This window comes from Haematobia irritans, chromosome 1, assembly GCF_050003625.1.
Source record: "Haematobia irritans isolate KBUSLIRL chromosome 1, ASM5000362v1, whole genome shotgun sequence".
Taxonomy (NCBI): domain Eukaryota; kingdom Metazoa; phylum Arthropoda; class Insecta; order Diptera; family Muscidae; genus Haematobia; species Haematobia irritans.
This window is the reverse complement of record NC_134397.1, coordinates 238,347,674-238,419,762: the sequence shown is the minus strand read 5'-3', so window position 1 is coordinate 238,419,762 and position 72,089 is coordinate 238,347,674. Positions and strand designations below refer to the sequence as shown.

Here is a 72,089-nt window from a genome sequence, read left to right as displayed (position 1 = left end):
GCGTGTCCGTCCGTCTGTTGAAATCACGCTAACTTCCGAACGAAACAAGCTATCGACTTGAAACTTGGCACAAGTAGTTGTTATTGATGTAGGTCGGATGGTATTGCAAATGGGCCATATCGGTCCACTTTTACGTATAGCACCCATATAAACGGACCCCACAATTTGGCTTGCGAGGACCCTAAGAGAAGCAAATGTCATCCGATCCGGCTGAAATTTGGTACATAGTGTTAATATATGGTCTCCAATAACCATGCAAAAATTTGTCCACATCGGTCCATAATTATATATAGCCCCCATATAAACCGATCCCCCGATTTGCCTTGCGAGGCCTCTAAGAGAAGCAAATTTCATCCGATCCGGCTGAAATTTGGTACATCGTGTTAGTATATGGTCTCTAATGACCATGCAAAAATTGGTCCACATCGGTCCATAATTATATATGGCCCCCATATAAACCGATCACCAGATTTGACCTCCGGAGCCTCTTGGAAGACCAAAATTCATTTGTTTCAGTTGAAATTTGGTACGTGGTGTTAATATATGGCCTCAAACTCCCATGCAAAAATTGGTCGGTATCGGTCCATAATTATATATAGGCCCCATATAAACCGATCCCCAGATTTGTCCTCCAGAGCCCCTTGGAAGAGCAAAAATCTTCCCATTCGGTTGAAATTTGGTACGTGATGTTAGTATATGGTATCCAACAACCATGCAGGAATTGGTTCCTATCAGCCCATAATTATATATAGCTCCCATATAAACCGATCCCCAGATTTGACCTCCGGTGCCTTTTGGAGAAGCAAAATTCATCCGATCTGCTTGAAATTTGGTACGTGGCGATCGCATATGATATTTAACAACCATGCTAAAAGTGGTCCATATCAGTCCATAATCATATATAGCCCCATATAAACCGATCCCGAGATTTGGTTTTGGAGCTTCTTGGAGGAGCAAATTTCATCCGAGTGAGTTGAAAATTGGTACATTGTGCTAGTATATGGTCGTTAATAACCATGCGTAACTAGGTCCATATCGGTCTATAGTTATATATATCCCTCAGATAAATCGATTTCCAATAACACAAAAATTGGTCCATATCAAGTTCGTAATTGTATATAGCCCCTATATAAGCGACCCCCATATTTCAATTCTGGCTCTCTACGTACCGTGCAAAAAGTCCATATCGATTCGTAATTATTTGTTGACTTAACTATACATAACTTTTTTGTCTAATATATACCACGTATGGACTAACTCACAATTTAGAAAACGATGTTAAGAAGTTTTAAGATACCACAACCCAAGTAATTCGATTGTGGATGACAGTCTTTCGTAGAAGTTTCTACGCAATCCATGGTGGAGGGTACATAAGATTCGGCCTGGCCGAACTTACGGCCGTGTATACTTGTTTAATCTGTTGTATGCCCAAATAAAACTGTTATTCATACTATCATTTTCGTGATTGAAAAAAAATTTCAATAAAAAGTTAATTGGATAAATTAATTTCGTGATTGAATCAAACAAACTTTCTTGTTCTGTGTAATAAGCAATTTTGTGGGCAGAGAGTAAGTTTGGGATACAATGACTGTGGCTATAGGTCTATGTGTGTGTGATTGGGTTTGACTTTGTAGCTTCAATGCGTAACACCTTATCAAATGGTTCGCATTCTATGGAAACGGAAATGCTATTTTCTCTTCATCTCAAAAATGGGCCGTGGATAATTCAGCAATTTCCTACGTAGAGATATTCTCCACTGTAAGACAATAAGTGAAAAGCTTTAAATATCGTTAAAAATGGGGTCTTAATATATTTGAGGTGAGTAATAACATGTTATAACGCTAAAGCTTTCAATGATGGAAGTACCTAGCAAAAACTGGGTAAGCACTAGTGATTCTTTCAGTACTACCGGTAACCAAAAAGTTACTACTTGCGAAGAAGTACTTATTTTTCGACTGCTGGTATGCTTGCACGGAAGTACTTTCCTCCAATGTCATGCCCGTGTAAAAGTAGTACTACTGATATATGTACGAGGAAGTTGTTATAAATTTGGCGCAGGCATACTTGTACTCATACCTGGTAATAGGAGTTTTTGCTGGGCATTGTTCAGTATGAAGGATTGAGTATAAAAAGGTTTCTGTTCTTTTCGTCAGATTTGCCAGAAATTTAAAATCTGGAGTTATTTTAGGTTCATTAAAACCAATGTATATATCGATCCACGTTGCATTATAGCGCCCATATATCCCCATCTCCCGATTTGATTTCTTGAGGGCACGGAAGCTGCAGTTGAGTCAAATGGCCAAGTAGTTATTTCCAAAGGATTTTGAATAAATACAAAGCAGATTAAAAGACTTGATTTATTTCGCAAATGTATTATATCAAAATTCCTATTATTGAAGAAAATAAGATATTTAACAACATATTCAAACTAAATTATTTAATTTAATAATTACATACTTTTTGGTTTGAAAACCACTAATAATTTAAAAGAAATTCTGAATTAATTCCACGTCACCACGCTAACTTCTATGAAATGCAACAATAATTAATTATTAAAATGGTGGAAGTCTTCTTGACAATTAAAAGTTTCGTTAATAGATAATTTATCATTCAAAAATCGATATTTGGAACAATATAAATTATATTATAAATTTTATTATTAAATTATTTATTTATAAATGTTGCCAGATAAACAGTAATAAAATCATGGGGCTTTCGGTTGTAGCGCCAACAGAAGTATTTTCAGTTCGTAATGGGTTGTTTTAGATTTGGTATTTATCAGTCCATGCTTTAATATATTATTTTAATATTAAAATGATAAAAAAATTAATTCAAATTTTTTCAATATTTTTCATTCTATTATTCAAAATATATATCTTCGATTTTTCACTCTTTTCTGAAATCATGCATAAGGGTGGCATTCCCTAGGGCCATGTTCGAACCAAATATTCTCTAGGAAATGTTGGGAATTTCATGTGGGTATATTAATTAATTATACCCACCACCGTGGTGCAATGGTTAGCATGCCCGCCTTCCATACACAAGGTCGTGGGTTCGATTCCTGCTTCGACCGAACACAAAAAAGTTTTTCAACGGTGAATTATCCCACCTCAGTAATGCTGGTGACATTTCTGAGGCTTTCAAAGCTTCTCTAAGTGGTTTCACTGCAATGTGGAACGCAGTTCGGACTCGGCTATATAAATGAGGTCCCTTGTAATTGAGCTTAACATGGATTTGGGGTCTAGGGCTTATAGAAACCGTAGTTTTTATCCAATTTACCCGACATTGGAAATCTAGAGGTATACTAGGGTCATAAAGAGGTGTGCCGAAAATGGTGCCTATTGGTCAGTATCGGTCAATGTTTCCGTATAGCCCCCATATGAACCGATTTCTCGATTTTTATTTCGTTTATTGAGTCTATGGAATATTTCCTTACAGACTAGCATAATATTTTAATTACTTAACTAAATTACTAACATGTTTCTTAAAGATTGAACAATTGGAAGTATAATCAATATTATCACTAAGTGAATTATAAAGCCTTAAAGTTTTAGTTAATGGTTCATTAAATGCATAGTTTGTAGAATGACTAGCAATACGGAATGGATAAAACCGTCGTAGAGGGCGGGAAGGAGCGTTAAAAGGAATCAAGGCAAGAAATTCCGGACAATCAATTACAGAGTTGATGATTTTATACAAAAACATTAAAGAATTGGCATCTCTTCTAGATTTCAATGTCTCTAAAGAAATCAACAAACACTTACTTTTGTAAGATGGCACAGGATCAGAAAAGGCAATTGAAACAAGTGCAAATTTTAAAAAAAATTTTTGAACTCTCTCAATACGTTCAGCGTGACAGATGGCATTTGGACTCCAAGTAAATGAAGCATACTCCAGTTTTGAGCGGACAAAGGCACAATATAATTTTTTTTTTTATATAAGGATCAGAGAATTCAGTAGTATTTCTACGAATAAAGTACATAACTGAATAAGCTTTTGGAAGAATATAATTTAAGTGACAAATAAAACTTAACTTATAATCAAACAAAACACCAAGATCAAGTTTCTCATAAACACCGATCTCCCGATTTTTATTCTTGGACTTCTATAAACTGTATTTATTACCCGATTTGCCTGAAATTGGAAACCTAGAGGTATTTTGGGACCACAAATAGGTGTGCCGACATTGAGGTGTATCGGTCCATTTTTTTGGTATAACCCCCATATAGACCGATCTTCCGATGTTACTTCTTGGGCGTCTAGAGACTATATTTTCTAGCCGATTTGCTTAAAATTGAAAATCGAGAGGTATTTTAAGATCACAAATAGGTGTGTCGCAAATGGTGCCTATCGGTCCTTGTTTTGGTATAGCCCCCATATAGACCGATCTCCCGACTTTATTTCTTGGGCTTTTAGAATTCGTAGTGGTCACCCAATTCGTCTGAAAGTGGAATTCTAGAGGTATTTGAGGAACATTAAGAGGTGGTCAGTATTGGTCCATGTTTTGGTATAGCCCCAATTTAGACCTAACTTCCGAATTTATTTCTAGGACTTCCGGAATCCGGATGACCACAAATAGGTCAGCCGAATATGGTGTGTGTGTCGACCCATGTTTTAGTATAGCCTCCACATAGACCGATATCCAGATTTAACTCCTTGTGGTTCTAGAAACCGTAGGTTTTATCCGATTTGCACAAAAATTTAAATATACTGGAATTTTAGACCCTCAAAAATCTGTATAGCATTTATTTTTACCAGTCCATTTGGTAAGGCATCGATATAGACCGATTTTACTTCTTGAGGTTACACCCAAAGAAAAAATATTTACCTCCGGATTGAAATTTTAGACAAACGAAATTCCCCTTTCGTATAATATATTTTCGTTTAGAGCAAACTAATCCGAATTTGTGATAAGCGATTTAACGATTGTCTCTAAAATTTGTGTCAAAAGAAAACTTTGCCTGTCTAAAATTTCCTCCCTCCGAAAAGAAAACACTTCTTTCAGGGTAGGTTAGGTTAGGTTAGGTTAGGTGGCAGCCCGATGCATCAGGCTCACTTAGACTATTCAGTCCATTATGATACCACAGTGGTGAACTTCTCTCTTATCACTGAGTTCTTCCCGATTCCATGTTAAGCTCAATGACAAGGGACCTCCTTTTTATAGCCGAGTCCGAACGGCGTTCCACATTGCAGTGAAACCACTTAGAGAAGCTTTGAGACCCTCAGAAATGTCACCAGCATTACTGAGGTGGGATAATCCACCGCTGAAAAGCTTTTTGATGTTCGGTCGAAGCAGGAATCGAGCCCACGACCTTGTGTATGCAAGGCGGGCATGCTAACCATTGCACCGCGGTGGCTCCCTTCTTTCAGGGTATAGCAGGCGTACTGATCATGAAAATTGCTTGAAACTGAAAGTAAAATTTCCAGATTTTACTCATCGTATGCATTTAAATAATGGCGGAAAAAATCTACAGATTTAAGATTTCAAATCAAGGCGTTATTTCATCATATACACGATATGTTTATAATTTCTCTAAAACCCTAACAAAATTGGTTCTCATAAATCCAGAATCAGATCTAGTCTTCATAGGTAGGATCTGGTTGAACTGATTTGCTTGGGAGAAAACCCCCTAAAATTCTATCTATTACCAAGAAAACCGCTACGATGAAGAGTTTTCAAAGTAGACTGTTATATTTGATTCATGGTGGTGAGTATTTAAGACTTGGCCGCACTTACTGCTGTATATACTTGTTATACCCTTCACCACTACTGTGGTACAGGGTATAATAAGTTTGTGCATTTGTATGTAACGCCAAGAAATAATTGTCATAGACCCATCTTTTAGTATACCGATCGGCTTAGAATTAAATTCTGAGTCGATTTAGCGATGTCCGTCTGTCTGTCTGTCCGTCTGTCTGTATATGTAATTTTGTGCACAAAGTACAGGTCGCAGTTTAAGTCCGATAGTCCTCAAATTTGACGTAACGTCTTTCTTCGGGTAGAAGACAATCGCTATTGATTTTGGAAAAAATCGGTTTAGATTTAGATATAGCTGCCATATATGGTTATCACCGATTTGATCATAATTCACGTATTTATGAACCGACGTTCTTCAAATTTTGTACATCTGAATGTTTTGTCAGTCCCGTAAAAACTGCCAAATATCAGCTAAATCGGTTCAGATTTATATATAGCTCACATATATATCTTTCGCCCGATTTGGACTTATATGGCCACAAAAGCGAGAGTTTTGCCCTGATTTGCTTCAAATTTTGCACAACGTGTAAGTTTAATAGTGTCGTTAATTATGCCAAATTTAGTTGAAATCGGTTCAGATTTAGATATAGCTCCCATATATATCTTTCGTCCGATTTTGACTTATATGGCTTCAAAAGCCAGAGTTTTGCCCTGATTTGCTTCAAATTTTGCACAAGGGGTACGTTTAATAGTATCGTTAAGTGTGTCAAATTTTGTTAAAATCGGTTCAGATTTAGATATAGCTCACATATATATCTTTCGCCCGATTTGGACTTATAGGGTCTCAAAAGTCGGAGTTTTGCCCTGACTTACTTCAAATTTTGCACAAGCGGTACTTTTAACGATACTATTGATTGTGCCAAATATGGTCAAAATCGATTCAGATTTAGATATAGCTCCCATATATATCTTTCGCCCGATTTGGACTTATATGGCCCCAAAAGCGAGAGTTTTGCCCTGATTTGCTTCAAATTTTGCACAACGTGTAAGTTTAATAGTGTCGTTAATTATGCCAAATTTAGTTGAAATCGGTTCAGATTTAGATATAGCTCCCATATATATCTTTCGTCCGATTTTGACTTATATGGCTTCAAAAGCCAGAGTTTCGCCCTGATTTTATTAAAATTTTGTACAAGGAGTACGTTTAATAGTATCGTTAATTGTGCCAAATTTAGTTGAAATCGGTTCAGATTTAGATATAGCTCCCATATATATCTTTCGACCGATTTGGACTTATATGGCCCCAAAAGCCAGAGTTTTGCCCTGATTTGCTTCAAATTTTGCACAACATGTACGTTTAATAGTATCGTTAAGTGTGCTTAATTTGGTTAAAATCGGTTCCGATTTAGATATAGCTCCCATATATATCTTTCGTCCGATTTGGATTTATATGGCCTCAAAAGCCAGAGTTTTGCCATGAGTTGCGTGAAATTTTGCACAATGAGTACGTTTTGTAGTATCGTTAATTGTGCAAAATTTAGTTGAAGTCGGTTCAGATTTAGATATAGCTCCCATATATATCATTCGCCCGATTTGGACTAATATGCACACAGAGGCAAAAGTGCTACTCTGATTTACGTGAAATTTTGCAGAATGAGTAGAATTGAACTTGAAACTTTGCACAGGCAGTAGAATTAATGTTCTGCATATACGTGTTTATTTTGGTTGAAATCGGTTCAGATTTTGATATATCTTTGGCCCGATTTTCCGTCATATGACCACAGAGGTCAAAGTTGTTATCCGATTTACGTGAAATTTTTCACAGGGAGTAGATTCAACATAGTAACTATGTATGTGAAATTTGATTGCAATCGCTTCAGATTTCGATATAGATTCCATATATATGTTTTTCCTATTTAGGCAAAACTGGCCGAAATACCCACATTTTCCTTATCAAATCGCCACTGCTAAGTCGAAAACTTATCAAAATGCTCACATTTTCCTATTACTCTATTACACATCTATCAACCGATAAATCATAAATACACTTTTGCGAAGTTGCCTCAAAATTGGTTCATATTTAAATGTTTCCTATATTTTTTTACTAACATTGTGTTCCACCTCAGCGCATTAGCCGACTTAAATGTAAAATATATAAGTATTGCAGAACTCTGTACAGATCTGCTCAGATATACAGAATATATGTGTATGGATTCATATAGCATCCAACACATTGGACGGATTTGATATGGTATCGAAAATGTGGACTTACAAAGTGGTGAAGGGTATAATATAGTCGGCCTCGCCCGACTTTAGACTTTCCTTACTTGTTTTTTTTTAGTTCTTTATGTTTTGCAATTTTAAAAGCTTTAATAAACAAAGCCCTTGTAATAAAGGTCATCGGATTATGAGTTTCATAATATTTCCTTATATCCCAAAAGACAAAAATTTTCTGGAAATTATCCATTAAGTTTAAATTTCAAAATATTTTCGCTTCTAAGTACTCTATTCATATCAAATAGCTCAAGAAAATCTCATATTCTTCGAAAGGGAGCTTTACATGTACATTCATCTCATTTCCCTAAGCCTCTTCATCCCTCTCTCCACGTGTTTCCAACCATTTCTAAAATTTATCTTAATTACCATTTTCCCCAACGCTTAAGCATTACTGCTACTGACTTATCTTCAAACCATACTACCATAGTAGTAGAGTAGCAAATTAAAATGCATAATAAATTAATTTTGTGAAATAATCATCACTTGTTAGCACATATGCAGAAAATCATCTCAAAATCATTGCAAATAAATCCAATAAAGACGAATGTTCATGATAATGCATAAATATGCATATATGGTCAATATGATTGGCAAAGTTCGTAAAATATCAGAAAATTTGATTATGCAATTAATCCACTTCTTGTATAGTTTAAATGAGGATCATATAAAAGTCATATTTCAAGCAATTAAGCAATGTAATTAATGTCAACAAATATTTTATGCATTTTTTTTTTTGCCAAGAAATTTGATTTTAATGTCTGGCTCTGGATGAGCCATTAGCAGGTACATTGGATATGAGGCTGGTAGCCAGCCAGTTGATGGGAGTTGATTATTGCTTCTTTGACAAACATTGATGAGTAGATAAAGTATTTTTTGGGTAATTTTTAATGACCAAAACAAAAAGAGCAACAATTTATGGGTATTTACGAGCACAAGGCTAAAATACATAAATGAGAAAAGTTTAGCCTAATGGAATGATGTTCAAAACGATTTTTGGAAGAAAAAAAAAAAAAAAAACAAAGCGCAACTAGTATATACGGCCGTAAGTTCGGTCAGGCCGAAGCTTATGTACCCTCCACCATGGATTGCGTAGAAACTTCTACGAAAGACTGTCGTCCACAATCGACTTACTTGGGTTGTGGTACCTTGAAACTTCTTAACATCGCTTTCTAAATTGTGAGTTAAAGGGTGATACGGTCAAACTTTGGTCAATATAAACTTGACGTATTTCTTTCAATTTTGCATTTAAAAAACCTGAACACCCCTAATTTTGAAGGTGTGTGTGTGTGTAGAATGTTGCTTCTATTTTGATTTTGGAATTCACTCTTCAGTTGTCAAAATGCCGTCCAAGCAAGAAGAACAGCGTATCAAAATTTTGTTCGCGCATCGCGAAAATCCGAGCTACTCGCACGCAAAGTTGGCAAAATCGCTAAAAGTTGCCAAATCAACCGTTACAAATGTAATTAAAGTGTTTGGGGAACGTTTGTCGACAGCCAGGAAGTCTGGATCGGGGGGAAATCGAAAACCGGAAGCCGCTGAGACGACAAAGAGAGTTTCCGGTAGTTTCAAGCGAAACCCTAACCTCTCTCTCCGAGATGCCGCAAATAAGCTGGGTGTATCGTCTATAACCGTGCATCGAGCCAAAAAACGAGCCGGACTATCGACTTACAAGAAGGTAGTGACTCCAAATCGCGATGATAAACAAAATACGACGGCCAAAGCGCGATCCCGGAGGCTGTACACGACGATGCTGACGAAGTTTGACTGCGTGGTAATGGACGACGAAACCTACGTCAAAGCCGACTACAAGCAGCTTCCGGGACAAGAGTTTTATACGGCAAAAGGAAGGGCAAAGGTAGCAGATATTTTCAAGCACATAAAACTGTCAAAGTTCGCAAAGAAATATCAGGTTTGGCAAGCCATCTGTACCTGTGGCTTGAAAAGCAGCATTTTCATAGCTTCCGGGACTGTCAACCAAGAAATTTACGTGAAAGAGTGTTTGAATAAACGTCTGCTGCCTTTCCTGAAGAAACACGGTTGTTCCGTACTGTTTTGGCCGGATTTGGCATCTTGCCATTACGGTAAAAAGGCCATGGAGTGGTACGCCGCCAACAACGTGCGGGTGATTCCCAAGGACAAGAACCTTCCCAACACGCCAGAGCTCCGCCCAATTGAGAAATACTGGGCTATTGTCAAGCGGAACCTAAAGAAGACCAAAAAACTGCTAAGGACGAGCAGCAGTTCAAGGCAAACTGGCTTTCTGCGGCGAAGAAGGTGTACAAAATCTGATGGCAGGTGTCAAGCGTGAGGTCCGGCAATTCGGATTTAGAAAAGCGAAAGCCTAACTGAATATTTTCCTGAATTTTATACTAATTGAAATTGAAAAAGAAGTAATTTGATTTTTTAAATAAACGATTGCACCGATTTACACGCGTTTTCCATTGACCAAATTTTGACCGTTTCACCCTTTAGTCCATACGTGGTGGAGAGCAAAAATTGAAATATGGGGGTCGCTTATATGGGGGCTATGTACAATTATGAACTTGATATGGACCAATTTTTTTGTGATTGGGGATCGATTTATCTGAGGGCTATATATAACTATAGACCGATATCGACCTAGTTAGGTTGTTAATGGCTATGTACTAGCACAATGTACCAAATTTCAACTCACTCGGATGAAATTTGCACCTCCAAGAGGCTGCAAAACCAAATCTCTGGATCGGTTTATATGGGGGCTATGAATGATTATGGACTGATATGGACCACTTTTGGCATGGTTGTTAAATATCATATACCACGTACCAAATTTCAACCAGGTCGGATGAATTTTTCTTCTCCAAAAGGCACCGGAGGTCAAATCTGGTGATCGGTTTATATGGGAGCTAAATATAATTATGGACTGATAGGAACCAATTCCTGCATGGTTGTTGGATACCATATACTAACATCACGTACCAAATTTCAACCGAATGGGAAGAATTTTGCTCTTCCAAGGTGCTCCGGAGGTCAAATCTGGGGATCGGTTTTTATGGGGGCTATATATAATTATGGACCGATGTGAACCAATTTTTGCATGGTTGTTAGTGACCATATACTAACACCATGTACCAAATTTAAGCAGGATCGGATGAAATTTGCTTCTCTTAGAGGCCTCGCAAGCCAAATTTGGGGGTCCGTTTATATGGGGGCTATACGTAAAAGTGGACCGATATGGCCCATTTGCAATACCATCCGACCTACATCAATAACAACTACTTGTGCCAAGTTTCAATTCAAGTTTCGTTCGGAAGTTAGCGTGATTTCAACAGACGGACGGACGGTCATGCTCAGATCGACTCAGAATTTCACCAAGACCCAGAATATATATAGTTTATGGGGTCTTAGAGCAATATTTCGATGTGTTTCAAACGGAATGACCCCCCATCCTATGGTGGAGGGTATAAAATACCAAGAACAACAATTTATGTAAAGGTGGCGGAGTAATTGGAAGGTATTGGAAAATATTTTTAAATGTAAATGTCTACATGTTCATATACAGAAAAAATATCACAAAACCGTTGCCAATTAAAAAGTTAATTGAAGTTGACAAAATTTTCAATTTTCATTAACTTTTTAATTAAGATAGAAACATTAATTTAATTAAGTCAATGATTGAAACATCTCAAATGTTTAATTAAAAAATTAATTGATACAATTAAATTTTTAATCAAACTCGGAAGTCTAGTCAATAACAAGTATATACGGCCGTAAGTTCGGCCAGGCAGAATCTTATGTACCCTCCACCACGGATTGCGTAGAAACTTCTACTAAAGACTGTCATCCACAATTAAATTACGTGGGTTGCGGCCAATGGCAAGGAATCCTGAAACTTCTTAACACCATCTTCTAAATTGTAAGTATATAGTAGACAAAAGAAAGGTCGATTAAATATCAAATGTTGACAAAATTTTCTATAAAAATAAAATGTTGACAAAATTTTCTCTTGCAAAATTTTGGTAAATTATTTTTGGCTCGAGTGGCAATCGTGAATTTTCTGTGATTGGGGATCGGTTTATCTGAAGGCTATACATAACTATATTTTTACAAAATTTCCCTATAAAAATAAATAATAAGAAAATTTTCTATAGAAATAAAATTTTGACAAAATTTTCAGTAGAAGTAAAATGTTGATAAAATTTTGTATAGAAATGAAATTTTTACAAATTTTTTTGTAGAAATAAAATTTTGACAAAATTTTTCTATAAAAATAAATAACAAGAACATTTTCTATAGATATTAAAATTTTGACAAAATTTTTCAGTAGAAATAAAATTTTGATTAAATCTTGTATAGAAATAAAATTTTGATAAAATTTTGTATAGAAATTAAATTTTTACAAAAATTTCCATCGATATAAAATTTAGACAAAATTTTCTATAAAAATAAAATTTTTATTGTTGTTTTTGATTTCAGCTTAAAACCATGCATTGCCTAAACTACAAGTGTAGCTTAACCAACAGAGGAAAAGTATAATTGTCAAATTTATTTGGGCAAAGCCCTATAGACTGCAAGATGGTTGGATGGGCAGCTGTTTTGGAATTACCACATTCCTTATCATAATAAATTCGGGTAGTTGAATATACTCAAAATGAACTACACTTGAACCTCCCGAAAATAGATTTTCGATAGTCGGCTTTGCCTAAAACAAATTTGCAGATCTTTATAGTTTCCTTGGCCAAATTCAAATCATCGATTTGAGCGCAGTTGGCAAATTTGGCAAATTTTTTACAAATCTTTTTATAAAAATAAAATTTTGACAAAATTGTCTATAGAAATGAAAAATTAAAACATTTTCTACATAAATAAAATTTTGACAAAATTTTCTATAGGAATAAAAACAAGTATATATAGCAATAAGATCGGCCGGGCCGAATCTTAAATACCCACCACCATGAACCAAATATTAGGGTTTCCTTTGAAATTTCAGGACGGCTTAAGGACACATTTCGAAGATAAATTTAAAGATTTCACCTATGAGGACTATATCAGATTCTGGATTTATAAGAAACATTTTTGTTTGAGTTTTAGAGGAATCATTAACATCTCTTGTAAGTGTGCAAGAAAATTATAAAATAACGTCTTGATTTGAAATCTTAAATCTGTAGAAGTAAAATCAGGAAATTTTACATTGAGTTTCAAGCAATTTTCATGATCAGTGCGCCTTCTACACCCTCAAGAAGTGAAGTCGGTCTATATGGAGGCATTACCAAATGGACCGATAAAAACTTAATCCGATACACGTTTTTGTGAGCCTAAAATACCAGAATATTTACAATTGCAGGCAAATCAGATAAAAACTACGGTTTCTAGAAACCCAAGGAGTTAAATCTGAGTTCTTATGGGGGCTATACTAAAATATGGACCGATACTCACCGTTTTCGGCACACCTCTTTATGACCCGAAAATACCTCTAGATTTCCAATTTCAGGCAAATAGGATAAAAACTTCGGATTCTAGAAGCCCAAGAAGTAAAATCGGGAAATCGGTCTATATGGGGGCTATACCAAAATATGGACCGATACTCACCATTTTCAGTACACCTCTTTATGGCCCGAAAATACCTCTAGATTTCCAATTTCAGACAAATTGGATAAAAACTACGGTTTCTATAAGCCCAAGACCCCAAATCGGGAGGGCGTTTTATATGGGGACCATACCAAAACATGGACCGATACTCACAATTTTTGGCACACGTATTTGTGGTCATGTAATACCTCTAGATTTCCAATTTCAAGTAAATTGAATAAAAACTGCGTTTTCTATAAGCCCAAGAATTTAAATCGGGAGATCGGTCCATATGGGGGCTATACCAAAACATGGACCGATACTCACAATTTTGGCACACGTATTTGTGGTCCTACAATACCTCTAGATTTCCAATTTCAGGTAAATTGAATAAAAACTGCAGTTTCTATAAGCCCAAGAAGAATCGGGAGATCGGTCTGTATGGGGGCTATACCAAAACATGCACCGATACTCACCATTTTTGGCACACCTCTTAATGGTCATAAAATACTTCTAGATTTCAAATTTCAGGCAAATTGGATAAAAACTACGATTTCTATAAGCCCAAGACCCCAAATCGGGAGGTCGGTTTATATGGGGACTATATCAAAACCTGGACCGATATAGCCCATCTTCGAACTTGACCTGCCTGCTGACAAAAGACGAGTTTGTGCAAAATTTCAGCACGATTGCTTCATTATTGAAGACTGTAGCGTGATTACAACAGACAGACAGACGGACAGACGGACATCGTTATATCGTCTTAGAATTTCTATCTTATCAAGAATATATATACTTTATATAGTCGGAAGTCGATATTTCGATGTGTTACAAACGGAATGACAAACTTATTATACCCCCGTCACCATTCTATGGTTGTGGGTATAAAAACGAATTTTGACAAAACCAGTAAGGAAAGTCTAAAGTCGGACGGGGCCGACTATATTATACCCTGTACCACTTTGTAGATCTAAATTTTCGATACCATATCATATCCGTCAAATGTGTTGGGGGCTATATATAAAGGTTTGTCCCAAATACATACATTTAAATATCACTCGATCTGGAAGAATTTGATAAACTTCTACAAAATCTATAGACTCTAAATTTAAGTCGGCTAATGCACTAGGGTGAAACACAATGTTAGTAAAAAAATATGGGAAACGTTTAAATCTGAAGCAATTTTAAGGAAACTTCGAAAAAGTTTATTTATGATTTATCGCTCGATATATATGTATTAGAAGTTTAGGAAAATTAGAGTCATTTTTACAACTTTTCGACTAAGCAGTGGCGATTTTACAAGGAAAATGTTGGTATTTTGACCATTTTTGTCGAAATCAGAAAAACATATATATGGGAGCTATATCTAAATCTGAACCGATTTCAACCAAATTTGGCACGCATAGCTACAATGCTAATTCTACTCCCTGTGCAAAATTTCAACTAAAGCGGAATTAAAAACTGGCCTCTGTGGTCATATGAGTGTAAATCGGGCGAAAGCTTTATATGGGAGATATATCCAAATCTGAACCGATTTCAAGCAAATTTGGCACGCATAGTTACAACGCTAATTCTACTCCCTATGAAAAATTTCAACTAAATCGGAGCAAAAAATTGGCCTCTGTGGGCAAATGAGTGTAAATCGGGCGAAAGCTATATATGGGAGCTATATCTAAATCTGAACCGATTTTGCTGATATTTTGCAAGTTTTTCGAGACTCATAAAATATTCTAATGTACGGAATTTGAGGAAGATCGGTTGATATACACGCCAATTATGACCAGATCGGTGAAAAATATATATGGCAGCTATATCTAAATCTGAACCGATTTTTTCCAAAATCAATAGGGATCGTCTTTGAGCCGAAACAGGACCCTATACCAAATTTTAGGACAATCGGACTAAAACTGCGAGCTGTACTTTGCACACAAAAATACATCAACAGACAGACAGACAGACAGACAGACAGACAGACGGACAGACAGACGGACATCGCTAAATCGACTCAGAATTTAATTCTAAGCCGATCCGTATACTAAAAGGTTGGTCTATGATTACTCCTTCTTGGCGTTACATACAAATGCACAAACTTATTATACCCTGTACCACAGTAGTGGTGAAGGGTATAAAAAATGTGTTTTTCTTTGTTAGACCGGGGACTTATAAGCCAACCTGTTATTGTCAAGTAACCCGCTGCGACGAAGAGTTTTCAAAGTAAATTATTATATTTTATTCATGGTGGTGGGTATTTAAGATTCGGCCCGGGTATTTGGGTATTTGTTTTACTGACATGGTGTTCCACCCTAGTGCATTAGCCGACTTAAATTTTGAGTCTATAGATTTTGTAGATTTGACGGACAAATTCTGTCCAGATCGAGTGATATTTAAATGTATGTATTTGGGACAAACCTTTATATATAGCACCGAACACATTTGACGGATGTGATATGGTATCGAAAAGTTAGATCCGTAGGGTATAATATAGTCGGCCCCACCCGATTTTAGACTTTCCTTACTTGTTTTCTATAACACCTTGTTAATGGATTCCTGAAAAGCCAGTCCAACCAACCTAAGGCATCTTGAGGAATAACTATTGTCAATTACCATCACTAAATATATATGGATTTCACTTTATAGCATTGAGCTTTTTTTATGAATACAAAACCGCAGTAAATTTTATTAATATTGCAGTCAAATCCCAGTTTTCGGAGCAGTATATCTTCGAAGCATAATTATCCAAGGGATGTAGAACAATTCTCTTAAATTTTCTGATCGTCCACTGAGTTTACCAAATTCAATTTTAGGATATGCTTCAAAATTGGAAGACAACCAATCGTCTCTATTTTGACAACTTCATTAATCTCTTTCGAGGATGGGGGTGGAAGAAAAACACCAACATATTCCAGCTTCGACCTAGTCATACAATTAGAGAACAACCTTTTATGATTAATGGCAATGACGTTAATAAATGGGATATGTTTCACACATGACTTTAATTAATTTCACGCAAGACTCATGCAGACCTTTTTTCGCCACACTCGTCGTCTATCATGGCTTCATGTCTATGCCGAGCTAAAGCAGATTGTTATGGATTTGACTTTATTGCAACAGCGACTGGAAACCACTTAATTAAATAATTCACCACTTTATCTTTTACAAAAAAAAAAAAAAAAAAAAAAAAACAAAATGGAGTTTATGGAAAAATGGTTTCTGGCAACACCAGATATAATTTTCCAACAGAATAATGGACTGGCAGTCCAATTAAAGTTTTAATAATTTTTTCCTCATGGAAAATGGCTTCACATAGATCTTATGAGGAAAATTGGACAAGGATACCACAAGCTATTCTACAAAATATTTGAAATGGTAATTTTTTAGTGGGTTTTCCACATTTCAGACAAAGAAAGGATAACGAATTTGTATATGTGTGGTAAATTTTTGGTTCGGGTTATGGAACTATTGTTGGTTTTGCTGATGCAAGAAGCAATATTTCAAAATTGTCGAGGATATAAACTGATAATTGGAAGAGTATAATGAAAGAATTTTAATGAACTAAAAAAGTTCCAAGAGGTCATGTAGTTAGCAGAACAACATTTTTATAAACAACATAATGGATTTGAACAATTTTAAAGAAAAGCCAAAAAAAAAAATTGGAACATCCTCCGAAAAAGAGCCGGAGTTTTATAACCCGCACACTGAAAAAACATTATTGTGGTGGAGCAAAAGACGTAATTTCTCAAAATACGGATGCGAATTTTCCATGCATAGAAGACGCATTTCTCTGATATAAAATTGTTTTACTTGTCCAAAATTCAAGCAACTTTTTAAGGAAGCTTTTTTGCCTTTAAAGTTAAGTGACTTGAATTAAAAATTAGTATCTTTACATAAAATAAACTTTTGTTTAACAAAGGTCAACTTGGCGTAAATAATTCTGAAACAAATTTTAATATTAATTAAATCGTCTTTTAATTGTTTCATTTTTTGCATCTCGATTACATAGCAAAAAGCGTTGAAATTCGGAAACGTTTTTCAATACTTTACTTGAAAGACGTTGTTACTTGAACCTCTTGAGGTCGAGTTTGAATTTGAAACTGAATAAATTAAAATTTGTCTTCTACACAGACACGAAATATATTTATCCAATTGAGTTTTTAATTGAAATGTCTTCACTCACGAAAATAATAGTATAAGTCATAGTTTAAGTTGAGTGTCAAAATAATAGATTTCATTAACAAATTTCAATTAAAAATTTAATCGATGTTGATTGTAATATTCAATCAATTCTACTAATTTAAAACTTAACTATTTATACCCTGCGCCACACTGTGGAACAGGGTATTATAAGTTAGTGCATATGTTTGTAACACCCAGAAGGAGACGAGATAGACACATGGTGTCTTTGGCAATAATGCTCAGGGTGGGTCCCTGAGTCGATATAACCATGTCCGTCTGTCCGTTCGTCCGTCTGTCTGTGAACACATTTTTGTGATCAAAGTCTAGGTCGCAATTTAAGTCCAATCGCCTTCAAATTTGGCACATGTTCCTAATTTGGGTCAGAATAGAACCCTATTGATTTTGGAAGAAATCTGTTCAGATTTAAATATAGCTCCCATATATCTTTCGCCCGATATGCACTAATATGGACCCAGCAACCAGAGTTTTATACCGATTTAATTGAAATTTTGTACAAACATAACACTTAGTCGTATAGTCAAGTGTGCAAAATTTGATTGAAATCGGTTCAGATTTAGATATAGCTCCCATATATATATTTCGCCCGATATGGACTAATATGGCCCAGAAGCCAGATTTATGGCTGAATTTCGTTGAAATTTTGCACTAGGAGAACAATTAGTAGTATAGTCAAGTGTGCAAAATTTGATTGAAATCGGTTCAGATTTAGATATAGCTCCCATATATATATTTCGCCCGATATGGACTAATACGGTCCTAAAAGCCAGAGTTTTGGCCCAATTTGGTTGAAATTTTGCACAGGGAGTAGATTTAGCATTGTAGCTATGCGTGCCAAATTTGGTTGAAATCGATTCAGATTTAGATATAGCTCCCATATATATGTCTCGCCCGATATTGACTAATACGGTCCTAAAAGCCAGAGTTTTGGGCCCAATTTGGTTGAAATTTTGCACAGGGAGTAGATTTAGCATTCTAGCTATGCGTGCCAAATTTGATTCAAATCGGTTCAGATTTATATATAGCTCCCATATATAGCTTTCGCCCGATTTACACTCATATGACCACAGAGGCCAATTTATAATTCCGATTTAGTTGAAATTTTGCACAGGGAGTAGTATTAGCATTGTAGCTGTGCGTGCCAAATTTGGTTGAAATCGGTTCAGATGTAGATATAGCCCCCATATATATGTTTTTCCGATTTCGACAAAAATGGTCAACATACCAATATTTTCCTTGTAAAATCGCCACTGCTTAGTCGAAAAGTTGTAAATTAGACTCTAATTTTCCTAAGCTTCTAATAGCGATAAATCATAAATAAACTTTTGTGAAGTTTCCTTAAAATTGCTTCAGATTTAATATTATTTATTATTATATTACTAACATTGTGTTCCACCCTAGTGCATTAGCCGACTTAAATTTAGAGTCTATACATTTTGTAGAAGTCTATCAAATTCTGTTCAGATCGAGTTGTATTTAAATATATGCATTTGGGACAAACTTTTATATATAGCCCCCAATACATTTGACGGATGTGATATGGTATCGGAAATTTAGATCTTCAAAGTGGTGCAGGGTATAATATAGTCGGCCCCGCCCGACTTTAGATTTTCCCTACTTGTTTCAATCTCTTTCATTGCTGACTTAGTGTTTTTAGTTTTATTAAATAATTGATAGTATCAAAGAAATTTTTGTACCCTCCACCATAGGATGGGGGGTATATTAACTTTGTCATTCCGTTTGTAACACATTGAAATATTGCTGTAAGACCCCATAATATATATATATATATATATATATATATATATATATATATATATATATATATATATATATATATATATATATATATATATATATATATATATATATATATATATATATATATATATATATATATATATATATATATATATATATATATATATATATATATATATATATATATATATATATATATATATATATATATTCTAGGTCTTGGTGAAATTCTGAGGCGATCTAAGCATGCCCGTCCGTCCGTCTGTTGAAATCACGCTAACCTCCGAACGAAACAAGCTATCGACTTGGCACAAGTAGTTGTTATTTATGTAGGTCGGATGGTATTGCAAATCGACCATATCTGTCCACTTTAACGTATAGCCCCCATATAAACGGACCCCCAAATTTGGCTTGCCGATCCTCTAAGAGAAGCAAATTTCATCCGATCTAGCTGAAATTTGGTTCATGGTGTTGGTATATGGTCTCTAACAACTATGCAAAAATTGGTCCACATCGGTCAATAATTATATGTAGCCCCCATATAAACCGATCCCCAGATTTGGCTTGTGGAGCCTCAAAGAGAAGCAAATTTCATCCCATCTTGCTGAAATTTGGTACATGGTGTTGGTATATGGTCTCTAACAACCATGCAAAAATTGGTCCACATCAGTCCACAATTATATATAGCCCCCATATAAACCGATCCCCAGATTTGGCTTGCGAAGCCTTGAAGAGTAGCAAATTTCATCCGATCCGGTTCAAATGTGGAACGTGGTGTAAGTATATGGTCTCTAACTTCCATGCAAAAATTGGTCCACATCGGTTCACAATTATATATAGCCCCCGTTTGCGGAGCCTCTAAGAGAAGCATATTTCCTCCGATCAGGTTGAAATTTGGAACATGGTGTTAGTATATGATATACCGTGCCAGAATTGGTCCATATCAGTCCATAATTATGTATAGAAAATTTTGTTAAAATTTCATTTTTATAGCAAATTTTGTCAAATTTTGTTTCTATAGAAAATTTGGTGAAAATTGTATTTCTATAGAAAATTTTGTTAAAATTTTATTTCATTAGAAAATTTTGTCAAAATTTTATTTCTATAGAAAAAATTCTCAATTTTTTTTTTCTAAGAAAATTTTGTCAAACTGAATTATATACGTATTTAATCGATCTTTTTATACCCTCCACCATAGGATGGGGGGGTATATTAACTTTGTCATTCCGTTTGTAACACATCGAAATATTGCTCTAAGACCCCATAAAGTATATTCTGGGTCGTGGTGAAATTCTGAGTCGATCTGAGCATGTCCGTCCGTCTGTTGAAATCACGCTAACTTCCGAACGAAACAAGCTATCGACTTGAAACTTGGCACAAGTAGTTGTTATTAATGTGGGTCGGATGGTATTGAAAATGGGCCATATCGGTCCACTTTTGCGTATAGCCCCCATATAAACGGCCCCCAAATTTGGCTTGCAGGCCCTCTAAGAGGAGCAAATTTCATCCGATCTGGCTGAAATTTGGTACAAGGTGTTAATATATGATCTCTAGCAACCATGAAAAAATTGGTCTATATCGGTCCATAATTATATATAGCCCCCATATAAACCGATCCCACGATTTGGCTTTCGGAGCCTCTAAGAGAAGCAAATTTCATCCGACCCGGCTGAAATTTGGTACATGGTGTTAGTATATGGTCTCTAATAACTATGCAAAAATTGGTCCACATCGGTCAATAATTATATATAGCCCCCATATAAACTGATCCCCCTATTTGGCTTACCGAGCCTATAAGAGAAGCAAATTTCATCCGATCCGGCTGACATTTGGTACATGGTGTTGGTATATGGTCTCTAACAACCATGCAAAAATTGGTCCACATCGGTCCATAATTATATATAGCCCCCATATAAACCGATCCCTCGATTTGGCTTGCGGAGCCTCTAAGAGATGCAAATTTCATCCGATCCGGCTAAAATTTGGTACATGGTGTTAGTATATGGTCTTTATCAACCATGCAAAAATTGGTCCACATCGGTCAATAATTATATATAGTCCCTATATAAACCGATCCCCCGATTTGGCTTGCGAAGCCTCTAAGAGAAGAAAATTTCATCCGATTCGGTTGAAATTTGGTACGTGATGTTAATACATGATATTTAACAACCATGCCAAAAGTGATCCATATCAGTCCATAATCATATATAGCCCCCATATAAACCGATCCCGTGCAAAAGTCCATATTGATTCGTAATTATTTGTAGACTTACATACCTTTTTTGTCTAATATATAACACGTATGGACTAACTCACCATTTAGAAAACGATGTTAAGAAGTTTTAAGATACCACAACCCAATTAATTCGATTGTGGATGACAGTCTTTCGTAGAAGTTTCTACGCAATCCATGGTGGAGGGTACATAAGCTTCGGCCTGGCCGAACTTACGGCCGTATATACTTGTTTGATTTAATATATACCACGTATGGACTTACATACAATTTAGAAGACTGTGTTAGGAGGTTGTAAGATACCTTGCCATCGGCAAGCCTTACTGCTACTTAAGTGATTCGATTGTGGATGGCAGTGTTTAGAAGAAGTTTCTACGCAATCCATGGTGGAGGGTACATAATCTTCGGCCTGGCCGAACTAACGGTCGTATATACTTGGTTTTAATGAAAAATTATCAAAAAGCCACATTTTTCCCCTGCTCCGCACTGTGGAACAAAATATTATAAGTTAGTGCATATGTGTGCAACACCCAGAATTAGACGAGATAGACATATTCTGTCTCTGGCAATATTGCTCAGGATCGATCCCTGAGTCGATCTCCTATGTCCTCATTTGTGTAATATAAGTCTAGGTCGCAATTTTAGTCCAATCGGCTTCAAATTTGACACAAGTATATGTTTTGGCTCAGAAGATAACTCTAGGGCTGTTTTCTTTTAGCACTGGATACCTTAACCCTCTAATGCCCCAATTTTTTTGTCAGCTGATTAAATATTCAATATTAACGACACAATAGCAAGAACACTAATCAAGAAAAATGTATACGGTAAAATTCAGTATATGCTGCAAAGGCTCTTGAACAAGTTCAACTAAGTTTTCTTTTTATTTTATTCATTTTTGTAGTCTTTAGGTGTGTTTTAATAAAAGCTTCCTTATTTAATGAGGACCGCCTAAAGGCGGGATTGGGCATTAGAGGGTTAAGCCGTGAAGGACTAAAAGAAAACAGAGTACTCGTTTATCCAGGACATCTCCAAAAATATGCAACACTGTCATCAGCTGTTTAAAAACAATCACAGAATAGAAGTGAAATCTTGCATTTTTAATGTATGAAATGCTCCAATTAGTAATAAATATTTACTGCTGCGATTATTTATGGCACTGTACCACTTTGAACTTCATGTTTTTCGATAAATTAGTCACAATAAATTGCTATTTTGAATCGACTTTACTTATCAAAATGACGTCACTTTCACAAAATGCAATCTGGCAACATCGGCGCGACTTGCACTGATAAGATGTTCTGGATAAAACACCAGTGCAACGATGTTCTGGATAGCCCATACAAATGTTGCATCCAGTGCAAAAAGAAAACAGCCCTTCTATTGGTTTTGGCAGAAATCGATTCAGTTTTAGAAATAGCTCCCAATATAATCTTTATATCTTTTATATAATCTTTTATATCTTTCGTCCGATATCAACTTATATGGCAGCAGAAGCCAGAATTTAAGTCTGATTTGCTTTAAATTGTGAACAAGGAGTACAAATGATGGTGTCGTAAAGTGTGTCGAATTTGGTTGAAATCGGTCCAGATTTAGATATAGCTCCCACATATTTATATGGCCCTAGAAGCCACGGGAGCCACCGTGGTGCAATGGTTAGCATGCCCGCCTTGCATACACAAGGTCGTGGGTTCGATTCCTGCTACGACCGAACACCAAAAAGTTTTTCAGCGGTGGATTATCCCACCTCAGTAATGCTGGTGACATTTCTGAGGGTTTCAAAGCTTCTCTAAGTGGTTTCACTGCAATGTGGAACGCCGTTCGGACTCGGCTATAAAAAGGAGGTCCCTTGTCATTGAGCTTAACATGGAATCGGGCAGCACTCAGTGATAAGAGAGAAGTTCACCACTGTGGTATCACAATGGACTGAATAGTCTAAGTGAGTCTGATACATCGGGCTGCCACATAACCTAACCTAACCTAACCTTTACCCTGATATGCTTTAAATTTTGTACAGAGAGAATAATTAATGTTTAAAATGACAATTTTAATGTAATAAATGACAATTTTGGTTGTAATCGGTTCAGATTTAGATATAGCTGATTTAAGTGAAAATTTGCACAGATATTAGAATTATTATTGTTGCTATGCACGCCAGATTTCGTTGAAATTCAGATTTAGATATAGCTGTCATGTATATCGTTCGCCCGAAATACAATTATATGGCCCAAGAAGCCAGAATTTTACACTGATATGCTTAAAATTTTGTGCAGGGAGGTAGAATTAACGATATACGATATACATGCCAATTCTGGTTAAAATCTGTTCAGATTTAGATATAGCTCCCATGTATATCCTTCGCCCGCATATGAGAACAGAGGTCAAATTTGTAAACCGATTTACGTGAACCCTACGGGAAATGGATCAAACACAGGACTGGTACAGGACTAGTCCCTGGTGTGTATGGACCAGTCCCAGTTCTGGTCAAAACGTATGGAAGGGACCGGTCACTTTAACATGGGTTTGTCATTGACGGGGTAAATTTACACTTTAGGACACGCCCCGGACTCATTCCTAAGGACAAATCCTGGGGCATTTTAGTAGTAGCACTCCATAGACTGGTCCTCATGAACCAGTTTCGGACAAACTCTTAATTAAATTATCACTATTTAACAAGTATATACGGCCGTATGTTCGGCCAGGCAGAATCTTATGTACCCTCCACCATGGATTGTGTAGAAATTTCAACGAAACACTGTCATCCACAATCGAATTAATTGGGTTGTGGTATCTTAAAACTTCTTAGCATCGTTTTCTAAATTGTGAATTAGTCCATACATGTTATAAACTAGAAAAAAAAGTATATATAGGTAAGTCTACAAATAATTACGATTCAATATGGACTTTTGCACGGTACGTAGAGATCCAGAATTGAAGTATGGGGGTCGCTTATATGTGGGCTATATACAATTATGAACTTGATATAGACCAATCTTTGTGTGATTGGGGATCTATTTATCTGAGGGCTGAGGCTCCGGAGGTCAAATCTGGGGATCGGTTTATATGGGGGCTATATATAATTATGGACCGATATCGACCAATTTTTGCATAGTTGTTAGAGACCATATATTAACACCATGTACCAAATTTCAGCCGGATCGGATAAAATTTGCTTCTCTTAGAGGCTCCGATCAGTTAGCGTGATTTCAACAAACGGACGGACGGACATGCTCAGATCGACTCAGAATTTCACCACGACCCAGAATATAAAGGGTGATACGGTCAAAATTTGGTCAATATAAACTTGACGTTTTTCTTTCAATTTTGCATTTAAAAAACCTGAACACCCCTCATTTTGAAGGTGTATGTGTGTAGAATGTTGCTCCTATTTTGATTTTGGAATTCACTCTTCAGTTGTCAAAATGCCGTCCAAGCGAGAAGAGCAGCGTATCAAAATTTTGCTCGCGCATCGCGAAAATCCGAGCTACTCGCACGCAAAGCTGGCAAAATCGCTAAAAGTTGCCAAATCAACCGTTACAAATGTAATTAAAGTGTTTAGGGAACGTTTGTCGACAGCCAGGAAGTCTGGATCGGGGGGAAATCGAAAACCGGAAGCCGCTGAGACGACAAAGAGAGTTGCCGGTAGTTTCAAGCGAAACCCTAACCTCTCTCTCCGAGATGCCGCAAATAAGCTGGGTGTATCGTCTACAACCGTGCATCGAGCCAAAAAACGAGCCGGACTATCGACTTACAAAAGGGTAGTGACTTCAAATCGCGATGATAAACAAAATTCGACGGCCAAAGCGCCGCCAACAACGTGCACACGCAAAGAAAAAAAACGTTTGGAAAACGTGTACCGAAAACGTTTTTCTTTTGTTAGAGTTTTTTGAATTGCATCGAAAATTTTAAACTTTTATCACGAAAAAAATTCTTTTGTTACAAAATTTTTATTTTTTCAATAAAAAAAAGTTATTTTTGAAACAACAACACAGTCCATTTCGTTTATATCAAACACTGTTCTTTTCTGACTTTAGGTCTTTAATAAGACACATTTTACAGTTCAAAATTTAATATACTACTATGTAATGTTGAACATTTTTTCGGAATCTTCCGAACATATCTGGAATATATGTAAAAAAAAAAACAAAAAAAAAACTTTGGTCGAAGCAGGGATCGAACCCACGACCCTTGGCGTGCAAGCCGGGCGTAGCAACCACTGCTCCACAGTGCCAAACTAAATGTTTGTTTCTGTTAAATAAACTTTGTTTATTCGGTAACTTATATGGATATTTATCTATTGATGACCAACCATAACAGGTACATAGCTCAGTGGTTAGTGTGTTGGCTTACAAAGTGCATGGTCCGCGGTTCGATTCTCCGTCCAGCCGAAAGGTAAAAAAATTTAAAAATTTATAAAATTGTATAATTTCTTCTACATTGTTGGTATTACAGGAAAAGGTGTTAAGAACTAAAAAATCTCGTGGATGTGAGAAAGATGTGAGGGAAAATGCAATTAGCAAGAAAACAATGTTTTTTTTTTTGTTTTGAGTTTGTCTTTATGAAATTGTTTTTACATCCTGGAAAAGAATAAACGTTTATCACAAAAAGTATATACTTTTCTTCCAAATACACTTCCTTACAGCGAAAAGCAAATGAGAAACGAACTTTGTTTGTCTAAAATTTCGTTTGGGAGGAAAGAATTATTTTTTTGCGTGCAGGTGGTTCCCAAGGACAAGAACCCTTCCAACACGCCAGAGCTCCGCCCAATTGAAAAATACTGGGCTATTGTCAAGCGGAACCTAAAGAAGACCAAAAAAACGGCTAAGGACGAGCAGCAGTTCAAGGCAAACTGGCTTTCTGCGGCGAAGAAGGTGGACAAGGTGGCTGTACAAAATCTGATTGCAGGTGTCAAGCGTGAGGCCCGGCAATTCGGATTTGGAAAAGCGACAGCCTAACTGAATATTTTCCTGAATTTTATACTAATTGAACTTGAAAAAAAGTTTAATTTGATTTTTTAAATAAACGATTTCACCGATTTACACGCGTTTTCCCTTGACCAAATTTTGACCGTATCACACTTTACTTTATGGGGTCTTAGAGCAGTATTTCGATGTGTTACAAACAAAGTTAATATACCCCCATCTTATGGTGGAGGGTATAAAAACTGCCACAAACTGGATCATCGGTACTAGTCCTGTGATAGGTCCGTCAGTGGCAATTTGCAGCAATTTCCCGTAGGGAACTTTTGAACAGGGAGAAGAATTAACATTGTATCTGTACATGCCGAATTTGGTTAAAATCGATTCAGATTAATATTTATCTGATTTCGGCAAAATTGGCCTAAATATACACATTCCTTGTAAAAACACCACTTGTAAAAATGACTCGAATGTTCCAATACTTCTAATACATATCTATCGACCGATAAATCATAAATACACTTTTGAAAAGTTGCCTAAACTCCACCCCAGGGCATTAGTCCACTTAAATTTTAAGTCTATAGAAGTCTAATAAATTTTGTGCTAATCGAGTGATCAGTATGCACCCAACACATTTGACGGATTTGATATAATAAAGAGGTGCCGGGTATAATATAGTCTTTAGACTTTCCTTATGTGTTAGTATTCAAAATTCTTTCTTTTGATATTATAATAACAAAAACAAAATTTATATTTTTTTACGTTTTATTTGTACTGGTAGTTTTTACTAAAGCAAATTTAACACTAGGACAATTCGATATGAAATAAGTTACTCAAAAAACTTCAGCTTCGGTTAACCTGCCTCTTTATGCTGAAGGCCGATAATCGATTTTCGGCCGAATGCCGAAACCGAAGCCGATTCTTCGGTCGAACTCTAGCATTTAGGCCCATAAGAATATATGTCTTGACTTATACACATCTATATTCCAAATTTCTCTTGTCTGGTCTTTCGAGTAATGGGGATAAAAATCAATAGAATTTAATTTCGAATTTGCGTACACCTTGATACGAGAAGTTTAGGAATCCTTTTCATTCAAACCACATTGGTTCTCTTTTACACAATAAAACAACCGAATTAAAATAATGGAAAAAATAAAAATTCTCTTAGATTTTCAAACAATTTAAATTGCTATGAGGAAATTTTAGTCCTTCTGTCCTTCGATTATTGTAACATTTTTGTCATACATAAATTTCATTCGAATAACATGAAGAAATGTCATAAATCGTGCAATTCAAAACTCATTATCTCTTGCACATATAGCATAAATGCAAAGCTTTTGTTAATTTGTATATTTAATAAATTTATGAAGAGTTCTTGAGGTTGATAAAACTTTGCTTTTATCAAACAAAGAAGAAAAAAAACTATATCTACAACTTACTGCCATACATTTGCGAACATGAGAACATGTTTGAAGGGGTTATCATTGCTGAGAAAAGTTTTTGTTTCATTTTTATTCTTTTCACTTTTCAAACGGGTGAACAGCAGCAACACTCAGACAAACACTCAACTATCCATCATAAGATCGTAGTTCTTGAATACAAACATATTCACCACTTTGATTTGAATAAAAACAATAGGGTTGCCAAACACCAACTAAAAATCTTGGTAACATTTTCAAAAAAGAGAAATATGTACACTAGAGGAGAGGTGTGCACATGACACGAAATTGTCGTGACTCACGAGTGAATCATGAGTCACGCTGACGGCAACGGCGTGAGTGTACGTGAGCGTAATTAACCAACCAAATGTCGTGCGTGAGTGTGAGTCAAGAAAATAATATCTTCGTGAGTGTGCGTGAGTAACGAATTTCGGTAAAACACGTTCATGAAAATAATCCCGCTGACGAACATAACATGCTTACGAGTTGAATTCATTTATAATTTTAGTGACATCCTAGGTGGTAAGAGTTTTATAACGCACTGGATTTTAACCATTCTCATGTTTTCAGCCAGGTTCTAAAAGTAAATCACTCATAAAATTATTCGTGAGTCACTACATTATTCGTGAGTCACGATATTTTTCGTGAGTCACGACATTTAAAAGATTTTCGTGCGTGAGAGTGCGCGAGTACAAATTTTCTTTACGTGAGTCCTACCAAAAAACATCGTGCGTGAGTGTGCGTGAATAAGATTTCTCCTTCGTGAGTGTGCGTGAGCACAATATTACTCACGTGCACACCTCTACACTAGAGCTTTTATTCTTCTACCTTCACGAACGAACCAATTTTATTCAATATCAAGTATTAGTCAAATATCATATCCGACTTTAGCAGAAATTGGCCGTATTATACTCAAAATAGCCACCACCGTGGATCAATAATATAATAGTTTTTTTTTCTTTCTATAGAAAATTTAGTCAAAATTTATTTCTAAAGAAAATTTAGTCAAAATTTTATTTCTATTGAAAATGTTGTGAAAATTTTATTTCTATAAAAAATTTTGCAAATGTTAGTTCCATAATAATTTTTTTAATATCTATGCCAAATTTTGTTAAAATTTTATTTCTAAAGAAAATTTTGTCGAAATTTTATTTGTATTGAAATTTGGTCAAAGCTTTATTATTGTATAATATGTTGTCAAAATTTTATTTCTATAGAAAATTTTATCAAAATTTTATTTCTGTAGAAAATTTGGTCAAAATTTTATTTCCATAGAAAATGTGGTCAAAATTTTATTTCTATAGAAAATGTGGTCAAAATTTTATTTCTATAGAAAATGTGGTCTAAATTTTATTTCTACAGAAAATTTTCTCAAAATTTTATTTATAAAGAAAATGTTCTCATGATTTTATTTCTATAGATTAGGTTAGGTTAGGTGGCAGCCCGATGTATCAGGCTCACTGAGACTATTCAGTCCATTGTGATACCACATTGGTGAACTTCTCTCTTATCACTGAGTGCTGCCCGATTCCATTTAAAGCTCACTGACAAGGGACCTCCTTTTTATAGCAGAGTCCGAACGGCGTTCCACATTGCAGTGAAACCACAGAGAAGCTTTGTAACCAGCATTACTGAGGTGGGATAATCCACTGCTGAAAACTTGTTGGTGTTCGATCGAAGCAGGAATCGAACTCAACTTGCAAGGCGAGCATGCTAACCATTGCACCACGGTGGTTTTTTTATTATTTCTATAGAAAATTTAATCAAATTTTTATTTCTATAGAAAATGTCAACATTTTATTTCTATAGAAAATGTTATCAAAATTTTGTTTATATAGAAAATTTTGTCAAAATATTACATATATAGAAAAATTTGTCAAAATTTTATTTCTATGGAAACTTTTGTCAAAATTTTTTTCTAGAGAAAATTTTTTCAAAATTTTATTTCTATAGAATATGTTGTGAAAATTTTATTTCTATAGATAATTTTGTCAAAAATTTATTTCTATAGAGAATTTTGTCAACATTTTATTTCTATAGAAAATTTTGTCAAAATTTTATTTCTATAGATAATTTTGTCAAAAATTTTTGTCTAATTTCTTTTCTATAGCAAATGTTGTCTAAATTTTATTTTTATATAAAATTTTGTCAACATTTTATTTCTATAGCAAATGTTGTCAAAATTTTATTTCTATAGAAAATTTGGGCAAAATTTTATTTCTATACAAAATTTTGTCAAAATTTTACTTCTATCGAAAATTTTGTAAAAATTTTACTTCTATAGAAAATTTTGTCAAAATTTTATTTCTATAGAATATATTGTCAAAATTTTACTTCTATAGAAATATATTTAAAATATTATATCTATAGAATTTTTGTTTTAAGAATTTATATAGAAAAAATTATATGGAAACTTTTGTCAAATTTTTTTTCTAGAGAAAATTTTGTCAAAATTTTATTTCTATAGAAAATGTTGTCAAAATTTTATTTCTATAGATAATTTTGTCAAAAATTTATTTTATAGAAATGTTTGTCAACATTTTATTTCTATAGAAAATTTTGTGAAAATTTTATTTCTATAGATAATTTTGTCAAAATTTTTTTCTATAGAAAATTTTGTCAAATTCCTATTTATATTTTGTCAAAATTTTATACCCTACAGAAAATTTTGTCACAATTTTATTTCTATAGAAAATTTTGCCAAAATCTTTTTTCTATAGAAAATTTTGTCAAAATTTTATTTCTAAAGCAAATATTATCAAAATTATCTTATTATAGAACATTTTTTTCAAAATTTTATACCTATAGAAATTTTTTTTAAAAATTTATTTCTATTGAGAATTTTGTCAGAATTTTATTCCTTTAGACAATTTTGTCAAAATTTTATATCTATTGAAAATATTGTCAAAATGTAATTTCTTTAGAAAATTTTGTCAAAATTTTATTTTTATAGAAAATTTAGTCAGAATTTTATTTCTATAGAAAATTGTGTCAAAATTTTATTTCTATAAAGAAATTGTAAACATTTTTATTTCTATAGGAAATTTTGTGAAAATTTTATTTCTATAGAAAACTTTGTCTAAATTTCATTTCTATAGAAAATGTTGTCTATATTTTATTTCTATATAAAATTTTGTCAACATTTTATTTCTATCGAAAATGTTGTCAAAATTTTATTTCTATAGAAATTTTGGTCAAAATTTTATTTCTATAGAAAATTTGGGCAAAATTTTATTTTTATACAAAATTTTTTCAAAATGTTACTTCTATAGAAAATTTTGTTAAAATTTTACTTCTATAGAAAATTTTACTTCTGTAGAAAATTTTGTCAAAATTTTATTTCTATAGAATAGTATTTAAAATATTATATCTATAGAATTTTTGGTTTAAAAATTTTATTTCTATTGAAAATGTTGTCAAAACTTTATATCTATAGAAAATGTTGTCAAAATTTTATTTCTATAGAAAATTTTGTCAACATTTTATTTCTATAGATAATTTTGTCAAACATTTATTTCTATAGAAAATTATTTAAAATTTTTATTTATAAAGAATATTTTGTCAAAATTTGATTTCTATGGAAAAAGTTTGTCAAAATTTTATTTCTATAGAAAATTTTATCAAAATTCTCTTGCTATAGAATTGTTTTTTCAAATTTTATATCTATAGAATTTTTTTTTTCAAAATTTTGTTTCTATTGAAAATTTTATCAAATTTTTATTTATAAAGAATTATTTGTCAAAATTTTATTTATAAAGAATTATTTGTCAAAATTTTATTTATATTGAAAATTTTGTCAAAATTTTATTTGTAAAGAATATTTCCTCAACGTTTTAGTTTTGTAGAAAATTTTGTCCACATTTTATTTTTGTAGAAAATTTTGTCGAAACTTTCTTCCTATAGAAAATTTTGTCAAAATTTTATTTTGTCAAAAATTTATATCTATAGAAATTTTTGTCTAAATTTTATTTCAATAGAAAGTTTTGTCAAGATTTTATTCCTTCAGAAAATTGTGTCGAGACTTGATTCTTTCAGAAAATGTTGTCAAAATTTTATTTTGAGAGAAAATTTTGTCAAAATTTTATATTTGTACAAAATTTCATTTTTGTAGAAAATTTTGTCAAAATTTGATTCCCCTTCGTTTTGTTTTGTTATTGTTGGTTTTGTTCTTTAAGCATTGTTGTTTTTTTTTTATTGCAGCTTAAAAAATTTGATTTCTATGAAAACTTTTATCAAAATTCTCTTGCTATAGATTTTTTTTTCCAAATTTTATTTCTATAGGAAATTTTGTCAAAATTTTATTTATATAGAATTTTTTCCAACATTTTAGTTTTGTAAAAAATTTTGTCAAAATTTTATTTTTGAAAAAAATTTTTTTAAAATTTAATTTTTGTAGAAAATTTTGTCAACATTTTATTTTGGTATAAAAATTTGTCAAAAGTTGATTTCTATAAAAATTTTTATCAAAATTCTCTTGCTATAGAAATGTTTTTTTTTTTTTTTTTTTAAATTTTATTTCTTTAGAAAATTTTATTTCTATAGAAAATTTTGTCAACATTTTATTTCTATAGAAAATTTTGCCATTTTATTTCTATAGAAACTTTTGTCAAAATTTTATTTTTACAAAGTATTTTCTCAACATTTTAGTTTTGTGGGAAATTTTGTCAAAATTTTATTTCTATAGAAAATTTTGTCACGATTCTCTTGCTATGGATTTTTATTTTTTAAAATTTTATATCTATAGAATTTTTATTAAAAATTGTATTTCTATAGAAAATTTTGTATCGATAATGTATCGACGTTCTCATATGTATTGATACATCATAAAACAAGTAAGTAAAGTCTAATGTCGGGCGGAGCCGACTATATTATACCCTTCACCCCTATGTAAGTCAAAATTTGTGTTACCATCTCAACTACTTCACATTTGCTGGAAGCTATATAAAGGAGAAAATTTTTTTACTTCTACAAAATCTCTACACAAAAAAAAAAATTCTGATTCAATCACGAAATTAATTGATCCAATTAATTTTTAATTGAAATGTCTTCAATCACAGAAATGATAGTATCAATTAAAAAAGTAATTGAAGGTCAATTAAAATGTTAATTGATCCAATAAAAAAATTAATTGATACTATTATTTTTGTGATTGATTTTTGTTTCAATTAAAAAATTTGTTGAATCAATTAAATTTTAAATTGAATATTTTTTAAAACTCAATTAAAATTTTAATTGGAAAAATTTTCGTGAAATTTTTTTGTGTGTAGAATTAAACGCTATCCAGTTTATTTATGGGAGCTATATATGATCTGAACCGATTTTGACTAAATTTGACATGTATAGTTAGAAGAATAATTCTGCTATCTATGCGAAATTTTACGTAAATGGGAGTATAACCTTGGCCCCCCTGGTCTTATGAGTGCAAATCGGACGGAAGATATATGGGAGCCATATCTAAATCTGAACCGATTTCAACCAAATTTGGCACAATTACCGATACTACTAAACGTACTCCTTGTGCGAAATTTGAAGAAAATAACGGCAAAACCCTGGATTTTGAGTAAGTTCAAATCGGACGAAAGATATATATGGGAGCTATATCTAAATCTGAATCGATTTTGACCATATTTGGCACATTCAATAGTATCGTTAAAAGTACCGCTTGTGCAAATTTTGAAGTAAGTCAGGGCAAAACTCTGGCTTTTGAGACCATATAAGTCCAAATCGGGCGAAAGATATATATGTGAGCTATATCTAAATCTGAACCGATTTTAACAAAATTTGACACATTTAACGATACTATTAAACGTACCTTGTGCAAAATTTGAAGCAAATCACGGCAAAACTCTGGCTTTTGTGGCCATATAAGTTAAATCGGACGAAAGATATATATGGGAGCTATATCTAAATTTGAACCGATTTCAATCAATTTTACCAAGCATTGGTAGAATGTCAATTCTACCCTCTGTGCAAAATTTCACGAAGATCGGTAGTAAACTTTGGCATCTGTGGTCATATGAGTCTAAATCGGACGAAAGATATATATGGGAGCTATATCTAAATCTGAACCGATTTGGTTGATATTTTGCAAGATTTTCGACATTCATAAAATATTTGGATGTACGGTACTTCAAGAAAATCGGTTGATAAACACGCGGACTATGACCAAATCGGGGATAAATATATATGGCAGCTATATCTAAATCTGAACCGATTTTTTCCAAAACCAATAGCGATTGTCTCTGTCCCAAGAAACGGCCCTATGCCAAATTTTGGGGACGATTGGACTTAAATTGCGAGCTGTACTTTGTGCACAAAATTACATATACAGACAGACGGACATCGCTAAATCGACTCAGAATTTAATTCTAAGCCGATCGGTATACTAAAAGATGGGTCTATGACGACTATTTCTTGGCGTTACATACAAATGCACAAACTTATTATACCCTGTACCACAGTAGTGGTGAAGGGTATAAAAGCACGGACGCAGGCATATTTAGTTGGCAAATAACTTTCATAAAAAACAGAAGTAAACTCTCTCTAAAATTTTTGATTATTTTTTTTACAAAAGCTTTTATGTAAATATAAATTGGTTGTGTTTCTCGTTCATTGTGTACTAATATTTTTTATTTATGTAGATCCCCGTCGAAGACTAACTATGTTAGTCGAAATATTGGATAATAAATTTAATAAGTAATCAAAAATCGTAAAAAGAATTTTTTATTAAAAGCCGAAATAATAAAATAAATTAGAACAACAAGTCAAGAAAACTAAGGACATTTTGTCAGAATTTTATATCTATAGAAAATTTGAAGAATTCTACCAATCTACCAAAGAGTAAAAAATCTACCATTTTTGGTAGAATTCTACCAATTGTGGCGACCTTGATTGCACCGGTCAAATGGGTAGACAGACAGACAGACGGACATTGTTATATGGTTTTGGAATTTCTCATTGATCAGGAATTTTTAAACTACATCCAGTCGGAAATTGATATTTCGATGTGTAATAAACGGATTCGTAAACTCAATATATTTCCATCCGTCACCATCCTATGATGGTGGATATCAAAAAAAGTAGCAAAATGACGAAGAACTCTAGACATCGTTGTAGCCATCAAATAAAGAAGAATAGAGGGCAAATGAAGAAAGAACACGAAACAAACTTAAAACATGCATACATATGTTTGAAAGATGTTTAACAATGGTAAAAGTTTTACGATTTTTTTTCTTGGTCTTCACAAACTTATTATGCCCTATGACTGCAGGCAAGTAGATGCGTATATTCAAAGTTAGGTTCTCACACGATGGATGGGGTTGGAGAGAAACCATTTTCGTTTTTGTATTCTTTACTGCGACAGACATGGCCGTTGTTTTCATCATACAAAGATTGCTCTTTTGTGGTTTTCTTTATGTGAAACTGAACTAAGACAACCTTAACGAGAGAATCCAATATAGGCAACTTAAGATATATGAACGAACGATTTCTTTGTATATATATGTGGGGTACATGAAAACTAAAAAAAAATCCATGAGTTCATAGGCTAAAAAGTACAAGATAGACATGTGGGCACGTGTGTGTGTGTGTGTGTGTGTGGAAAACCTATGATAATGGTGCATTCGAAAAGTTTATTGAGAAAACTTCATTTAAATGTCATTAGGACATTTTAGTGGCCAAGATTTATGATTGGTTACAATCCTCGGTTGCCAGTCTGGTGGAATATAACAAAAGTTTTGCCAGTCTAGTGGAATATAACAAAAGGTTTGAAAGGTCTTTTCTTTTTGACAAAAGCTGGGGAAAATTTGTTGTACTGATTTAGCTTTTATTTGCGCAAAAATATATTGTAAATAGGTTAGGTTGTAGAGGATGACATCAATTTTTGTGTTGAAATTGATGTCCACTTAGAACAGTATAGGTCCATTGTGATTACTCGATGTGATCTTTCCATCTTTTTCCTTCCGATGCGGTCCGCTTTGTCCCAGAGCTTCCTCCTGCTCGTTCTCTTTGAAAGAAATCTCAGAACAACCAACCAGAGGGGAGCCACCGTGGTGCAATGGTTAGCATGCCCGCCTTGCATACACAAGGTCGTGGGTTCGATTCCTGCTTCGACCGAACACCAAAAAGTTTTTCAGCGTTGGATTATCCCCCCTCAGTAATGCTGGTGACATTTCTGAGGGTTTCAAAAGCTTCTCTAAGTGGACTGGAACGCCGTTCGGACTCGGCTATAAAAAGGAGGTCCCTTGTCATTGAGCTTAACATGGAATCGGGCAGCACTCAGTGATAAGAGAGAAGTTCACCACTGTGGTATCACAATGGACTGAATAGTCTAAGTGAGCCTGATACATCGGGCTGCCACCTAACCTAACCTAACCAATCAACCAGAGGCCCTGATGAATGCAAGTATGTCCCTTAAGCTGCACTCCCGCAGATCAGTGAGATCCTGAAAGAAAAAGGAGCCCAGTATCTTGTTTCTTCTAAAGGATAAAGCTGGACACTGGCACAGGAAGTGGTACGAGTCCTCCGTAATTTCCGGATCCAGGTACCATCTACAGATATCATCGTCTTTAAGTCCTATTCTTACCATGTGTTTTCCAAGTGTGTTATGCCCTGTTATGATACCAATAAGTGGCCGCAATTTTTCTCTGCTCATCGACATCAAAATTTCGCAGTTCCTAGGTTTCTTTTCGTCCCATATCAACTTGGTTTGCTCGCAACCAACCGAAGAAACCCAGCGTCTTCGCCATAGATCCTCATATTTTACCTCTATCCTGTAATGATAAGAAGACAGTGGAGGAAAAACGTCTGCTAGGACATTATTCGTTCCACGTGCGCCCTCCTTAGCCAGCACATCCGCTTCCCCATTTCCTATTATCCCATAGTGCCCAGGTACCCAGGACAGAGTTATATTATGCTGTTCAGTGAGAACCTTGAGTTCTCTACGATAGCGCCTGACTACCTTAGACCTTATGTCAGCACTGCACAATGCCTTGACTGTCGATGAGGAAGCTGATATCGTTTCTGAATAACGGCCTCAACAACAGCAACTCAGCAGCCTTTGTGATCGCAGAAATCTCAGCCTGAAAAATACTGCAATCACTATCCAGCGTGTAAGACACCCTTATTTCTAGTTCACTGCATATCACAATGGACTGAATAGCCTAAGTGAGCCTGAATCTTAATCGGGCTGCCACTTTAACCTTTTTAACCTAGTTCACTGCAATAGATTCCGCTGCCGGTTCTTTCCTCCATCTTTGACCCGTTCGTATACATTTTCAGGGTTCCGAAGGGTATCCTCCTGTCTTCCAACTCCTCTATACTTGGTATAATGTATGTCGGTTTGTTATGATAAACAGGCTCCGTGGCCATATGGTCCGTCTCTCTATACTGCCCGGCCAGAATCTCAGTCCTCTCCAGCGTGTTCAATCTCTTAAGTATCAGAAGTGTCAGTTCCGCCGTCTTCCTTACGTGTAAATCGAGTGGGATAACTCCCATCAGTACCTCCAAAGCGGCAGTGGTTGTGGTCCTCATAGCGCCTGTGATGTAAATAAGTGCAGTCCTATTTATCCTATTTTTTGTCAACATATGATTTTGGTGGTTCACGATTGTCCACCAAACATGACAACCATATGTAGCCACAGGTCTTACTACCGCGGTATAAAGCCAGCCAAAAAGAGAAGGCCTCATTCCCCATCTCTGCCCGACCAATTTCTGGCACGAGTATAATGCCGCATAGGCCCTCTTTATGCGATCCGCAGTATTCTCCATCCAGTTTAGTTTGGAATCCAAAAGAACTCCCAGGTACCTTGCTGATGTCGAGAGGGACAGTTTCGTGTCCTGGAATTCAGGCGACTTGTAACCGACAACCTTTCTCCTCCTGGTGAACAGTTGTAGCACTGCTACTTTAGTTGTTTCCAAATTAATAATTCGAAATTTCAGTTGGTGGTTGTTAAGTTGCCTCATTATGAGATTTACGTTCGATATATGCTTTTGGACAATTTAAGAAGGCCATGATTTTTTTTGAAACATTTTTGGAAATTTCAACTTGCTTTTAATTCATACCAAATAATTTTAGAAAACTAGGCAGGCCATGATTTTCTTAAAAATCAGTTTTTCTTTCATTATGCCAACTACTAATTTAAAATACTTTCTTGAATATATTTGGTTCTCCTGTACTTGCCTTGAGAATTTTGTTTCTAACCATAGCAAGCTTTGGATTTTGGTTGTGACAAAATAAAAGGAGAAAAGAAGAAAAAAAGATATTTGAAACTGGAATAGTTCGGTCGCTTTTGTGTGATAATAGACTCTGTAACAAAAGTAAAAATTTTATAAATTATAGAGAGCTTGGTGACCGCGAGTAATTGATTATATAAACAATTATTGAGGAACTTATTCTGTGAAATCATCGATAATATTATTTCCTGCCGTTTTGAATTAGTTCTAATATTCTGGACTAGAAAACTCCATTTGGGTTTGCCAATTTTGTCTTGCTGACCATTAAGGCAGAGAAAGCTGATGATTTTCGTTCGATATATTGCCAGTTTTCAAGAATACAACGAATAAGAAGGACAATCACAAATTTTGGATTTTCAATATCCTTGTGGGGAGATAGTTTCTCAAGAACGCTGCAAAGGATTTATGTGAAACATATTTTTGATTCCCGGCTATTGGGCTGATATTGGTGAAGATTCCTAATCAGTTGGTTTCTGGAAACCCCAGATTTTTGAATATCAAGATTGAATATTTCTGGGGGTTTGCTGTAGGCAAGGGGGCTCCTGCAGGTAAAAGGGGCACTCTAACGCACTGGTGTTGGAGTTGAGCGAGTGGAGCGATATGACCGATTGCCTATTGTTGTTGTGGACTGTATATTCGGTTACAGAGGTCGGCTAATCTCACCAGAGCAAGGAGTTCCTGGGCAAGAGGAGATGAGAAGAGTTACTTGTGGGATAGAATCTCTCAGGGAGTTCAATCCACACAAGTATGTTTACCCGAGTGGAGGAGATAGAGAAGAGATAAAATAAAACCAAGTGAAATCAGTTCAAGGTACCAGATTTATTAGGGTTGATGTTCCTCACCAGTATAAATGCAGTTTTGTGTAAGGTTGATTCAAGAGTGATAAAATGTAGGTCACTACCTACCAAGAAAACTAATGATTTATATTTTATCTTTTAGTACATAAAAATTCATTTTGATGACATTCGTTGTCACACTTAACGATAATAATAATAATTTTCAAACTGTAGAATTCAAGTTAACTTAATTCAAAAAAACCGTTACAAATTGAGTTCAAATATATTAAGTATAAACCCATAGGTTTATACATGGCGCCCGGCCTAGGATGTAGCTGGTCTGTGGCTTGCGCAAAGTACAGACGCAAGTGAACGGATTGCATCCGATAGGACGTGAGTATCGATTGTTGGCTGTTGGCCGCGGTTGTTGCTGTTGGTTGTACTAGGACGTGCGATATTGTTCTTTTTTTGTTGTTTGCGTTTATAACTTCGTTTTGCATGTGAGTCACCACCTCGTTGCTGCTGTGTACCTCTTCGTTCAGTTTGATGGTTCGATGATGGGTTTTTTCGATGTGGATGCAACATCGTGTGGTGGTAGTTTTGGCATTTCCGACATTTGTTCTTAGATGTGCATTTTGCTACAGTATGACTTTTCGCTAAACAATTGATGCAGTATTTGTGTAGCCTTACAGTGCGACTTCTTTCCAGCGGCGTAATTTTTGCGAATCTGGGGCACACACGAATGCTGTGGAAGCCTTTGCATACCATGCACCGATACAAATTAGACCTACGGATGGCGCTGTAAGAGTATAAATTCAGAGATTTGTTAGTGTAAATACATTCTTCACGATCGTGAAGAGCGTGGTGATTATGTAAATGTTAGTAGCTTGGTTGTTAAGAATTTTCGGCGTCTAGAAAGGGTAAATGACACAACTTTACAATGGGACGACTAACGAGCCCGGTCGCAGTTCGAACATCAACTATTCGTATATTACCATCTGGCCCACAATGAGTTTGCTCGATGCGTCCTAATCGCCATTCATTTGGAGGCATCAAATCGTCGATTAAGACTACCAAATCTCCAATTTGGACATTTCGATTTGGTTGCTTCCATTTATATCGCTTTTGTAGGGACTTGAGATAATCATCTTTCCATTGTATTGCAAACTGATGATGCAAAGCTTTTAGCTTAGTCCATCGATTAACTACAGATATATTTTGGGTGAGTGGTTCCGGCAAAGACAACATGGGAGCTCCTTTTAAAAAATGACCTGGTGTGAGGGCTGTTAGATCCGATGGATCCTCGGATATTGCGCTAATCGGACGAGAGTTAAGAACTCCCTCTATTCGAGCCAAAACTGTCGCCAGTTGTTCGTAAGTAAATTTATGGGACCCAGCCACTCTTTTGAAATGGTGCTTAAAACTTTTAACGGCTGCTTCCCAGAGCCCGCCCATATGTGGGGCATGAGGTGGAATGAAATTCCACTCAAATCCATGAGCACCATACTTGTCCGATATATCCTTCGTGGCAGATTTTATAAATTTGGAAAATTCTCTCAAAAGTACCCTGCTGGCACCAACAAAATTACGCCCATTATCCGATACTACCCTTCTGGGTAGTCCTCGCCTCCCAACGAAGCGAGCGAATGTGGCCTCAAAGGCCGGCGACGATAAGTCGGAGCAAGGTTCTAAATGGATGGCCTTTGTCGAGAAACATACAAATACTGATACGTAACCTTTTACAACGGGGGCCTTTCGTAAGTGGGATGTTCTGAGCTCAAACGGACCCGCGAAATCGAGTCCGGTTACATGAAAGGGGGGCGTAATGGTACACCTATCTAGAGGTAAAGGTGCCATGATTTGTGAACATGATTTTTGTTTAAAAATAGTGCAAACTTTGCACCTACGGATAATGGATTTCACTCTTGGTTTCAATCTTGAAATATAGAATTCTGTTTGCACCATCCGACACATAAGGATGCAATCGGCATGTACTAAAAAATTATGTAGGTGCGAAAGAAACAGAGTACAGAGCCTAGAATTTCCGGGAAGAATTATGGGGTGGCTTTCATTATATGGTAATGCCGAATGCGCTAGACGGCCGTTTACACGAAGGATGTCATCTTGATCTATAAAAGGATTGATTGGGTTCAATGGGCTGTCTTTCGGTAATGGACTCTTTCGTAAAATAGCATCATATTCCCTTTTGAAGTATTGCTTTTGGATTATACTAATCAATCTCTTCTTTGAGAATACTATTTCGCTATGAGTCAGATCAATAGAGGAGTGGGTGACAACATCGACATTATGACGCAGACGGTTGTAAAATCGGAAAATATAAGATACAACTCTTAAAGCTTTTGTATATGACGAGAATCTGTCTAGAATGTCCGAAGTTTCTGAACTAACGTTAAAGGCCTGCACCCTTCTTCCAGTTTCGGGAGTGGGAATGGGATTGCTCTTTGGCCAGGTTGCTGGTGGATTTGTTAACCATGATGGACCATTCCACCATAGTAAATTATTTTGAAGTTCCTGCGGCCTGCAACCCCTTGTACCCAAATCGGAAGGATTGTCGTGTGTGGACACGTGTCGCCACTGTGCTCGTGGAACAAGGGTGTGAATCTTGGACGTGCGATTTGCAACATATGTTTCCCAAGACCACGGAGGTTTTGAAAGCCATCCGAGAACAATGGACGAGTCTGTCCATAGAATCATATCAGAGTTCTTCAAATCAAATAGATTGACTATATAGTTTACCAGCTTCGCAAGCAATTCTGCTCCATTAAGCTCCAACCGTGGCAAACATACTGTTTGCAGTGGCGCAACCTTGCTTTTTGCGACTAGAAGATTCGAATACGCAACATAACCAGAAGCTTGCACTCTTATATAGACGCAGGCACAATAAGCTGCCTTAGACGCGTCTGAGAATCCATGAATTTGGATTTTATCGGAAGGCATGTATTGGATCCAACGAGGAATCCGAATAGAACTTATATGCGAGAAGTCGAAATACAATTGTTCCCATGACCGACGAGAATCCTCACTGATTATATCATCCCAACCACAACCTTCTAGCCACAGTTGCTGCATTAATATTTTGGCCCTTATTACAATAGGTGTTATCCACCCAGCTGGGTCAAAGAGCTGTGCCACCATTGATAAAATGTGTCTCTTGGTCAGGCTTGATGGACTTTGAACTGGATTCATAACGTATGTAAAGGAATCTGTCAACGCATTCCACTTGATACCAAGTGTTTTGGTTGAACTTGCCTCATCGAGGCGCAAAAAATCTGTATCATATAAGTCCTCTGGTGATAAGTGTTCTAGAAGTTGAGAATCGTTAGCTGTTATCTTCTTTAAGGGGAATCCTGCAGAAGATAGAGTGATCATGAGCTGAGATTGGATTTGCTTCGTTTCAGCGATCGAATAACCACCTGCAAGAATATCATCGACATAGGTCTCCTTTCGTAATACTGATGCTACCTTTGGGAACTGCCGCTCACAGTCAGAAGCAAGTTGTAATAATGACCGGATGGCCAGATATGGAGCGCAGTTTAAACCGAAAGTCACGGTTTTAAGCTGGTAGTCTTTAACCGGGCTATTGGCGTCTCGTTGATATACAATTCTTTGAAAGCAGCGGTCATCGGGATGTACAAGTATTTGCCTGTACATTTTTTGTATATCGCCACAAAAAACATATTTGTATTTTCTCCAATTCAGAACCGTTGAAATTAATTCGGTCTGAAGAGTGGGTCCGGTTAATAAAACATCATTTAAAGAAAATCCGGATTTGGATTTTCGGGAGGCATTAAACACAATCCTCACTTTCGTGGACTTGTGTTCGGGTCGCACAACAGCGTGGTGTGGAAGATAGAATGAATTACATTTCCCATTTGAAGAAATTTCTACATTCGATGTTTCTTCCATATGCCCTAAGGAGAGATACTCTTCTAGAACAGCATTGTATTGAGTTTGGAGGTCCGGATTCTTCATTAAAGTTTGCTCTATTCTTTTAAGCTGACCTAGAGCAAAAAATCGGGAAGATCCCAGATATACCGATTCTGGAAAATCTTTATTGAAAGGTAGTCTTACGATGTACCTTCCATCTTCGTGACGTGTAGTCGTACTCGCATAAAGCTCCTCACAATATCTCTCATCTTCCGAAAGAGGGCGTGAGCAAGGTATTTCTTCGATTTCCCAAAACTTTCGTAAAACTTTTTCAAGAGAGGGAGCGTCGTTCGGAGCAACATTAGTCGTGAACGAATGAATTTGCTCCGATTTCATAGGCCCACTAAGAACCCAACCGAAAACCGTATTGTAGGCGGAGGTATTCCCACAAACGTTTTTCCTGACACCTTCCATATTTATAAACCGTTCTGAGTCGTTCCCCAAAACGAGATCAATTTGAGCCGATTTATTAAAATTCGGATCAGCTAAGTCGATGTCTTCCAGTCGGTGGGAGTTGGGAATCGTGAAAGACATAGCTGGTAAATGTTGAGTTACCTTGGGTAAAACAATAGCGTTCACAGAGAATCTTAAATCATATCGATAAGAGTATAAACAAATTTCACATTCTTTGTTGGCTGTCTGATTTTTACCCCCAATACCATAGATCTCAAACTGTGCAATTTTCGAGGGAATTCGTAAAAGTTTCATAAGCTTCTCCGTAACAAAGGTTCGCTGTGAGCCAGGGTCGATGAGTGCACGTGCAGTAAATAATTCTCCCCTAATGTCAATTTGAACCAACGCAGTTCTAAGTAAAATTACTTCGTCGTTAGAGGCAAAATTGGAATGTACCTGGGAATTTTGGTTCGAAGAGGATGGAATATTGTCCAAAGCTTGCCTTTCGGGTTTATTCCCCGGATGAGACGACCTATTCTCCACCGGGTCACTACTTTGGTTCTTGCCGTCAGACCTATTCAAATGTAGCAAAGAGTGATGCATTTTGTGACAGATAATACATGTATTTTTACTTGTGCATTTCTGTTTAGAATGATTGGGAGAGAGACAATTGTTACATAACTTGTTTTTAAAGGCGAAATCAATTCTCTCTTGTTCCGAGAATCTTCTGAATTTCGGACAAATGCGTATGGAATGATCGGAGTTGCCTAGTGGACAAGAAGAGTTCAATCTCTCCTGCGAAGAGTAAGTCTGAGCTTTCTGCATGCCACCACTGTATTTGTCTTTAGTGGATCTTATGCTAGATAACCTTTCAACAATCTCAAATCGATTAATCAAGAATGCATCTAACTGAGACCACATCGGTAGCTCATTGTGGGTCTTTAGGGACTCTTCCCATAGGGAGAGAGTTTTATCGGGAAGCTTAGTGGAAATCAAGTATATCAGAATTGGATCCCAATGATCCACATTAACTGATAGTGTCTTCAGAGTCGCTAAACAATCGTTCACTGTAGATTGGATTCTTTGTATAGTTTCACTAGTTTCCACTGTGGCGTTTGGAATATTGAAAAGTATCTTTAACTGATTGTCCACGAGTACACGTTTATTCTCGTATCTGGACCTCAAAGCATTCCATGCCAAATCAAAATTCTCATCACAAAGTGGATAGCGTTTCACTATTGCCCCAGCTGGGCCCTTAGTCTTATTTCTGAGATGGTATAACTTCTGGGCTTTCGTCAACTTTGGGTGGTTTCCGTAGACCGCCGTGAACATGTCACGGAATGAGGGCCACTCTTCGTACCCGCCCTCAAAAACCTCGGTGTCGCAGGGGGGGACCTTGATACATATACCGGAATAATCAGTGTACTGATCGGATAAGCTTTGACGAGGACTTGGTAAGTCATTCGGGGATATAGCCAATCTGGATGCTTCATTCCTAGGATTAGGGGAAGCTCCGACCTTCATCAAGTCGACCAGCCGAGATTTCGCAACATAGTATGTTTCCAAGCAAACATTGTAATTTACACTTGCCTTGTCTTTAAGTGTTTTGGGAACATCTGATGCTGGCGATAACATCACAGTTTCATATGATGTTTGAACCTTTCGCCATCTTTGCTCCAGATCCTCCACTCTGACCTGAAGCAATGATTCTGTCTGTTCCAGAACATTGAGCTTCTCGATTGCACTACATAATATTATTAATTGATCACAATCGAACAAAAATCTGTCCTGTATTATAGGGGTTTCATCCGAAACAGACCCATTCTCACCCATTGGCTCAGTCATTTTCCGAAAAATACCCTTGAATACCCAGACAGGCTAAACGAAACGTAAAACAAACGATTTACAACTCAATCAGATTGTTTGTGAACTAATGTTGAGAAGAAAATAGTGAATGGCAGTAATCAACAGAATTACCGTGAAATCTCGATGACTATCAACCCGACGATATCAAATTCATTAGATTTGATAAAATCAGAGTGCAGTGAATACAAAGAGTGAGATATTGAACAGAGATATTAGTGTAAGTCCAAGGAACATAAATATTCAAAATATAATTGCAACTGTCCCAAGATATAAAGGGTTGCGTTCCCTCACATGAAGAGATTTTCATAAAAATGATAAGATTGTAAAGCAGATATTCTGCTTCTAAGACGAATTGAATTCCAAATGGGTATGTTTGCGCGAAAGACTCATCCAACATAAAAATCAAGCAATGCAAATGCGTCAGTTTCCACGGGATTACTATATATGTATAGTTTTTTACAGGGTTACTATAAACCTTTAGTACAAACATTAAAACAATGAAATCGTATAGTTTTCACAGGGTTACTATACAACCTTTTGTACAATTTGTAGAAAATTAAGAGTGTATAGTTTTTACTGGGTTACTATACAACCATTGGTACAAACATTAGAACAATTAAATCGAATAGTTTTCACAGGGTTACTATAAAACCTTTCGTAAAAACCCCGAAAATTAAGAGTGTATAGTTTTTACAGGGTTACTATACAACCATTGATACAATTTTTTTTTGAAAAATGAAAGCGTATAGTTTTCACAGGGTTACTATAAACCTTTGTAAAAAAATTCAGCGATATACGAGAGTATAGTTTTTACAGGATTACTATAAAACCATTGACATAATAAATTTTTGCAACATAGCAGAAATAAAATAACGGTTCAAATAATATAACCCATTTTAAATCAAATTTTTATGATTCGCCTATAGCCCCATAAGTTAACTATAAAATCGTATGATATTTACTAAATGATTTGAAATCAAGATGTTCAAGCATAATAGCCAGGGTAACTATAACCGTTTGATCAAAACTAAAAATCGGTTGAACCATATGGAGAACTAAAAAATTTGATTTTAGTTTCTCTATTTCGAGAGGGAAATAGCTCCTTATTCAATACGAACAGAAATGGAACGTTTTTGATATTCGTCAAGAACATGTAAAACTTCTGCCTGAAAAATTGAATGAAATCTCAGGCCAAAAATGTAAGAATTATCAAACGAAACATCAAAGTATTCCCACATAAATGAGATAAGCTTCCCAAATGGAAAAACTCAAAATGGCTTGAATTCACTTGACTTGATGCAAAATGAAAACAATCGAAGTATATTCAAATTAAGGGGGTTTCAAAACTTTTCCGACCGTTAAATAAACTGTCGTCAGATTTGCCTAAATATATCATTAAATAATCGTTTGAACATTTCCTGCTGAAACAGAATGTTGTAATATGTTCCTTTACCACGTATGTATTTAAAAATTTCAACGTCAACGTTTTTTCCCCCGTTTTTCAAGAATATGATTTTCAAAATATGTTTAAGGATTTGAAAATAGGGTTAGTTCTGTTATTGTCTAACTATATATAAAATATGTAGAAATATCTATTTTCAATTAAATGTTCCAATCTTTGAATATCGTTAGATCAATTTATTGGTAATTTTTCCAAGTGTGTGATTCTTCTTTCTGTAATTCCGAGTGGTGCATGTGTATGTAATGTTAATTTGGAAGAGATTTATTATGGAATGTATGGTGATACTTTTAAGAGTGGAGTGTGGATGTAAAGTGAGTATAACAGTATGTTGTACAGTATGAACGCTGAAAGAGTACTAATTTGGTTGTTCCAAGAGAATGTTGTGTGGTATCTGTGAAGTGAGTGTAACAGAATGTTGCACTGTATGCGTGATGAAAGAGCAATAATTTGATCACTCTTTATTAACCGTCTTTATTGTTCGTTTACTCTGGTTTATGTTATGGGATGGAACTTGTGGGAGATTATATGCGTATTCGATTTTCTGCTTATTTTCAAAATTTATTTATATGTATTAGGGTGGAGATTAGTATAATTAAAAAATGAAAAAAAAGCGTAATTACCTTTTTTCATAAATATTTGATAATGATGCAATTTTATTTTATTTAGCTTCAGGTTTTTTTTCCGAACGATCGATATACGTTAGTTAAGATGCTTTTTTTTTTTTTTTTTTTTTTTTTTTTTTTTTATTATATGTTATTAATTCCACAATAATGTGTTCCAAAGCTTGATATAGGAAAACTCTCTCTCTCTTAACCAGATATATGAATTCACATTCAAAATAAAAATTGTAATGATGAAGATGTTGACATTTTCTTGAACACTGAAAACACTATTGGTTGTCTTGTATGATTCGTGTAGGCTTATTTCATTACTCCTCTCCTATGCAAATAACTCCCTTTGAGCTACAAGTATACATACATAGGAACGGTGGAATGAAACTTGAAATACAACATGACCATATATGGGCATAAAGATCATAAAACCAAGATGAAAAAGGCGCGACAAGAAAGATAATGAAAATTTAAAGATGGAGGAATGACAAAGGCTAGATAATCAGAAACCGTTGTTCATGTATCGATAGATATATATGTACGTGTATTCTTTTCTTCTCCTTTTTGTTTCTTTATTTTTTCATATATATATATATATATATATATATATATATATATATATATATATATATATATATATATATATATATATATATATATATATATATATATATATATATATATAAATATATATAAATCACATGTGCATGTTACGTAACTTTATTGCCAAAAATTATTTATGTTTTTTCCCTTTTTTTTACATATGCTTAAAGGCACATATATAGCTAACAAACGTATGCGGTATATAGGATACGGACGGACTTTCTTTTTCCCACTTCTCCAACGAGTTACGTAAATCTCAGTATTCTTTCCGTGTTAGAAATTAAGATTTGCACTTGATAATTTCATTATTATTATTTCTTTTCTCAGCAATTGACAGTGTTTATTAACTTTTAAGATTTTTGTATAAGTTTGACGCCATTAACAAACTTTTTCGAATATTTCCCACCTATCTTTCTCTTAGCCCACAAACTTGGGTTTTCAAAACTTTGCTTCCTTTAATAATTTTCAACAATTTCTTTTTCGTTACACACTTAACATATTTTTTACCACACTTTTGCAACGACATGCACCACAAATCATCCGTATTAAAATTATAATAAGCATGGCTTACCGAAACCGATAATTGACTGACATGATAATGGATTTTATCATTCTCGTTTACCTCATTTCTCCTCGTTGTGAGATTTGTGTCTCTGCTGCTGAATTCCTTCTTACTCTCTTCGAGAGGACCATGAATATTTCTGGGGGTTTGCTGTAGGCAAGGGGGCTCCTGCAGGTAAAAGGGGCACTCTAACGCACTGGTGTTGGAGTTGAGCGAGTGGAGCGATATGACCGATTGCCTGTTGTTGTGGACTGTATATTCGGTTACAGAGGTCGGCTAATCTCACCAGAGCAAGGAGTTCCTGGGCAAGAGGAGATGAGAAGAGTTACTTGTGGGATAGAATCTCTCAGGGAGTTCAATCCACACAAGTATGTTTACCCGAGTGGAGGAGATAGAGAAGAGATAAAATAAAACCAAGTGAAATCAGTTCAAGGTACCAGATTTATTAGGGTTGATGTTCCTCACCAGTATAAATGCAGTTTTGTGTAAGGTTGATTCAAGAGTGATAAAATGTAGGTCACTACCTACCAAGAAAACTAATGATTTATATTTTATCTTTTAGTACATAAAAATTCATTTTGATGACATTCGTTGTCACACTTAACGATAATAATAATAATTTTCAAACTGTAGAATTCAAGTTAACTTAATTCAAAAAAACCGTTACAAATTGAGTTCAAATATATTAAGTATAAACCCATAGGTTTATACAAAGATATTTCATCTACATTGCGAGAACATTTAATTACCAAGGATACGTTATCATATAGAGGGATTTATTTCATTAATTGCATAAGAGAAATAGGAAAAATTATTTCATTAACAAAACTTTACGAAGACGTTTGTCTCCATGTGAGAATTCCTAGAAAAATTTTATTTGTTTTTTCATAAAAATACATTTTTTTTATTTCCGAATTATTTCAGTTAAATACATTATAACTTTTCTTTATCGATATAATTAACAATTTTTTTATGTTTTAAATTCATTTGAGTCAATTTTCATTTAAGATTTTATTTAATTTATAAATGTTAATGTATACCTAAAAATTAGAATTCACTTCACTTATCCACTAATCAGATAATTTTTTTTATAAAAATTTACCTTTTTCGTGAGCTATGCAATTTTGAAATATATATAATATAGATTTTATACCCTTTAAAAAAAAACAATAGATCCGAAGTCATCAGGGCTGAAGACAACTAAGGATTAATTTGGTGAGTCAAAATTTATTTATTTCATTTTTGTATATGCTCAAAATTACACTTTAATATTTAAATATTTTACTATATCACACCTTTAAAATGTTAGCCAGATTTTAATTATATACGATTAATTTTGTTCTAATTCAAAAAATCAATTTTATCTTTCGGTCAAATTTAAAACATTTCTCCTAAGTCATTTTTAGTATGTTTAATAACTTTTATTAATAAATTTTATTTAGTCAGGATTTTTCTTGCAATATTTGTTACCCTATATTTATGTAAATATAATCTATTGAAATGAATTTTTAAGTTTTACTTTTCCTTACGAAAGGTGAAAAACTCATTGTAGAAGATGGCAATGCAGGTCAACATACAAATGTTGACATGGTTGAGTGGGAGGTTTAAGAATAGGCGGCAAGTCGACATCTAATGCAGCCCTTTTAAACAAACGTCATTCAAAATTTTTAGTTTCTATTTTTCTCTAATATCCCTTCTTTGATCATCTGTGTCCTATCAAAAGAGCTACCTTATTTTACTTATATGATAATGATTCCGTGTCTGCTTCTAAAGAGCAAGAACCGCCCAAGACTGAGCACGGCCGGCGGCAAGGAGGTAGCCAATCTCGGAGGAAGCAGGGCCCGTGAAGGTGGATCGTTACACAGTACCAACTCCGTTTTTCCAGGGTTCATCCCTAATCCGCATCCTTGTGTCCACTCCGAAAGATACTGCAAAGACCCGCTCAGCACATCCGAAATAGAGTCCAGGACTTTCCCCGATACCATTATCACAATGTCATCCGCGTATGCCACTACCTGTATGCCCCTACTGGTCAGCCCAGTCAATACCTCGATCACCACCAGTAGCCATAGCAAAAAGTGATATTACCCCCCCCCCCCCCCTGCGGCAATCCTCTAGTGGTTCTAGCCCTCCTTGTGGAGTTCGCTGGCTCGACCACCATGTCCCTGCTTAGCAGCATCACCTCGATCCACTTTATAACGAATTTCTCGATACCATTCTTCTCTAACTTTATCAATTTTGTACTTCATCAATTTTGTACTTTATCAATTTTCTACTTTATCAATTTTCTTATAATTAAAAGCACCTTCAATGTCCAGAAACGCCGCCAATGTATATTCGCCATATGTCATGTATTTTTCTATGTGCTGCACCACTGAGTGCAGGGCAGATTCTACAGATCTACCATTAATGTACGCATGCTGACAGATTGATAGTTTCATGCCTAGCTGGTTTCTATGATCATACAGTGTCCTCTCCATCGTCTTTAGCAAGAACGATGATAAGCTTATTGGTCTAAAATCCTTCGCCGTTCCATGTGATATCTTCCCCGCTTTAGGAATGAAGATTACCTTAACCTTCCTCCAAGCCCTTGGTATATATCCAAGACGCAATGAGGCTCTCACCAACTCCACATAAGATTCGCCCAAGAGGTCGAAAGACTCCTTAAGCATACATGGGTATACCCCGACCAAGCCTGGAGATTTATATGGGCCGAAACTGTCAATCGTCCATTTAACGCTCTCCATGGTCACCAAACCTAGTATATCCTTCTCCGCTCCTCTGTGGTCCATAGAAATACGAATATACGTTGTATCTCTGATGTCACACTCTGGGAAGTGCGTTTCCAATAACAGGTCTATAGTCTTATCCGGTGATTCAGTCAATTTCCCATTGCTGTTCTGCAAGTTACCACTGAACTTAGGTTGCTTGGACAAAAACTTACGTAGTCTTGCCGTATCCTTAATAGTAGAAAGTTGCTCCATGATGCGGATAAAGTCCATTCTTTTAGCCTTCCGTGTCACGTTTAGCCTTTCGTGCCACACTGTGGCACAGGGTATAATAAGTTAGTGCATATGTTTGCAACACCCAGAAGGAGAGGAGATAGACACAGGGTGTCTTTGCTCAGGGTGGGCTCCTGAGTAGAGGTGTGCACGTGAGTAATATTTTACTCACGCTCACGCACACTCACGACGGAAAAATCTTACTCACGCACACTCACGCACGAAAAATTTTCGAACCGCTCACGCTCACGAACACTCACGAATGAATTTATTTTAAAAAATCACGCTCACGCACTCTCACGATAGAAAAATTCTACTCACGCACACTCACGCACGAAAAAAATTCGAGGCATTCACGCTCACGCACACTCACGAAAGAAAATTTTTGCTCACGCACGCTCACGCACGAAAAATATTCGAGCCGCTCACACTCACGAATGGATTTATTTTAAAAAATCACGCTCACGCACACTCACGAAAGAAATTTTTTGCTCACGCACGAAAATATTTCAAGACGCTCACGCACACTCACGAAGGAATTTATTTTCCAAAACTCACGCACGAAAATTGTTCTTGAAGCTCACACTCGCGACAAAGAATTGTTACAAATGCACGAAAAATTTTGTGAAGAATTTATGCACATTCACGACTGTAGAAATGCTAATTTGACGATAAATAATATATATACCCAGCAAAAACTAGGCAACCACATCTCATTAGAATTGGCATTACCAGGAGTAAAGCTGTCATTACACGTTGCATTACATTGCGGTGAGTTATAATGACTTATTTGTAATGACAAAAATAAATACTTCTTGGTAATTTTCGAATTGTTATTCTCAAATGTTTAGGCAGTTGGCTTAATTGAAAGGTTGAATACTTCTTAGTACGAATGAACTAAAATATTTTTCTATGCTAACTTAATGGAAATTAAAATACATATATACCGTTCGACTCAGAATCACCTCCTGAGTTGATCTAGCCCTTGGTGTCCGTCCGTCCATGTATTTGTTGTTCGCAGGATTCCGGTCGCAATTATTAACCGATTTTGATTAAATTTGGTATGTGGCTCTTTATTGGCACAAGGACGAACGCTTTTGAATTTAGATATAGCTCCCATATACACAGTCTCACATAAGTTTACATACCCTTGAGGTTTTTACCTTATAACTAAACATGTTTCTTGTTGTTGTTTATAATCCAGACTAAAAACATCTTCTTGAAAATGGACAAATACTTTGTTTTTCAAATTAATTTACAAAATCTAAAGCATATATATATATATGCATATTTTATTATATTTTAATAATTAAAAAAAATACAATTTCTTAAACCGTATGTAAACTTGTGTAAGACTGTGTATATGTATCGCCCGATTTCGATAAATGGGGTCAGATTGCGCTCATTTACTAACCGATCGGCGTCAAATTTGTCACAATGTGATCCACTGACTCTATGTGCAAAATATCATCCAAATCGGTGCAGATTTGGATATAGCTGCCATATATATGTAGCGCCCAATTTTCAAAATTTGCCCCTTATAACCTTATTGTTGACCATTGTGGCCTCATTTATTAACCGATCTTACTCAAAGTTAGCACAAGGTAATGTCCTGTAATATCAACAAAACCTGCAAAATATAATCCAAATCGGGTCATATTTAGATATAGCTCTTATATATATTTTTCGCCCGTTTTTGAAAAATGTACCCCTTGTAGCTTTATTGATCGTATTGAGACTTGTATGTAGCTATTACATAAATCTATTACCCTATTTTCAGAAATTTGAATTTATTACCCACACTAATTGAGCGATTTCCAGTTTTTTTAATAAAGGACTCAACATTAGTAGCATACTAAATAACTCTGTAGGTTCAGAATCAACTATACTCCTATGTTAATATCAGACATTTCTGTTCAGATTATGATAAAACTCCCATGTACCCAGTAATGTTATTAAATCTGGAAATGTGGTTTTCCCCAAACCTATATCATTGATACCCTACAATGTTCACTAATTCAGTAGGGGTGATTTGGGGTATGATGTAGTCGGCCCGGCCCGACTTTCTACTTTACTCGTTAATTCGAATTTTATTTAATCTACCAATTTTTTATGGTACACTTTTTCGAAAATATTTCTCATTTTCGTTAGAAAAAAAAACACAGCAATATTTTATAAAAGGTTTTATTGTTTAAGGAACGGCACTATACTCGGTTTTTGCACCGAAAACCAGCGCTTCAACATTACTTTTTTAATCAATTAATTTTAAATGAAAAAAAAACTATTACACAATCCATACATTGGAAGGTTTAGTGTGACCAAAGTCGTGAGTGTGACCAATGTCGTGAGCGTCATTCAAATCGTGGTCGTGACTGATATCGTGAGTGCGATTGACATCGTGATCGTGATTCAAATCGAGATCGTGATTCAACTCGTGAGCGTGATTCAAATCGTGAGCGTGATACAAGTCGTGAGCGTGATTCAAATCGTGAGCGTGATTAAAATCGTGAGCGTGATTTAAATCGTGAGCGTGATTAAAGTAGTTATCGTGATTCAAATCGTGAGCGTGATTTTGTTTTCGTGAGTGTAATTATCAAACATTTTTACTCACGCACATTCACGAAGAATTTTTTTTCGTGACTCACGCTCACGCACGAAAATTTTCAGCTTGATCACGCTCACGCACGCTCACGAGATTGACTCCATCGTGACTCACGGCTCACGCGTGAGTCACGAAAATTTTCGTGAGTCACGAAAATTTCGTGTCACGTGCACACCTCTACTCCTGAGTCGATATAGCCATGTCCGTCTGTCCGTGAACACATTTTTGTAATCAAAGTCTAGGTCGCAGTTTTAGTCCAATCGACTTCAAATTTGGCATAAGTATGTGTTTTGGCTCAGAATAGATCCCTATTGATTTTGGAAGAAATCGATTCAGATTTAAATATAGCTCCCATATATATATTTCGCCCGATATGGACTTATATGGCCCCAGAAGCCAGAGTTTTACCCTAATTTGCTTAAAATTTTGCACAAGAAGAACAATTAGTACTATAGTCAAGTGTGCCAAATTTTATTGAAATCGGTTCAGATTTAGATATAGCTCCCATATATATTGTTCGCCCGATTTACACTCATATGGCCACAGTGGCCAATCTTTTACTCCGATTTAATTGAAATTTTGCACAGGGAGTAGAATTGGCATTGTAGCTATGCGTGCCAAATTTGGTTGAAATCAGTTCAGATTTAGATATAGCTCCCATATATAGCTTTCGCCCGATTTGCACTCATATGAACACAGAGGCCAATTTTTTGCTCCGATTTAGTTGAAATTTTGCACAGGGAGTAGAATTAGCATTGTAGCTATGCATGCTAAATCTGGTTGAAATCGGTTCAGATTCAGATATATCTCCCATATAAAGCTTTCGCCCGATTTGCACTCATATGACCACAGAGGCCAATTTTTAACTATATTTAGTTGAAATTTTGCACAGGGAGTAGAATTAGCTTTGTAGCTATGCGTGCCAAATTTGGTTGAAATCTGTTCAAATTTAGATATAGCTCCCATATATACGTTTTTCTGATTTCGACAAAAATGGTCAAAATACCAACATTTTCCTTGTAAAATCGCCACTGCTTAGTCGAAAAGTTATAAAAATGACTCTAATTTTCCTAAACTTCTAATACATATATATCGAGCGATAAATCATAAATAAACTTTTGCGAAGTTTCCTTAAAATTGCTTCAGATTTAAATGTTTCCCATATTTTTTTACTAACATTGCGTTCCACCCTAGTGCATTAGCCGACTTAAATTTTGAGTCTATAGATTTTGTAGAAGTCTATCAAATTCTGTCCAGATCGAGTGACATTTAAATGTATGTATTTGGGACAAACCTTTATATATAGCCTCCAAAACATTTGGCGGATGTGATATGGTATCGAAAATTTAGATCTACAAAGTGGTGCAGGGTATAATATAGTCGGCCCCGCCCGACTTTAGACTTTCCTTACTTGTTATACCCTAAACCACATAGTGGTCAGGGTATAATAAGTTTGATCGGCCAAAAAATGTGCCTACCAGAAATATTGATTTTAGACCCCATAAAATATAAAGCGATCGACTCAGAATCACCTCCTGAGTCGATCTAGCGCTTGGTGTCCGTCCGTCCGTCCATCTGTCCATGTATTTGTTGTTCACAGGATTCCGGTCGCAATTATTAACCGATTTTGATGAAATTTGGTACAGGGAGTTTTTTGGGCACAAGGACAAACGCTATTGAATTTCGAAGAAATCGGATCAAATTTAGATATAGCTCCCATATATATGTATCGCCCGATTTCGACAAATGGGGTCACTTTGCGCGTTTTTTCAAACGGATCGTCACCAAATTTGGCAAAAGGTAATCTTTTCCATCGCCCTTCAAGTCTGCAAAATTTCATCCAATTCGGTTCAGATTTAGATATAGCTCTCATATATATGCATCGCCCGATTTTCCCAAATTTGGCCACAAAACCTTTATTTATCAACCGATCTTACTCAAAGTTAGCTAAATATAATCTTCTATAGCACTAACTATATGTCCAAAAAATCATCGAAATCGGTTCAGATTTAGCTATAGCTCCCATATATATGTACCGCCTGATTTTTCTAAATTTGGCCATAAAACCCTTATTTATCAACCGATCTTACTCAAGGTTGGCCAAATGTAATCTTCTATAGCACTTACTATATGTGCAAAAAATCGTCGAAATCGGTTCAGATTTAGCTATAGCTCCCATATATATGTACCGCCCGATTTTTCTAAATTTGGCCATAAAACCCTTATTTATCAACCGATCTTACTCAAAAATGGCCAAATGTAATCTTCTATAGCACTAACTGTATGTGCAAAATTTCATCGAAATCGGTTCAGATTGAGATATAGCTCCCATATATATGTATGCCTGATTTTCCCAAATTTGGCCATAAAACCCTTATTTATTAACCGATCCTACTCAAAGTTGGCTAGATCCAGTCCTCTATAATACTAACTATATGTGCTAAATTTCATCGAAATCGGTTCAGATGTAGATATAGCTCCCATATATGTATTGCCCGATTTTGAAAAATTCGCCCCTAATAACTTTATGTTTGACCATACAGGCTTCATTTCTTAACTGATCTTACTCAAATCTTGCACAAGGTAACCTTTTGTGGTATTAATCAAACCCGCAAAATATTATGCAAATTGGTTCAGATTTAGATATAGCTTCCATATATATGCATCGCTCGATTTTCCCAAATTTGACCATAATACTCTTATTTATTAACCAATGTTACTCAAATTTCAAATTTTGATGTACTAGCCGATCGTATTTATACGTACTTGTATCTCTTACATAAGAATATTGCTCGATTTTTACAAATTTGGATTTATAACCCACACTAATAGAATGATTTTCTCTTTTTTAATAATGGGCTCAATATTAGTGGCATACTAACCCCGTATGTACAATATCAACTACAGCCAGTGTTGCTAGAACTAGGGCAAATTCCCTATATGTAAGTTTATTCTAATATTTAGCGTCTTGTAGGGACGTAGGGCCACAATGTAGGGACATTTTCACTCAACACAATTTGTAATAATTTTTACATTTTGGTGGCTCTAGATGAGGAAATTAGAAGCCGGCAAGGCTTCATATTTAACAATGTGTGGTAACAACAGTTACCACGAGTGCCAAAAAAAAAGCAAACAAAATTTCAAGATTATCACAAATCTACCAAACAAATATTTCTATAGAAATTTTTATCAAAACTTTATTCCTGTAGGAAATTTTGTCAACATTTTATTTCTATAGAAAATTTTGTCAAAATTATATTTCTATAGAATTTTTTTTTTTCAAAATTTTCTCAAAACTTTATTTCTATGGAATTTTTTCTCAAAGTTTTATTTATATAGAATTTATTAACAAAATTTTATTTCTATAAAAAAATTTCTCAAAAAAAGTGTTTATAGAAACTTTTTCAAAAATTGTATTTCTATATATAGGGAAAATTGTTTGGGAATGTATGGGAAAGTAGGGAACTTTTTTTGTCCTTGTAGGGTAAACCCAACATTTACCCTGACAACACTGACCATGAGCTATAGTCAGATTGAGACAAAGCAATTGCGGTTAATCTCCCAGACCTATATCAAGTTTACCCCACAAATGCTTATGATTACTAATTCAGTAAGGGTGGTTTAGGGTATGATATAGTCGGCCCCGCCCGACTTTCTACTTTTCTTACTTGTTTTTATATTGTAAATGATTTTGAGATAATTGCCATATAAGATATAGGGATTTGGACAAAATTGTGAACATGCACAATCTCAATCAATTTTCCGTACACCAAATTGTTAAAGCTATATTTCATCATTGCATTTTTTCGAAGATTGTAAAATACTTTGACATAAATGTATTTTATAGGGAGTGGAATAATTAATTTCGCAAACAAATTCAAATTACGTTTTTCCCCGAATAGCAGGATATCAAATCGCCTTTGTCCCATCTACTCGTATATTGTAGACATCTGAGCAAAAATTGAAATACCCATTTTTGCCATGATTCAAAGTATTTCACGACCTTTATTTGCATTGCATTGTGGTCGTTCCTAGCTCATAGAGGCTCATTACTACGGTAAATGCTGTAGACTATTTATCGTATGTGGTATGATTTAAGGGATTTATATATTTATGTTATTATCATTATTGCACAAATGCTTTCCAATAATATTTACATTCAATTACACTGGAATTTCATTACAGATGAATTCAATTTATTGAAATACCTTGACCCATTCTAATTAATATTATTTGATTATAGTCTCTATGTGTACAAATATTAGAGCTAAAATTGTAACGCAATATCGTAAATAGGCCATAATGATTTTATTAATGGATATATTTCATTCTCAGAACCACATTTTGTTAATGTGGCAAACATGATTTTAAATGTAAATAAATAGAAAACATGAAATTTTAATTTCAATAGAATTTTACTTTATGAATACTGAAATGAGTCAACTAATTGTTAAATTAAATTAAGACAATTTAAATGTAAACAAATATAAGTAGACATTTTGTTTGTAACATCTTCTTAAAACTTTATAAGATGGTTTAAAACTAACTATCTGGTGTTTTAGTAAGGTTTAGACTTTATATATAATTTGGAACATGAACATTATATAGGGCGACAATGGTTGCCTAAATTTGACCCCATTTGGGAGGTATCCACTCACAAGAGATTAATTTTAATGTGCTAATACAGCACACGTCCAGTTTTGAGAGGTGTCTGCTTTTCAGAGTGTCCTATTTTCTAAGGAAGATTTTGGGTTAACTATGTCAAACATATCCTTCAGAGAATATCTTGCAGGATATGATAATAAAACAAGTAAGGAAAGTCAAAAGTAGGGCCACGTCGACTCTGTAGATTCATATTTTCGATATGTTACCATATCAAATCCGTTAAATATGTGGGGTGCTATATATAGAGGTTTTTGTCCAAAAGAGATACATTTAAATCAGATTCTATTTGGACAAGATTTTTTAGAAAAAAAAAAAAACAAGTACATACAGCCGTAAGTTCAGCCAAGCTGAAGCTTATGTACCCTCCACCATGGATTGCGTAGAAACTTCTACTAATGACCGTCATCCTCAATCGAATTACTTGGGTTGCGGTAACACTTGCCAATGGCATGGTATCTCAAAACTTCCTAATACCGTCTTCTAAATTATAAGTTAGTCCATATTTGGTATATATTAGACAAAAAATGTATATATAGGTAAGTCTGCAAATAATTACGAACCGATATGGACTTTTGGGCGGTAATTAGAGAGCCAGAATCAAAATATGGGACTCTCTTCATATGGGGGTTTTGTGCAATTATGAACCGATATGGACAAATTTTTGTGTGATTGGGAATCGGTAGAAATAAAATTTTGATAAAATTTTCTATAGAAATACAATTTTGACAAAATTTTCTATAGAAATAAAATTTAAACAAAATTTTCTGTAGAAACCAAATTTTGATAAAATTTTCTATAGAAATACAATTTTGACAAATATTTCTATAAAAATAAAATTTTGACATAATTTTCTATAGAAATAAAATTTTGACACAATCTTCTATAGAAATGAAATTAAAAAAAAAAAAATGTCTATAGAAATAAAATTTTGACAAAATTTTCTATAGAAATAAAATTTTGATAAAATTTTCTATAGAAATAAAATGTTAAAAAAAAAATTCTATAAAACTAAAATTTTGACGAATTTTTCTACAGAAATAAAATTTTGACAAAATTTTCTATAGAAATAAAATTTTGATACATTTTTCTATAGAAATAAAATGTTAAAAAAAATTTCTATAAAACTTAAATTTTGACGAATTTTTCTACAGAAATAAAATTTTGACAAAATTTTCTATAAAAATCAAATTTTGACAAAATTTTCTATAAAAATCAAATTTTGATAAAATTTTCTTTAGAAATACAATTTTGACAAAATTTTCTATAAAAATAAAAATTTGACAAAATTTACTTTAGAAATAACATTTTGACACAATCTTCTATAGAAATGAAATTTAAAAAAAAATGTCTATAGAAATACAATTTTGACAAAATTTTCTATAGAAATACAATTTTGACAAAATGTTCTATAAAAAAAAATTTTTGACAAAATTTTCTATAGAAATAAAATTTTAAAAAAAATTCTATAAAAATAAAATTTTGACGAATTTTTCTACAGAAAAAAAAAATTGAAAAATTTTCTATAGAAATAAAATTTTGACAAAATTTTCTATAGAAATAAAATTTTGACAAAATTTTCTATAAAAATAAAATTTTGATACAATTTTCCATAGAAGTACAATTTTGACAAAATTTTCTATAGAAATAAAATTTTGGCAGATTATTTTTGGTGATATGGACCATTTTTTGTGTGATTAGCCATCGTCTATATATAACTATAGACCAATATGGACCAATTTTTGCATGGCTGTTAAGGGTCATATACTAGTGCAATATACCAAATTTCAACTTAATCGGATGAATTTTGCACCTCCAAGAGGTTCCGGAGTTCAAATCTGGGGATCGATGTATATGGGGGCTATATATAATTATGGACAGATATGGACTAATTTGTGTATGATTGTAAGAGGCCGTACACTAACACCACGTACCAAATTTCAACCGGATCTGATTAAATTTGCTCTTCCAAGAGGCTCCGGAGTTCATCTGGGGATCGTTTAATGTGGGGTCTATATATAATTATGGACCGATATGGGCCAATTTTTGCATGGTTCTTAGAGATCATATACTAACACCACGTACCAAATTTAAAACCGGATCGGATGAATTTTGCTCCTCCAAGAGGCTCCGGAGGTCAAATCTGCGGATCGGTTTATATGGGGGCTATAATATAATTGGGTGGAGGGTGTAATGTAATTGGGAAACCCCCTCTAAATTTCATAAGTTTCTTCCACGTCCTTTGTAAATTTCATATAAAGCTTTTCTACTGTTTTTTCTCCGCGGTCCTTTGCCACCTTCAACAATCTCTGACAATTTCAAATGTCGGGAAAAGGGGATGGGGACTTCCCAACCTGATACCAAAAAAAAAAAACAAGTAAGGAAAGTCTAAAGTCGGGCGGGGCCGACTATATTATACCCTGCACCACTTTGTAGATCTAAATTTTCGATACCATATCACATCGGTCAAGTGTGTTGGGGGCTATATATAAAGATTTGTCCCAAATACATACATTTAAATATCACTCGATCTGGACAGAATTTGATATCCTTCTACAAAATCTATAGACTCAAAATTTAAGTTGGCTAATGCACTAGGGTGGAACACCATGTTATTAAAAAATAAATATGGGAAACATTTAAATCTGAAGCAATTTTAAGGAAACTTCGCAAAAGTTTATTTATGATTTATCGCTCGATATATATGTATTAGAAATTTTGGAAAATTAGAGTCATTTGTACAACTTTTCGACTAAGCAGTGGCGATTTTATAAGGAAAATGTTGGTATTTTGACCATTTTTGTCGAAATCAGAAAAACATATACATATATGGGAGCTATATCTAAATCTGAACCGATTTCAACCAAATTTGGCACGCATAGCACGCATAACAATGCTAATTCTACTCCCTGTGCAAAATTTCAATTATATCAGAGTAAAAGATTGGCCACTGTGGTCATATAAGTGTAAATCGGGCGAACGATATATATGGGAGCTATATCTAAATCTGAACCGATTTCAATAAAATTTGGCACACTTGACTATAGTACTAATTGTACTCCTAGTGCAAAATTTTAAGCAAATTAGGGTAAAACTCTGGCTTCTGGGGCCATATAAGTCCATATCGGGCGACATATATATATATATATATATATATATATATATATATATATATATATATATATATATATATATATATATATATATATATATATATATATATATATATATATATATATATATATATATATATATATATATATATATATATATATATATATATATGGGAGCTATATTTAAATCTGAACCGATTTCTTCCCAAATCAATAGGTATCTATTCTGAGCCAAAACACATACTTGTGCCAAATTTGAGGTCGATTGGACTAAAACTGCGACCTAGACTTTGATTACAAAAATGTGTTCACGGACAGACGAACATCGCTATATCGACTCAAGACAAGCATTTTTGCCAAAGACACCATGTGTCTATCTCGTCTCCTTCTGGGTGTTGCAAACATATGCACTAACTTTAATACCCTGTTCCACAGTGTGGTGCAGGGTATAAAAACTTTGGCCTCTGTGGCCATATGATTCTAAATCGGGAGAAAGCTATATATGGGAGCTATATTTAAATCAGGACCGATTTTAATACATGCAACTAGAATTCTTATTCTACTCTCTGCAAAATTTAAATAAATTGGAATAAAACTCTGGCTTCTGGGGCCATATAACATAAGAGCATATCGGTCGAAAGATATGTATCTAAATCTGATATCTAAATCTGAACCGATATCTTCCAAAATCAATAGACTTCTATCCTGATCCAACAGCTACCTTGTGCCATATATGAAGTCGATTCGACTAAAATTGCGACCTAGAATTTGATCACAAAAATGTGTTCACAGAGAGACGGCCATGGCCAAATCGACTCAGGGGCCCACCGTGAGCATTATTATCATTATTGTCTTCTTCTGCGTATTGCAACCATATGCACTTATATAACTTATAATACCTTTTTCCAATGTTAGGCGCAGGGTATAAAAGTCTGGCAAAAAGGAGAGACCACCCTGTACTTTCCCTGTATATTTGAAGAAAGTCGCCCACTATTAAAAAAAAAAAATCGGGATTGGAGGAAACGTCTTTCAAGAAAATCTGGAACTTTTAAGTTTAAACAAGTATATACGGCCGTAAGTTCGACCAGGTCGAATCTTATGTACCCTCCACCATGGATTGCGTGGAAACTTCTACGAAAGAATGTCACCCACATTCGAATTACTTGGGTTGCAGCACACTTGCCGATGGCAAGGTATCTTACAACCTCTTAACACCGTCTTCTAAATTGTACGGGGGATATATCAAACACAACTAAAGGCAGATTCGATACGTATATAATTCAGTTCGACAAAATTTTCTATTGAAATAAAATTTTAACAAAATTTTCTGTAGAAACAAAATTTTGATAAAATTTTCTATAGAAATAAAATTTTAACAAAATTTTCTGTAGAAATCAAATTTTGACAAAATTTTCTATGGAAGTAAAATTTTAACAAAATTTTCTGTGGAAATCAAATTTTGATAAAATTTTCTATAGAAATACAATTTTGACAAAATTTTCTATAAAAATAAAATTTTGACAAAATTTTCTATAAAAGTAAAATTTTGATAAAATTTTCTATAGAAATAAAATGTTAAAAAAAAAATTCTATAAAAATTTTGACGAATTTTTCTACAGAAATAAAATTTTGAAAAATTTTCTATAGAAATAAAATTTTGACAAATTTTTCTATAAAAATAAAATTTTGATAAAATTTTCCATAGAAATACAATTTTGACAAAATTTTCTATAGAAATAAAATTTTGGCAGATTATTTTTGGTGCTATGGACCATTTTTTGTGTGATTAGCCATCGGCTATATATTACTATAGACCAATATGGACCAATTTTTGCATGGCTGTTAGCGGCCATATACTAGCGCAATGTACCAAATTTCAACTTTATCGGGTGAATTTTGCTCCTCCAAGATGTTTCGAAGTCAAATCTGTGGATAGATTTATATGGGAGCTATATAACATATAATTATGGACAGATATGGACCAATTTTTGTATGATTGTAAGAGACCATATACTAACACCACGTACCAAATTTCAAGCGGATCTGATTAAATTTGCTCTTCCAAGAGGCTGCGGAGTTCATCTGGGGATCGATTTATATGGGGGCTATATAATTATGGAACGATATGGACCAATTTTTGCATGGTTATTAGAGGCCATATACTAACACCACGTACCAAATTTAAAACCGGATCGGATGAATTTTGCTCTTCCAAAAGGCTCCAGAGGTCAAATCTACGGATCGGTTTATATGGGGCTATAATATAATTGGGTTGAGGGTGTAATATAATTGGGAAACCCCCTTCTAAATTTCATAAGTTCCTTCCACGTCCTTTGTAAATTTCGTATAAAGCTTTTCTACTGTTTTTTCCGCGGTCCTATGCCACCTCCAACAATCTCTGAAATTTTCAAATGTCGGGCAAAGGGGAAGGGGACTTCCCAACTCGATACCAAAAAAAAAAAACATGATGTACCCTATTTCACCCACATTATCACCATCTACGTTCTTCTCAAGTAAATCGTTTTAGCCGTTTCTGAGCTTACCTGGAACATACTAAGGAACGGAAGAAGACAATGTTAACTTTGCCAGAGAATACCAGCAGTAACCCAGCAACAAAATTTGGGAATTGTTCTTAAGGCACAACTTTAAAAGCACTTCCAAAAATGTCCTCCCAAAGATGTTCTTTATTTTAACTGCACAGGAAGTTCATTTGAGTCAATTTTTTTATAACTCGTTTTTCATATTTTTAATAGGAAATTTAAAATTTTATTGTTTCAAATAGGGTAAAAACAGATTAAAAACTAATCAAATATTGCAAATTATTTAAAATTTTGCCGACAAAAATGCTACATCCTATGTAGAAAAATTGTGAATTTTGGAAAATATTTGATGACAAACGTTCCACACAATTTCGAAATTATTTGCTCGTCAAAATACCACAAACTTTTTTTATTCACATCCAAATCACTGGATTCGCATCACACCTTAAGAAGTGATGCAAATTCAGTGCAACGGCTGTTGAAATGGTGGACATCCGTCCTAGGACAAGCCCATGTGAAAATCATCGCTTCTGCTCCAATTTTGCACCACTTCCGGATCCAAAAAGAATATTTTCACTACTTTTTTGGCTACGCTTTTTTTGCTGGGAAAATTTGGTAGTGCTTCTAAAGGCACAACTTAAAAAGCAATTCAAACAAGTATATACGACCGTAAGTTCGGCCAGGCCGAAGCTTATGTACCCTCCATCATGGATTGCGTAGAAACTTCTTCTAAACACTACCATCCACAAACGAATTACTTAAGTTGCGGTAACGCTTGCCGATGGCAAGGTATCTTAAAACCTCCTAACACCATCTTCTAAATTGTATGTAAGTCCATACGTGGTATATATTAAATAAAAAAAGATCGATCCAATACGTATATAATTCAGTTTGACAAAGTAGACATAAAATTTTAACAAAATTTTCTACAGAAATAAATTTTTAACAAAATTTTCTATAGAAATAAAATTTTCACAAAGTTTTCTATAGAAATAAAATCTTGGTAGATTATTTTTGGCTCGAGTGGCAACCATGATTATGAACCGAATAAAATTTGAACAAAATTTTCTATAGAAATAAAATTTTGACAATGATGAAAATTTTATTATGAACCGATATGGACCAATTTTTGTGTGATTGGACCAATTTTGGTAAGGTTGTTAGCGACCGTATACTAACACCACGTTCCTAATTTGAACCGGATCGGATGAATTTTGCTCCTCCAAGAGGCTCCGGAGGTCAAATCTGGAGAACGTTTTATATGGGGGCTATATATAAATATGGACCGATATGGACCAATTCTGGCACGGTTCTTAAAGATCATATACTAACACCATGTTCCAAATTGGATGAAATTTGCTTCTCTTGGAGACTTCGCAAGCCAAATCTGGGGATCGGTTTATATGGGGGCTATATATAATTATGAACCGATGTGGACCAATTTTTGCATGGTTGTTAGAGACCATATACTAACACCATGTACCAAATTTCAGGTGGATCGGATGAAATTTGCTTCTCTTTGAGGCTCCGCAACCCAAATCTGGGGATCGGCTTATATGGGCGCTATATATAATTATGGACCGATGTGGACCAATTTTTACACGGTTGTTAGAGACCATATACCAACATCATGTACCAAATTTCAGCCGGATCGGATGAAATTTGCTTCTTTTTGAGGCTCCCCAAGCCAAATCTGGGGATCGGTTTATATGGGGGCTATATATAATTATGGACCGATGTGGATCAATTTTTGCATGATTGTTAGAGACCATATACCAACACCATGTACCAAATGTCAGCCGGATCGGATGAAATTTGCATCTCTTTGAGGCTCCGCAAGCCAAATCTGGGGATCGGTTTATATGGGGACTATATATAATTATGGACCGATGTGGACCAATTTTTGCATGGTTGTTAGAGACCATATACCAACACCATATACCAAATTTCAGCCGGATCGGATGAAATATGCTTCTGTTAGAGGCTCCACAAGCCAAATCTGAGGGTCCCTTTATATGGGGGCTATACGTAAAAGTGGACCGATATGGCCCATTTTCAATACCATCCGACCTACATCGATAACAACTACTTGTGCCAAGTTTCAAGTCGATAGCTTGTTTCGTTCGGCAGTTAGCGTGATTTCAACAGACGGACGGACGGACGGACGGACATGCTTAGATCGACTCAGAATTTCACCACGACCCAGAATATATATACTTTATGGGGTCTTAGAGCAATATTTCGATGTGTTACAAACGGAATGACAAAGTTAATATACCCCCATCCTATGATGGAGGGTATAAAAATGTCCTTTATTTTAACTACTTTTAATGTAATTTTTTTATTACTCGCTTTAATCAAATTTTTAATGGCAATTTTAATGTTAATGCTTCAAAAGGTTAAAGAAAGAGTACGAATTAATAAAATGTCGCAAATTATTTTAAGTTTTGTCGAAAATTCTAAATTCATTTTTTTTTAGCGTATTTATTTATTTCTTAATTGTGAATTAAAATTCAATGCAAATCCAATACAAATCAGATTTATTATTATAACCAAGAATGCTTGCACCCGTCCCCCCTCCATACACATTTGCCAGCATTGTATTAACTAATTTAACATTATTAGATAGAATGATAATATTTGCATAGTTTAATTATACCAATACTGAGATATCAAAAGGATTGTCGCATTTTCTCGCGTAGCGTGTGTCCAATAATTTTCATAATTTTTGCAAGCATTTCTGCGAAGCGTTCAAGCATAATGAGAGAATAATAGCAGGTGCAATTATATGAACTATAGGAATATTATTTTGAGCTACTCTCTCACACACACTCACACTCTCTCTCCCTCTGCGTCTCTCTTTTCCAAACTTTGATATTAGTTTTTGGTTATTATTGCCATCAACTAAGTACTATGCAATCATTAAAATTGAAATAATTTGCACATCTGGATGCAGAATAGCAACAAACGTGTGTGTGTGTGAGCATGTGTATGGAGAGATCCATATAATTTGCATAATTACATGCGTATCGATAATGCCCACCATAATTATATCCATGCACAAGTCCTAATGAGGTAGACATATGTGGTCTTATTATTGAAACCAAAGTATACAGATTTCTGAAGGGCCGTTGTTCATATTTTGAAGAGACGAAAGTGTTTCGTAGCTAAGTTATGGCAGGAAGGGAGCCTCGACAACTGTAACATAAAACAAGTATATAAAGCAGTAAGTTCGGCCGGGCCGAATCTTACGAGTAAATACCCACCACCATGAATCAAATATTAGGGTTTCCTAGGGAGCCACCGTGGTGCAATGGTTAGCATGCCCGCCTTGCATACACAAGGTCGTGGGTTCGATTCCTGCTTCGACCGAACACCAAAAAGTTTTTCAGCGGTGGATTATCCCACCTCAGTAATGCTGGTGACATTTCTGAGGGTTTCAAAGCTTCTCTAAGTGGTTTCACTGGAATGTGGAACGCCGTTCGGACTAGGCTATAAAAAGAAGGTCACTTGTCATTGAGCTTAACATGGAATCGGGCAGCACTCAGTGATAAGAGAGAAGTTCACCAATGTGGTATCACAATGGACTGAATAGTCTAAGTGAGCCTGATACATCGGGCTGCCACCTAACCTAATCTATAGAAATAAAATCATGAGAACATTTTCTTTATAAATAAAATTTTGAGAAAATTTTCTGTAGAAATAAAATTTAGACCACATTTTCTATAGAAATAAAATTTTGACCACATTTTCTATGGAAATAAAATTTTGACCAAATTTTCTACAGAAATAAAATTTTGATAAAATTTTCTATAGAAATAAAATTTTGACAACATATTATACAATAATAAAGCTTTGACCAAATTTCAATACAAATAAAATTTTGACAAAATTTTCTTTAGAAATAAAATTTTAACAAAATTTGGCATAGAGATTAAAAAAATTATTATGGAACTAACATTTGACAAAATTTTTTATAGAAATAAAATTTTCACAACAATTTCAATAGAAATAAAATTTTGACTAAATTTTCTATAGAAATAAATTTTGACTAAATTTTCTATAGAAAGAAAAAAAAACTATTATATCCATGATCCACGGTGGTGGCTATTTTGAGTATAATACGGCCAATTTCTGCTAAAGCCGGATATGATACTTGACTAATACCCACCACCATGAATCAAACATTAGGTCTTCCTTTGAAATTTCACGAGGGTTTGAGGACAAATCAAGCAGAGCAGTTCAACCAGTACACTTCACGAAGATAAATTTAAAGATTTTAACTATGAAGACTATATCAGATTCTGCATTTATAAGAACCATTTTTGTTTGTGCTTTAGAGGAATCATTAACATCTCTTGTAAGTGTGCAAGAAAATTATAAAATAATGTCTTGATTTGAAATCTTAAATCAGTAGATTTTCACCCGAGAAGTAAAATCTGGAAATTGTAGATTGAGTTTCAAACAATTTTCATGATCAATGCGCCTTCTATACGCTCAAGAAGTGAAATCGGTCTATACGGAGGCATTACCAATTGGACCGAAAAAAACTTAATGCGATACACGTTTTTGTGAGCCTAAAACACCAGAATATTTACAATTTCAGGCAAATGGGATAAAAACTACGGTTTCTAGAAACCCAAGGAGTTCAATCGGGAGATCGGTCTATATGGTGGCTATATACAAAACAAGGGTCGATTCTCACCATTTTTGGCACACCTCTTTATGGTTCTACAATACCTCTAGATTTCCAATTTCAGGTAAATTGAATAAAAACTGCGGATTCTAGAAGCCCAAGAAGTAAACTCGGGAGATCGGTCTATATGGGGGCTATACCAAAACATGGACCGATACACACAATTTTTGGCACACCTCTTTATGGTCCGAAAATACCTCTAGATTTCTAATTTCAGGCAAATTGGATAAAAACTACGATTCTATAAGCCCAAGAAGTAAAATCGGGAGATAGGTCTATATGGGGGCTATACCAAAATATGGGCCGATACTCAAAATTTTTAGCACACGTATTTGTGGTCCTACAATACCTCTAGATTTCCAATTTCAGGTAAATTGAATAAAAACTGCGGTTTCTATAAGCCCAAGAAGTAAAATCGGGAGATCGGTCTATATGGGGGCTATACCAAAACACGCACCGATACTCACCATTTTTAAGACACCTCTTTATGGTCATAAAATACCTCTAGATTTCAAATTTCAGGCAAATTGGATAAAAACTACGATTTCTATAAGCCCAAGACCCCAAATCGGGAGGTCGTTTTATATGGGGACCATTCCAAAACATGGACCGATACTCACAATTTTTGGCACACGTATTTGTGGACCTACAATACCTCTAGATTTCCAATTTCAGGTAAATTGAATAAAAACTGCGGTTTCTATAAGCCCAAGAAATAAAATCGGGAGGTCGGTATATATGGGGGCTATACCAAAACATGGACCGATACTCACAATTTTTGGGACACCTCTTTATGGTCATAAAATACCTCTAGATTTCCAATTTCAGGTAAATTGAATAAAAACTGCGGTTTCTATAAGCGCAAGAAGTAAAATCGGGGGATCGGTCTACATGGGGGCTATACCAAAACATGGACCGATACTCACCATTTTTGGCACACCTCTTTACGGTCATAAAATACCTCTAGATTTAAAATTTCAGGCAAATTGGATAAAAACTACGGTTTTTATAAACCCAAGACGCCAAATCGGGATGTCCGTTTATATGGGGACTATATCAAAACTTGGGCGGATATAGCCCATCTTCGAACTTGACCTGCCTGCAGACAAAAGAGTTTGTGTAAAATTTCAGCACAAATGCTCATTATTGAAGACTGTAGCGTGATTACAACAGACAGACATACAGACGGACAGACGGACATCGTTATATCGTCTTAGAATTTCTCGCTGATCAAGAATATATATACTTTATAAAGTCGGAAATCGATATTTCGATGTGTTACTAACGGAATGACAAACATATGGTGGTAGCTAAAAAAATGCAAAGTTAGTTTTTAAAATATTTTCTATTTCCAGATTTTTCCTAGAGAGAAAGAGAGAAAATTTGATATTTGAGTTGCAAATTTTTGATGATGATTTTTTTCCAGTAAAAACTTTTTAATTGAATTTCAATTAATTTTTTAGTTGATACTATCATTTCTGTGATTGAAGACACTTCAATTAAAAAATTAATTGGATCAATTAATTTCGTGATTGAATCAGACATTTTTTTGTGTATAGGGGGATATATATACTTATGGGCCGATATGGACCAATTTGTGCATGGTTGTTAGAGACCATATACTTATATAACGTATACAATTTTAACTGAATCGGAAGAATTTTGTACCTCCTCCTGGGTTTATATGGGCGCTATATACAATTGTGGACCAATTTTTGCAAGCTTGTTACACGCCATATACTAACACTACGTACCAATTTCAACCGTATCGGATGACTTTTGCTTCTCCAAGAGCATCCGCAAGCAAAATCTGGGGATCAGTTTATATGGGAGATAAAAGGTTGGCTGATAAGTCTCCGGCCTAACAAAGAAAAACACATTTTTTTGTCAAAATTCGTTGTTATTATTCAACATAGTTCCTTTCAAGAGCGATACAACGTTTATAACGACCTTCCAATTTTTTGATACCATTTTGGTAGTACTCCTTCGGTTTTGCCTCAAAATAGGCCTCAGTTTCGGCGATCACCTCTTCATTGCAGCCAATTTTTTTCCCTGCGAGCATTCTTTTGAGGTCTGAGAACAAGAAAAAGTCGCTGGGGGCCAGATCTGGAGAATACGGTGGGTGGGGAAGCAATTCGAAGCCCAATTCATGAATTTTTGCCATCGTTCTCAATGACTTGTGGCACAGTGCGTTGCCTTGGCACTTCTTATACCCTCCATCATAGGATGGGGTATATTAACTTTGTCATTCCGTTTGTAACACATCGAAATATTGCTCTAAGACCCCATAAAGTATATATATTCTGGGTCGTGGTGAAATTCTGAGTCGATCTACGCATGTCCGTCAGTCCGTCAGTCCGTCAGTCCGTCCGTCCGTCTGTTGAAATCACTCTAACTTCCGAACGAAACAAGCTTTCGACTTGAAACTTGGCACAAGTAGTTGTTATTGATGTAGGTCGGATGGTATTGAAAATGGGCCATATCGGTCCACTTTTACGTATAGCCCCCATATAAAGGGACCCTCAGATTTGGTTTGTGGAGCCTCTAACAGAAGCATATTTCATCCGATCCGGCTGAAATTTGGTATATGGTGTTGGTATATGGTCTCTAACAACCATGCCAAAATTGGTGCACATCGGTCTATAATTATATATAGCCTCCATATAAACCGATCCCTAGATTTGGCTTGCGGAGCCTAAAAGAGAAGCAAATTTCATCCGATCCGGCTGAAATTTGGTACATGATATTGGTATATGGTCTCTAACAGCCATACAAAAATTGGTCCATATCGGTCCTTAATTATATATAGCCCCCATATAAACCGATCCCCAAATTTGGCTTGTGGAGCCTCTAAGAGAAGCATATTTCATCCGATCCGGCTGAAATTTGGTACATAGTGTTGGTATATGGTCTCCAACAATCATGCAAAAATTGGACCACATCGGTCCATAATTATAT

General features: G+C 34.9%; 1 protein-coding gene across 1 annotated transcript; it reads right to left on the bottom strand.

Moving 5' to 3' along the window:
* Window positions 1–39,757: 39,757 nt before the first annotated feature.
* Window positions 39,758–45,257, bottom strand: LOC142235455 (uncharacterized). The gene is made up of 2 exons (XM_075306711.1): window positions 40,067–45,257; window positions 39,758–39,870 (listed from the first exon to the last, which is right to left on the bottom strand). The coding sequence occupies exons 1-2, from the start codon at window positions 45,255–45,257 to the stop codon at window positions 39,758–39,760; spliced, it is 5,304 nt and encodes a 1,767-aa protein (XP_075162826.1).
* Between the last annotated feature and the right edge of the window lie 26,832 nt (window positions 45,258–72,089).

Excerpts from the sequence above, each read along its gene's own strand:
- LOC142235455 (XM_075306711.1), bottom strand. The coding sequence starts at position 45,257 with ATGACTGAGCCAATGGGTGAGAATGGGTCTGTTTCGGATGAAACCCCT. Across the intron at positions 39,871-40,066 it reads AACTCATTGTGGGCCAGATG|CGCCATCCGTAGGTCTAATT; the intron begins GTAATATACGAA and ends ATACTCTTACAG.